At 40.8% G+C, this 64,858-nt stretch overlaps 1 protein-coding gene and 1 pseudogene across 2 annotated transcripts; both read left to right on the top strand.

The window, feature by feature from the left end:
• The first annotated feature begins 30,563 nt into the window (after positions 1-30,563).
• Positions 30,564-35,797, top strand: SERPINA7 (serpin family A member 7). 2 transcript variants are annotated; one of them, XM_034649884.1, is made up of 5 exons: positions 30,564-30,575; positions 32,150-32,785; positions 33,846-34,119; positions 34,847-34,994; positions 35,531-35,797. In XM_034649884.1, exons 1-5 carry the CDS (start codon positions 30,569-30,571, stop codon positions 35,732-35,734), a joined length of 1,269 nt encoding a protein of 422 aa, XP_034505775.1. In that variant the 5' UTR covers positions 30,564-30,568; the 3' UTR covers positions 35,735-35,797. The 2 variants fall into 2 exon arrangements, with proteins under 2 accessions (XP_034505775.1, XP_011236192.1); XM_011237890.2 differs by lacking the exon at positions 30,564-30,575 and adding an exon at positions 31,979-32,025.
• A 5,488-nt stretch (positions 35,798-41,285) lies between these two features.
• On the top strand, positions 41,286-41,384 carry LOC117797551 (annotated as a pseudogene).
• Positions 41,385-64,858: the final 23,474 nt, after the last annotated feature.

Genomic DNA, 64,858 nt, shown 5'->3' with positions numbered 1-64,858 from the left:
GAAAACACTAACTCAAAAAGATATATTCACCCCCATGTTCATTGCAGCATTATTCACAATAGCCAAGCTATGGAAACCACCTGAGTACCCATCAGTGGAGAGATGGATAAGGAATATGTGGTATATAAACACAATGGAATATTATTCAGCCATATAAAATGAATTCTTGGCATTTGTGACACCATAGATGGACATCTAGGGCATTATGCTAAGTGAAATAAATCAGACAAAGAGACAGTATGATCTCAATTATACGTGGAAGAGAAAAACAAAAACAAAATGAAAACAAACAGAAAACAAGTTCCGAGATATACATCACAGATTGGTGGTTGCCAGTGACAACGAGTGTTGGGGGGGTAGAAAAAGGTTGAAGGGGGACAAAAGGTATAAAATTCCAGGTATAAAATAAGTAAGTCATGGAGATGTAAAGTACAGCATGGTGAATATAGTTAATGATACTGCATTGCATATATTAAAGTTGCGAAGGAAATAAACCCTAAAAGTTCTCATCACAAGGAAAAATTTTTTGTAACTATGTAAAATGATGGATATTAACTAGACTTATGTGGTGGTCATTTCACAATGTATACAGATATTGAATCATTATGTTGTGCCCGTGAAACTAACATAATGTCGTATGTCAGTCACACCTCATTTTAAAAGACTCTAAAAAGAAGAAGGAGGAGGAAAATAAGGAAGCTGAGACAACTAGACAAAAGCTGCTGGGCCTTTTCATCTGTTCTGAGGCCCACAGGGAGAAGTAGAGGGAACAGGAACTGCATCATTCACAGGCCCCAGCATGGCCACCTTCCTGCATTTGGCCAAAAGTTTTCTGGAGAGGGAGAGGTGGCAGAGAGTGGGTGAAGCAACTGGCTTGGAAGGACAGCTGTTCACTGGCTGAGATTCCTGGGAGCATGCTGGGTAGGGCTGTTCAAGGAGATCCGGGGCTTCTCTGAAAGGAGGGCAGCAAGCAGAAGGCTGCAGCTGCTTTTGCTGCTGCTGTTTGCATTCTGTTATCCTGGCAACGGCTGCTGTAAGGGCACTCTGAAGAAAGGGGTTTGTAGTAACACACTCCACATTGTGTCACTCTCTTTTTTATTAACTTTAGCCAGATTATGTCAGGAGGAATCTAATTAAGTTTCTAAGGTCTCTTCAGGGCTGCTGGACAAAGCAGTCTTGAAGGGTACTACACTGTTCTTTCTCTTCAAGTTTCAACAACGTGCTCACTGCAGGGTGTTTATTGGCATCAGTAACATACTTGGAGTTACTCAGCTTATGTGAGAGCCCCCCACCCCCATCTCTGGTCCCATTGCTGGAGAGCCTCACGCAGTGGCTAGGATACTGCTTGCCTGGCTTTTTTAAACCCCTCTGTTGGATCACTTATCTGACCAGCCGGGCAAGATAGGCTGGAAAGTCAGAGACCAAAGAGATCTCCCCCAGAACTGAAAAGTTTATATTAAAAAATCTGCTAACACCTTCTGAGAATGCTGCGTGGTTCCCTCTAGGACTCCTCAAGACCCATAAGCATGGCTGACAACGTGCCCCCGGGGACATTCAGACTCTGGAAATTATCTGCTAGCACCCTCCTGCTATGCCCTGCGGAGTCTGTAAATATTTTTCAAAGGTACCTCATGGGATCTGCAGGCTTTCTGCTTCTCCAGAATGGCACTGTGGTTAATTGCCTGGCTCACTACACGAATTTGTCAGGAGCTCAGTTGAGCTGGAGAGAAAACTGATCTGCCAGAGTAGATGCTTTAGACAACAAGCCAAAATGAAAGTAACGTGCAAGCCTTAAATCACTAACTGCCATAAGAAAAAGCAAAAATCTAAACTGGAGAGAGTGCTGACTCCTCTCTGCTCCATTTTTGCGTGGACCCGCACCAGTAGAGGGTCAGATGAATGAACACAGAAGTGAGGATTGTTCCACTGTGGAGTGACCCCTGGAAAAAAAAATGTCCTGCAGTTTTATAGATGCGGGATCTCAGGAATACTGTAAAGGGGAAGGGCTGAGAGTGCCATGAGCACTGATTGAGGGAGAAGAAAAAGTGTCTTCAGCGTACCTTCCCTCTCCATCCCCTCTAAGGAGACTTCAGCTGAGGTACCCAAGGAAGGCGTCTGCCAAGGCACGTGATAAAGAGGCCTCTAAATGGAGGCACCTGGGCTAGAAATACAGCTCTGCGTAAGAGCACGGAAAGCCAGGAGAACTTGATTTCTTGACCACTCCCTTTAGAGACTTCAGTCCATTGGTTGTACAAATCTGGTTTGGGAAGAGCGGGATTCTCTTGCGAGGTCTGCCTTTATAATTGTCTGTAGTCAGGCCTCAAAAATCACACGTAAGTTTTTTTTTTTCTTTTAATTCCAGCATAGTTAACATACAGTGTTAAATTAGTTTTGGGTGTATAATATAGTGATTCAACAATTCTATATATTCCTCTGTGCTTATCAAGATAAGTGCACTCTTTATTCCCCTTCAATCTATCGCACCCATGCCCCTCCCCCTCCCCCTTGGTAACCACACATTTGTTCTCTATAGTAAAGGGTCTGTTTTCTGGTTTGTCTCTTTCATTTCCTTTGCTCATTTGTGTTGTTTCTGAAATTCCACGTATGAGTGAAATCATATGTTATTCGTCTTTCTTTGACTGACTTATTTTGCTTAACATTTTTCTCTCTAGATCCATCTATGTTGTTGCAAATGGCAAGGTGTCATTCTTTATTATGGCTGAATAATATTCCATTGTAAATGTATACCACAGCTTCTTTATCCATTCATCTATCCATGGACACTTGGGCTGCCTCCATAATTTGGCTGTTGTAAATAATGCTGCAATAAACATAGGGGTGCATATATCCTTTCAAAGTAGTGTTTTCTTATTCTTTGTGTAAACTCCCAGTAGTGTGATTAATGAATCATAGGGTAGTTCTGGCTTTAATTTTTTAAGGAAACTTCATACTATTTTCTACAGTGGCTGCACAAGTGCACATTCCCACCAACAGTGCAAGAAGGTTCTTTTTTCTCCATATCCTCACCAACACTTGTTTTTGTGTTTTTGATTTTAGTCATTCTTGCAATTGTGAGGTGATAACTCATTGTGGTTTTGATTTGCATTTCCCTGACAATGAGTGATGTTGAACATCTTTTCATGTGTCAGTGGGCCATCTGTATGTTGTTGTTGTTGTTGTTGTTGTTGTTTTGTGAAACTTCTGTTCATATCTTCTGATGATTTTTAGATTGGATTATTCATTTTTTGGATGTTCAGTTGTATAATTTTTTTTATATATTTTGGATACTAACTCTTTAGCAGATATGCCATTTACAAATACCTCCTCCCACTCTGTAGGTTGCCTTTTGTTTGTTTGTTTTTTTATTGTTTTTCTTGCCGTGCAAAAGCTTTAATTTTGATGGAGTCTCACTAGTTTATTTTTGCTTTTGTTTCCCTTGACACAGAAGATACATATGGGAAAATATTATGTCAGAGACAATATTGCCTGTGCTCTCTTCTAGGATTTCAATGGTTTCAGGTCTCAAATTTAGGTCCTTAATTAACTTTGAGTTTGTTTTTGTGTATAGTGAAAGTGGTACAGTTTTTTTTGTTGTTGTTGTTAGCATGTATCTGTTCAGTTTCCCCAGCACAATTTGTTGAAGACACTGTCCTTTCCCCATAGCATATTCTTGCCTCCTTTGTTAGATATTTTCTTTGACACCCTTTACAGAAAAGCAGCCTGAGCCTGTGGCAAGTTAATGCAGTTGACAGGCAAACCACTCTATTACATATTACGCCTTCGAGTTTAAAAAAGAAAAGAAAAAACCTCACTAAAAGCAGATTAAACATTACTATAAAAGTATCAACCTCTTATGGTAGCTCTACTGGAGAATCAAACCTTAAAGACCACTTTCTTATAGCAGAAAAAACCACTGTGAAGACATATTAACTGCATATAATGGCTTGAATATGTGCTATGCTACAGGATTATGGATAGAATATATTAGTTACTGGAACTGTTACACAGCACTTTAACCTGATTATCACTGAGAACATAACAGAGGTACTCTCAGCCCATGCAAATTAAGTGAAAGTAATGAGTCGTGCTGAATGTTTCATTCCCGGAGAAAACTGAAGGGAGCAGTAACCAAATTAAATGCAAAAGGTGGCCGATCTCACTCTCCTTTAAGATTCTTGAGCACCGTGATGTCTGAGGGATACCTTTATCCATTACATCTGTGTGCCCATAATACTGTTTGCGATATATGTCATCAGAATGGTTTAAATCTTTTCAGTATTATTCATATATTCTTATCTACTCATTCTCTACACTTCTGAAAAGACTTTAACTACAGTAAAATATATTAGTAACAGTGTAAATGCACATCTTTCTAAATGGAACTTATATGGACTGAAAGTAGAGATTTTTTAAACAAATATGCAAAATGCAAGCAGAACAAGTAAGAAAATTGCATTCAAGTGCATGGTAAAAACTAAAAATTGACTATTTTTAAAAAACCTATGAAGTGGCTTCAAACAAATATGCATTATGCAGGCAGAACAAGTAGGCAAATGCCATTCAGGTGTATCCTAAAGAATAAAAATTTTTTAAAAAGCTATGAAGTTCCTCAGCTAAAACACGTAATGAAATTCTAATCTAATACAGGTCGATAAATGTAAAAAACAGTTATAAACCCTAACAGGTAAAGTAAAACAACTTTTACTGGAAATTTCTATTAAGATGAGAATCTTAAAGTAACATAAAAGTGGCTTTAAAATCCACTTAGAACAACAAACAGAGAAAGAATCGCAAATCCGTTTTCATCTCTTTTTTATTATAAAATCCTGTGTGACTGCAGGTCACAAGCACTTGTGGCAAAAACATAATTCTATGTAAACTACAGATGTTCCACACATAAAAAAAAATTGTTGCACGAGTTCCAAGGACTTTTTTGTTTCAACCTACCTACTCTATGTATTCAATCTGCGATAAAGTCTCTTTCTGTAACCATTGATTATCTCTCAGCACCACAATTAAGAAAAGCAAGATGGCTACGAAATGAACAATTTCAGTAGTAATAACAGTGCTTTGCCTTAGTCGAAAAGGGCCCTGTATTGTCTCTCCCTTAACTGATTTGACAAGTCTTTGTATTTAACCTGGAGACAGCAAATCATGCAAGCCAGGTTTTCCTCTGACGTGAGGTTGAAAAGCTTCATCCACGTCTACAAACTCCTACAGAAATGAAATCACTTTTAGGAGTACATTGAGATTTTAATCTACAAACCAGCTCTCTGTAACGATTCCACTGAAAGAAAAACCTAGTATGTAAAGGCTTGTGGTGGTTTGTCAACTATTACAGTTTTTGAAAGACATCTTCCAGGGATAAGTCCTTTGTATATGTTCCTTGTAAATGAACACAACGTTCACAGAAAGGCCAGTGCCTGATCAGTTGCCTTTTAGGGTCTAACATGTTTCGATGGTATCTGCTTATAACATCTTGGGGGTAGTAAAAAGAACGATTTTATACATCTGAAATATTGGTATCAAGGATTCCAGGGATGTACTGTATGGTGACTAACATAATATAATAAAAAAAAATGAAAAAAAAGGATTCCTGGAAGAATAATCTTAATCTCACGTAAATCTGATCAATGATATCTTGGAAATGACTGGGGAAAAGTAAGGTTTGCTCTCCTAGCTCAGACTGCAGTGCACCTAGTGTTTTATTTCTCAAAGTGGGCAGAATTCTGGTGTGCTTTTTTTTTTCAGTAGAATAGCAGATTTCCTATGAAGTTGTTCTTCTGTTAGTAACATAACATATTGCATGACATAATAAAGGTCAAATACTTTCCAGTCTGACTCATAGGTGGCCCCTGCATGAGCTGACGAGTAACTGCTATCTAGAGTTACTGGTGCTTAAAGGGTGAGATATCCCTTTTCTTTCCGTTTCTTCTGCTTCTTCTAAACCATTATTGATAGCCTCACTTGAACTGCTTGATTTGAATTAACTGCTCCATTAGTTGATTCAGTACTACCAGAAGCGGTCTTACCCACTTGTTGCCTATCAAGTGGTTTTAACATCTCTTCAGTTGTGCAGCCTGTCTTAGAGAATCTGATCCTGATGTGTCAGTTACTCAATGTTAAAAGGAAAAAGGGGGGGGGCAGAAGACATGAGAAAATACGGACCCAGTAATATAGTCCACCAGAGATTGCCAGGGGAAGGATTATGTTCTGTTTTCCATTTTGCTTTACAGGCTGATTTGTCATTTCATAACCACCAGCTTTTGAGGTGCTTGTTAGGCTTTTCTTCTGCTCTTGGTGTTGACGTGGTCAAATTATTATCCATGTCAAGTCCAATTCCACTTTGTTTCAATGGATTTCTTTCTTGTGCTTATGCTTCCTATAGTGATTTGATAAATTGATGTCAACCATTAAGTTTCATTCTTTGGTGGATTTTCTCCCCCAAAGGCAGGCTTTCATAAAATCTGAATATTTCCTTGTTGCTCTGGCAAGACATTGTGCTTGGATTTGGTTTGATTGCTAGGAAGCTTTCCTTGCTCTTGGCCTCCTCTTTTCTGGGGGCTTCATGTAAAACTGTGATGCCAGAAATATATCCTCAGGCTCTAATGATGGTCCTGACTACGCAGTGTAGGTTGTCTTTCTTGCTTAGCCTGCAGCAACAATAGAACCAGCAGCATCTTCAGCCATTCACAATTTCTCACTTACTGACCTGTGGTCCTGCACAAACAGGACCCACAGGGAAAGCCAGGCAGTTTCTTTTGACCAGTTCCCCCCCCCCCCGGCATGGGCCAATATGGGAAGGCTTAAAAATTTATGTGCTGGCTTGACCTGTGGCCTCAAAAGCCTAGCCATGTGTTCCTATGCTGTTGCCCAATATGCCCCCAGCCAGAGGTAAGGCCTGTCTAGCCAGCCAACTCCTCTAAGAGCCAGACCAGCTACGCTCCACCTAAGCCTCAGCCTAGTAAACTATTAGGCTTCCTTGCCAGACTGCAAAACTATTCAAACCAATCACATCCTCCCATAAAATTAAGGGTCACGTCAACCTTGTGTTTCTACAAAGCCTGCCTCCCTCAGCCCCTGCTTATTGACTCTGTTTCCAAGAACAACTCTCATGTGGCCTTGCTTGGACTGCCATGATTTCCTCGGGAACTGTATAATTGATTAATAAACTTCCGTTTTATTTCATCTGTCTGGTGTCATGTGTTGTGCGCTTGGCCATCCCATACTATTTAGGGTGGAGCATCCCTTTCTCACCAATGAAGTGAATAGGAATAAATGAAAACTGGGGGCAGACTTTCCCGTTTCTTTGCACGTCTCTTAAGTATTTGTGGGAAACTGTACATTTGAGATAATATGTTGTAGCAACTCTGCTACTGGTTTCCCCCTCTGGTGCTTGTTATTGTTCTTTGCTTTTTTGTTTGTTTAATAACTGGTTGGATTGTTTTGGCAAAGTCTATTCCCCCTCCCCCAAAGCATGAAACCTCTGATTTTCCTCCTCAGGGAACCAGGCACGGGCTTTGATATGCCTGCAATCAAATATGCCTGGGATGACTGACTTTTGTAAGGCTCCCTTTGATTGTCTCTTTCCCTGACCACATTCAGCTGGTAATCTTCACCAGTTGCTGGTTAGGGCATAAAACTGAGCTGATTAAATGTGGGTTCCTTTGGTGGGACAGTTTTGAAGTCAGTGTTTGAGATTCGTTCTCACCCCAGTAGGGCTCTTTTTGGCTGTCTCCTTCCCTGGTTCTCTCTGGTAAACTAGCTTTCCTACAGTTTAGCTTTTAATTTGAATAATTCTACCAACTTCCTTTTAATTGCTCTTAACCACAAACTCCGTTATTTTTGAGAGGTCCATAGGCTTCAACTTCTTCATAGTCTGTTGCAAACATGATTCACTTCCCTTGGGAAGAGATGCAGAGCCCTCTGTTTAACGGCCTGCTTCTTCTGTTGGGAAAAAAAAAATCTCTGAGCTATAGATGCGGAGTTGGGAATGGTGAACTTTTCAATGAGCGCCACTCATTCTTTAGGATCTGGGCATTCAGTGGAAGGGGCCAGCAGTTTCACGTCTTCTTGGCTTGCTTCACCCAATATGGAATCTCTTACCCAATTGGGGTCCCAATAGTCTCAGCAGCGCTGCATCCAGTGCCAAACCTATGGGTGCAGACTACATGGAAGATGGGAGCCCCCGCCTCTGGACTGTACTCGCCTAGGCTTAGACTCAGCAACAGGTAGCTTGGGGCAATATGAGAAACACGGATGTTCTGCCTTTTCTGGAAAGATCACTCTGGGTGCTTTGTGTGGAGAAGGGGCCCTGTTTTCTTGGTTGAACCAATCTGGAGTGGAGTTTCTGTCTTGCTGACTTAGCAGGGGAAGGGAGGGTATGGGTCTTCACTCCAAAACCAGACTCTCACTGTCGTTACCACATTTTAGTAGATATTATGGAATAAACGTTTCTTTACTTGCTACATGCCCTCAGGACCATTTCTCGATAATTTAGGCGGTTTCATTTTTTTTAAAACTGATTTGTTCGGTTTCACTGGGGAGCAGTTTCATAGAGCTCCCCAAGCTATCATGCCAGAAGTGGAACTTGTAGCAATCTTTGTTAGTCACCTCTTTAAAAGCCCATACCACATCAAAATGCCAACAACGTGAGCATGAAAAGGGTCATGAAGTGGCCACCGAATGCCATGTTCATTAGTGCACTGTTAGATCTCCTTCACCGTGAATAGCAACGTGTTGTCTGGGTGTACGTGTCCCAATTATTCGGAAACGTGGAGAATCTTGGACTCAAGAACTATCACTGTGTGGCTGGAATCTCCCACTCACATAGGGATGGCACTCCATCAGTGGAATACAGTACAATGTCTATTAGATAGCAGTGATAGCCACCAAATGGCAGCAGAGAACCCATGCAGTCCATTTCTTAAGAATGGGTAGGGCCCGTTCCTTGAGCTGAATGTTTTAGGTATTTGTCATACTTCACTGTTAATTTTAAGGGAACCCAAATGAAAAACACCACAATTAGGACAGGGGTAGTGGGACAAGTGCACAATCAGGACCCCATCTGTTTCCTCTGACCTAGTCATGTGGTTACCTTGCAGCAGCACAAAACACCAGAGAGAGGGCCTGATGGCTCATGAGGTAAAAGTAAACCAAATGTTTAACATGAACCACCTACAACATTTATAAAATTTGCAAAGTTGGGGGCAAAACTTCAAATGGGGTCCTACATGCCATATTCCTCATTGTTTGAAACGTTTACGTCAACCAACACACTGGAAAACTATGGCATGGCAAATATAACTTCATAAAGGCCTGAAAGGTTCGGTTTGGGTTTTGAATTCATAGACTGCTCTACCTTTTGAGGCTTCAGTGTGGGAAGAACTACCACCAACCCTCCAGGCCCATTGCCCTAGACTAGGCCTCAGGCATCAGCCAGTCTGCCTTCTCTTCCCACCCTGAGTTTTATCCCCCACCTTTGAGGACTCATCTGTGTGAATGTGGAGAACCCAGGCAACTCATTAACTGTTCTTCATGTACAGCCATGCCCCCTCCCCATAGCCGCCTAGAAGTACATACTCCAACAGTGCAGTTAGTCCCCCAACAGACAGCCCCAGTGAAGGGCACGCTGGTGCTGGAAGCAGGCTTGGGTCCCTTTGGATGAAGAATTCAGGTGTTCCCAGGAATCTTGAGGATGATATGGGGAGGGGGGCCAGGACACAGGGTGTACATATATTCCTTTGGCCCCAAGACTGGGCTTTCGTCCCTGTGGGAAGAACATACCAGGAAGAGAACCAAAGAGAGTCTTCAAAGCATGAAGTTCAGGAGATGGGCCTCTCTCCATAGGGTCTAAGAAAAATGCTGTATTTAGTAACTGGTACAGCATGAATTAACTAATCAAACACAAATTCAGGGCCTTCAAATCACAATCATGGATGGTTGTCCATTTGCCCTGCCCTTTCCATTTAAATAATGCTGACAAAGAGCCCTGTACCTGCTCTCGCCATGTAGTTCTAGTCACAAGAGATACTGTGTGATAATACATTTATTTTTGAAAGACTTTTAGAGAGAAGGGGGAAGGGGCAGAGGGAGAGGGAGAGACAGAATCCCAAGCAGACTCCCCGCCAAGTGCAGAGGCTGATGCGGGGCTTGATGTCACAACCCTGAGACCATGACCTGAGCCGAAATCAAGTCAGATGCTTAACTGACTGAACCACCCAGGCACCCCTGTGGTAATACATTTTAAAATGCCAACACTGGTGGGGCGCTTGGGTGGCTCAGTCGGTTAAGTGTCCGCCTACCACTCAGGTCATGCTCTCAGGGTCCTGGGATCTAGCTCCATGTCGGACTCTCTGCTCAGCTGGGAGTCTGCTTCTCCCTTTCCCTCTGCTCTTTCCCTCTCTCTCTCTCTCAAATAAATAAATAAAATCTTTAAAATGTCAACACTGGTGAAAAGAAAAGTTTGAGGATACATTATATTTACTTCACTTTAATACACATTAAGTGAGCACCTAAGAATGGGGAGAACAGAGTGCTCGATATTTGGGGAAGGAAGGATAAATTGAACCTTCTAAGGTTGCAATTATTCAAAATTTCAAAATCTGTACAGTATCCGAAGGGATGGAGCAGAAGATACACACACATGCACACACACACACACACACACATATATCATTTTAATATTAGAACATGAGAATGATACCATAGAATATGAAAGAAAGAGTTATTGGTGCCAAATACAAGCACCTAAGCAGCCTTACCTAAATGTAGAAAGAAGATCTTGTACCATCAAACTTCTGGCCTTCCTCTGATCCTCTACTCAGGTAAACTAAGACTTCATTTTCCTTAAACAGCTTCCAGATTGTAGGCCCATTTTCTCCCTTTCCTCTTAATTTGTTGTCATTTTTATTAGGAAATATTTCAGACCTACACAGTTTATGGTATAGACACTACTACATCCATTTGCCGGCAGCCCCACTCAAGATATAGAACATTACAAATACAGTTGGAAGCCCACAGTATAACTGCAATGGGTTAAACTGCATTTTCCTAAAAGAAATTTTCAAGTCCTAATATCTGGTCCCCGTAAATGTGACTTTATTTAGAAACATGGTATTTGCAAATATAACGAGGCTAAGGGACACCAGATGAAATCATCCTGGATTTAGGGTGAGCTTAAACCGAACGACTAATGTGAGTGTAAGAGAACGGAGAGGGAGAATTGTGTCACAGACACACAGGGAAGGGCATATGAGAATGGAGGCAGATATTGGAGTTATGCTGCCACAAACTGAGGAATTTCAAGAGTCACCAGAATCTGGAAGAGGCAGGGAATATTCTCTCCTGAACCTTCAGAGGAAATGTGGCTGTGTTCTCAACCTGATTTCAGCTGAAATCAGAACTCCAGAGCTAGCGAACTGCCAGAGTGTGAGGGTATGAAGTCCTGTTTTAAGCCACCCACACTTTGTGTAATTTGTTAGGACAAAAGTAGAAAACTAAGACAGCTCCTCCCCAATTGAATTCCACACTATCCCTCTACACAAGACATCACCAGTATCCTAAAAAAAGCTCCCTATCATTCCATTATAGGCCTTTCTGCATGCTACATATGCTACATATGCATGCATTTCCAACATGTTTTTACTACATATATATGTATCCATAATTAATGTATGTTTGTTTTGTATGTTTTGAAAATTCATGTTCCCTTGTCCATCATTTTGCACTGCCACCACCCAAAGTTTGTCCTTCTAGGAGGTCTTTCCCTGTGTCCCAGGGAATTCTGGGAGAATTCCATTCTCATCCCCAGCTCAGACCATACTCTCTACCTGAGACAGCGTCGCATCCCTGAGTCAATGCTGCTCCTACCAAAGATGAAGCTTGATTTCCCCTCATTCATTGCTTGAAATGAATGGTTCTCAAACTTTACTGAGGTTCAGAATCACCTGGGGGGACTTCTAAACTATGACTGCTGGCCCAGCATCAGAATTACCGATTCAGAAGGTACGGAGTGAGGCCTGAGAATTTGCATTTCTAACAAGTTTTCAGGTGATGCTGATGCTACTGGCCCATGTTAGCCCAGTACAATCCGGCACCATCTGGTCTCCGGATAAGCTAGGTCATCCATCAGGTACTTCGAAAGAATGCAGTAGGGACCACCTCATCCTTCTTTATATAAATCGTTTATAAGTTTTTAATTAATCGGAGGATGAATAAAAAAACCTAAAACAGGCTTACCAAGTGGTTGAAAGTGATTCCTTTCAATAGTAGTCAGGTGGGCCAAAACAAAAAGATACAAAGACAGATTTGACTCATTGTAATATACCTAAAAAATCTGCAGCTTATTCACTTTAAACAAACTTTTATTTTCAACTTCAAAATGTTGTCCTATCTCTCAAATATATGATGACATTGGAACAAAGCCAGTGGGGATAAAATTTCAAAAGACCATTAAAAATCAGAAAATCTCCATTCCTTGAAGAACAAATTCATTGTGGCTTTCTTGGTTCATGTCTTTCTATGCCTCCGCGCTGTAGATGAAATAGGAGACAATTAACAATTGAACTTGATTAAAATGCAACGGTGACTTTCTAAGTCTAAGAACAGGCAATCCTATTTATGTCTGAGCTAAAAGGAGAAATCATGTATCCCTCTTGTAACCCAGACCCCTGGGTATAAGGGTTTTCTTGCATAATCTGATGTGCTCAATTCTGTGACACACCAACCTCAACTGCCATTTGCCAAACAAAAAGGCTTGTTTGTTTCATTGAGAAAGAACATTCTGGTATTTAGGCATTTCTTTGATTTTAAAAGCCTGTGCCCTATCCATAAACTACACTTGTTTACCTCCCAGACCTCAAGTTCCAATATCTGTAGAGAAAAAAGTTAAAGGAACGGACAAAATATGTTGGCTATAGATTTAATTACCAATCCAGTGATAATAATCTGACCATGACTATTGTTTTTCCTCTTTTCACTGTCCCCTGAAATATAAACATTTACAACTGAACAAATGGTTAGGCATCAATCATGCCTATGATTGATAAATAGATAAATAAAATTCTAAATAAATTTCTTATGATACCTGTGTTAGTCACATTCTCAAAGGAACTCTCTCCTACTTAGTATAAGAGACCATGTTTCTGTGGCTATGTGATGAAAGCTCAGCTTGTGTTCATTAAAGTTCCTTTTGGCGCTTGTCCTGGTAACTGTGTTCTAGACAAACATTGGTCTCTGCTACCAGGGCTGACACACTTCCCACCTGTTGAAGACTTACAGCTACAACTGAAAGGACTGGAAACTGTGAACAAAGGACATTCAGAATATGCTGCATTCTATACCAATATACAAAATTAACATCAAACTGGCTCATAGAACCAAGTTTTTGACATTGATGTTGTTATTTACTTTATTGAGAAAATTTAGAAGCATAATTGATGTACATCAGGCATGGTTGGACGATACACAAAGCTACACATAGATACCTGGGTTCTCAGGGACTGCTCTCTTCTGGGTCCAGATCTTTTTCAGGCCCCTTTACAGGTTCTTCATTTCTGATCATTTCTACTTTCTTTTCCTCACCTCCAGCTTCTCGGGCCTCATCATCAGAGCTTTCATACTTATATTCATTGGCTTCGGTAGTGAAGAATAATACAGACTTCGGGACCAGAACTTCATGGAAAAATAGCCCAATTTATAATCGGTGGCAACATCCAGGACTCTGCCCTCAGGAGAATCAGGAGGGTAGAAGAAGGTGAAGAAAGAATAGCTGGGCATCTTCCTAGTGGTGGATACAACACTGCTGCGGCCCTCACATTTCTGCAGCTTGCTTGTTTTCACGGTGACATTTTTCCCTGCTTTCCAGTAGATCTCACACGCTGTGCTGCTGATAATTTCTGGCCCTTTGGAGAAGAAGGGATCAGAATCATCCGGGTCTGATCGCATTTGGTATGTTTTCGTCAGGACTTCGTTGAAAAAGTATTCGTTTGACTTGAAGATAAATTCTATGGTGAAGCTCATTGGTTCCTCGAACCCTGAAAATTTAACTTTGACATCTTCCAAGTGCTCTAGTACAAGTTCATCATGTTGTCGGATCATCCTCCTGAGGATCTTCACATTTTTAAAAGCCGTCAACCAAAAGAGAGGTATGCCATTTGTTTGCCCTTTTCCCACAGGCTCTCTTTCCATTTCTGCCCCCCACGCCTTCCTGGACACCTACTTGCCACTGACATTCACCTTCTGTGGGCTCATGGATTGCATTGACGATCTCAGATCTCTTATTAAACAAAGGTTGGTAGAAGGCAGCATACTTTTTCTCTAGATGGTGAAAATCTCTGTAGAATTGAGCTTCTACTTGTGCATATTGGGCCTCAAGGTTTTTGAGAGCCTTGACCCTCTGCTTAACTGCTAAAGGCAAGTGCTGAGCACGGCCTGCCTTTGAGCTGGGTGCCCCAACGGGGGCTGCAAGGGCCTGAGGACTTGGCCACTCGCCAACCTGGACGTTGTCAGGGGCACAGGCCCCAGCCTCCCGGGACTCGGAGGCATCGCCCAGGGCCTCGCCTTCTTTGACCGGGGCCTCTGCCTCAGGTTCCTCTGCCTTTTGGGATGCAGCCTCCTCTGGTGGTTCCTGCGCCCCCCAGGGTGAGGTGCCCTCTGCCTGTACTCGCCCACCCCGACCTCTGCTTCCCCTCTTGGGTGTTCCTGATCCTGGGGTGCTGCTCCTTCTCCTGGGTCTTCCACCTCCTCAGGCTCCCGGGAGTAGCGCTTGACCACCACACGGCCTGCGTGGGGCCGGACCAGGACATGGTTGTTATCATGGATACGGTGTAGAATGGAACATACCAGAGTCCTGAAGAGGGACCGAAACTGCGCCATGGGGCTCTCAGGAGCGGCTGCGGCGACTTCTGGGACTTCTGCGAGCTCTTGGCCATTGTCTTCCTCCTCTTCAGTCTCTTCCTCTTCCTCCATTCTCTTCCTCGTTTTCGTCCTCCTCCCCTGACTCATACTCAGACGACTCCTGTTTCCCAAACTCAAACTCAAACTCTGGCGACTGGTACTCATAGTCTTCCTCGTCCCCAAACTCGAACTCGAATTCCTCTTCCTCCTCTTCTCCCTCCTCTTCCTCGTCCTCTTCCCCCTCCTCCTCCTCTTCCAGCAGCTTTACGTCCCCGCTCCTTTCTGCAGCCTCGGCTGCCTCCTGCCCACCCTCCTCCTCAGGAAGGGCTCCGGAAACCCCTTCAGAAGCCAGGGAGGCTGTGCCCTCCTCGACTCCACCCACCCCTTCTGAAGGGGACACCGAGACCCTGAGGGGTCTGGGGTCCTGGCCACCTGGAATCAGACTTTGCTCCTCTGTGGCAGACATGGCAGGAGCGACTCGCCAGTCAGTGCTTCAGCTGGAGCTTTGATCGGGCTGCAGCGTCAACTGTGGCGAAGATGGCGGCCGCTGAAGTGACTGTCCCTGACAGGAGGCTGTTGGGAGCAGGGCCTGTCGGGAGGCGGTGGGGGTGGCAGAGAAGATGGCTTCAGAGGGTACAATAGTCTGTGAAGGTGCCCGTGGAAGCCCCACAACAGGAAGTGCAGAGGGCCAGCCCAAGAAGCGGCCGACCAAGACTGCATGCCTGAGGCGGCAGTGGATAAGGCGGGAAGGATTCCGTTGGGCTGGTGACGGGAGGCGGAACTTGGAACGGCCAACAAAGGGCCATTTTCTCCACCATGAACTCGAAGCTCATTTGTTGAGAAGCAATGATTGACATGCTTGGGGTCCAATGCGTGATGGTGGCCTTCAGCTTCCTCTAGAGTACTATTTGAGTTACTCTTTAATCCCACGCAATTTCCCACTCTTATATTCTAGCTTTTTAGATGAATCAGTGTCCAGATATGAGAGCACTTTGGGGCATATAAACTGATTTGTTTCCCAGTGTCTGCCTGTGGTAGGCTCATGCCATTAGAGACTAGTTATTTATTTATTTATTTTTTAGTGAATACATCAAATAGCAGCAATGGTAAAAACTTCCCATAAGAGAAGGACAGATAATTTGGATGTTTTGGCATCATTAAAACTACTTGGGAGAGAGGAGGGGAGATGGTGAAAGAGTAGGGGACCCCTAAATTCATCTGGTCCCTTGAATTCCTCTAGATAGCTATCAAATCACTCTGAACAGCTGTGAATTAAACCGGAGATCTAAGAAAAGATTTGCTGAAATTCTACAAATAGAAAATTGACCTTTTTTTTTGCAAGATAGGAGGTGTAGAGAAGTGAAGCTGAGGGGATATATTAGAAGATAAGCAGAGGGTGACAGTAGCCTCTGTAAGCTGGCTACTGGAAAGTGATATAGCAGCAGAGCCCCAAATTAGAGCTTTTATTTTTTTATAATAATTTTTTATTATGTTATATTAGTCAACATTCAGCATATCCTTAGTTTTTGATGTAATGTTCCATGATTCATTATTTGCATATAACACTCAGTGCACCATGCAATATGTGCCCTCCTTAGTACCTATCACCTGCCCATTCCAATCCCTCAACCCCTCCCCTCTGAAGCCCTCAGTTTGTTTCCCAGAGTCCACAGTCTCTCATGGTTCATTCCCCCTTCTGTTTACCCCCCTTCATTCTTCCCATCCTTCTCCTACCGATCAAATTAGAGCTTTTAGAAGTCTGCTCTGGCAAGGGACATTTTTGCCTGAAAGGTGCTCAGGTGATGAAGTGAGGCAGAATCCTGGGTGGTACAGTGTGGTCTCAGGATCCCTGGGGTCACAGAAAGAACAAGGGTGCCTGAATGTGGCAGAGTTCTCAAACATTGGAGTGGGGAAGCTGGCTACAATCAGTGAGCACAGGAGTGGGCTTTCAGCTTGGTGTTGCCATAAACCAGGAACTGCCGCAGGATTGGGCAACCAGTCTTCCAAATTAATAAGATTGATAAACCCCAGGCCAGACTTATCAAAAAGAAAAGAGAAAGGACCCAAGTTAGTAAAATCATGAATGAAAGAGGAGCGATCACAACCAATACCAAGGAAATACTATTATCAGAACATATTATGAACAGCTTTATGCCAACAAATTAGGCAATCAGAAAAAAAATGGGTGTAAACCTAGAAACATATAAACAACCAAAACTGAAACAGGAAGAAATAGAATACCTAAACAGACCCATAACCAGCAAGGAAATTGAATCAGTAATCAGAAATCTCCCAACAAACAAGAGTTCAGGGCTGGGTGGTCTCCCAGAAGAATTCTACTAAATATTTAAAGAACTAACTGAGGGCTTCAGAGGGGAGGGGGTGGGGGATTGGGATAGGCCAGTGATGGCTATTAAGGAGGGCACATATTGCACGGTGCACTGGGTGTTATATGCAAATAATGAATCATGGAACATTGCATCAAAAACTGGGGATGTACTGTATGGTGACTAATATAACAAAATAAAAATTATTAAAAAATAAATAAATAAAAAATGTTTCTGTTCCACTGGAAAAAAAATAAAGAACTAATACCTATTTTTCTGTAGCTATTTCAAAAAATAGAAATGGAAGGAAATTTTCCAATCTCATTCTATGAGGACAGCCTTACCTTAATCCCAAAGCCAGACAACCCCCACCCAAAAAAAGGAGAATTATAGACCAATATCCATGATGAACATGGATGCCAAAATTCTCACCACGATACTAGCCAACAGGATCCAGCAGTACATTAAAAGGATTATTCACCACGACCAAGTGGGATTTATTCCTGGGCTGCAAGAGTGGTTCAACATCCACAAATCAATCAACATGATACACACATTAATAAAAAAAAAAACAGGACAAGAACTATATGATCTTCTCAATTAATGCAGAAAAAAACACTTGAGAAAATACAGCATCCTTTCTTGATTAAAACTCTCTGCAGTGTAGGGATAGGGGGAACATACCTGAATAACGTAAAAGCCATATATGAGAAACCCACAGCAAACGTCATCCTCAATAGGGAATACGTGAAGGCTCTTCATCTAAGGTCAGGAACAGGACAGGGATGTTCACTGTTGTTCAACATAGTACTAGAAGTCCTAGCCTCAGCAATCAGACAACGAAAAGAAAAAAAAAAGGCATGCAAATTGGCAAAGAAAAGCTCTCTCTCTTCATAAATGGCATGATACTTTATGTGGAAAACCCAAAAGACTCCACCCCAAAATTGCTAGAACCCATACAGGAATTCAGCAACATGGCAGGATACAAAATCAATGCACAGAAATCAGTTGCATTCCTATACACTGACAATGAGACAGTAGAAAGAGAAATTAAGGAATCGGTCCCATTTACCATTACACCAAAAACCATAAGGTACCTAGGAATAAACCTAACCAAAGAGGTAAAGGATCTGTACTCTAAAAACACTTATAAAAGAAATTGAGGAAGACACAATGAAATGGAAAAATATAACCTAACCTTCTCATGGATTGGAAGAAAAAATATTGTTAAAATGTCTATGCTACCCAGAGCAATCTACACATTCAATGCAATCCCTATTAAAATACCATTGACATTTTCACAAAGCTGGCACAAATAATCCTAAAATTTGTATGGAACTGGAAAAGACCCCGAATAGCCAGAGGAATGTTGAAAAACAAAACAAAAGCTGGTGGCATTGCAATGCTGGACTTAAAGCTATATTACAATGATGTTATCATCAAAACAGTATGGTACTGACACAAAAACAGACACAGATCAATGGAACAGAATAGACACTCCAGAAATGGACCCTTAACTCTATGGTCAACTAATCTTTGACAAAGCAGGAAAAAATATCCAATGGAAAAAGGACAGCCTCTTCAATAAATGGTGCTGGGAAAATTGGACAGCCACATGCAGGAGAATGAAACTGGACCATTTTATTACACCATATACAAAGATAAACACAAAATGGATGAAAGACATAAATGTGAGACAAGAAACCATCAAAATCCTAGAGAAAAACACAGGTAGCCACCTCTTTTACCTTGCCAACAGCAACTTCTTGCCAGACACTTCTCCAAAAACAAGGGAAACAAAAGCAAAAATGAAGTATTGGGATTTCATCAAGATAAAAAGCTTTTGCACAGCAAAGGCAACAGTCAAGAAAACTAAAAGACAACCTATGGAATTGGAGAAGTTATTTGCAAAGACATATCAGATAAAGGGCTAGTATCCAAGGTCTATTAATTACTTCTCAAACTCAACACCCAAAAAACAAATAATCGAGTCAAGAAATGGGCAGAAGACATGAACAGATATTTCTCCAAAGAAGACATGCAGATGGTCAACAGAGACATGAAAAAATGCTCAACATCACTTGGCATCAGGGAAATACAAATCAAAACCACAATGAGGTACCACCTCATGCCACTCAGAATGGCTAAAATTAACAAGTCAGAAAACAACACATGTTGGTGAGGGTGCGGAGAAAGGGGAACTCTCTTACACTGTTGATGGGAATGCAAGCTGGTACATCCACTCTGAAAAAAAGTATACAAATTAAAAATAGAGCTACCTTATGACCCAGCAATTTCACTACTAGGTATTTACTGCAAAGATACAAATGTAATGATCCAAAGGGGCACCTGAACCCCAATATTTATAGCAACAAAGTCCACCATAGCCAAACTATAGAAAGAGCCCAATGTCCATCGACAGAGGAATGGATAAAGCTATGATATGTATATATATATATATATATATATATATATATTGGAATATTACTCAGCCATCAGAAAGGATGAAATCTTACCATTTGCATCGACATGGATGGAACTGAAGGGTATTATGCTGAGCAAAATAAATCAATCATAGAAGACAATTATCATATGGTTTCACTCATTTATGGACTATAAGAAACAGCACAGAGGATCATAGGGAAAGGGAATGAAAACTGAATGGGAAGAAGACAGAGACGGAGACAAGCCATGAGAGACTCTTAACTATAGGAAACAAACTGAGGGTTGCTGGAGGGGAGGTGGGTGGGGGGATGGTGTAACTGGGTGATGGGCATTAAGGGGGACACATGATTTGATGAGACCTGAATGTTATATGCAACTGATGAATTAATGAATTCTACATCTGAAACTAATGATGTACTCTATGTTGGCTAATTGAATTTAAATAAAACTACTTGGTGCATACAAAGTTGAAATTACTATAATCAGAATGGAGGGTTGAAGTAGTGTTTAAAAAGACAGGAGCTGGCATAAACATTGCCAAATTCACACTGAGCTTCACTCTGGTCTTACAATGGAATGGAGCATAATATTGCCATAAATCATTGATTTCAATCTGGAATGAAACTGGGTGTTATACACAAACAATGAATCATGGAACACTACATCAAAAACCAATGATGTACTGTATGGTGACTAACATAACATAATAAAAGATAAAAAAAAGAAACATAGAAATCTTCTAATCCAACTCCTTCATAAAGACAATAAAAGTGACTCACAATCCCAATCTGAGGCCTCAAGTTGGTTTCATAAATGTCTCCCTGATGTGTCCTTGTTGTGTTCCTTGCCATTTCTAGGCCTCAATTTTATCATCTGTCAAGTTAAAGAAATGTTACTCTAGGGGTGCCTGGGTGGCGCAGTCGTTAAATGTCTGCCTTCGGCTCAGGGCGTGATCCCAGCATTATGGGATCGAGCCCCACATCAGGCTCCTCCACTGAGCCTGCTTCTTCCTCTCCCACTCCCCCTGATTGTGTTCCCTCTCTCGCTGGCTATCTCTATCTCTGTCAAATAAATAAAATCTTAAGAAAAAAAAAGAAATGTTACTCTAGTTACATTATAAGGGTGTTCTGAGGATCAGATAAACTAATGGGCATGAAAACACTTTTCAGTGTTTCCTGTGTTATACATGTATACATTATATCAAAATATCTTTCTCCCATTCTTGAATCATTTGAGAGACGTTATTGATTACTGTCTTGGGTCTTCAGAATAAACCCTCTAATTGATTTTGGAGGAATCCATTTTTCCCAGATATATGGGGTTTAATCGCTACTTCATTGACTGTGTAAAAAGTATGAGTTTGGCTTTTAAGTAACTTAGATACTTTAGTATTTTAAATATCTCAAAGAGATATTTGCATTTCCATGTTCATTGCAACATTATTCATGATAGTCAAGATATGGAAACAACCTAGGTGTCCATTGATAGGTGGATAAAGAAAATATGGTGCATATATGTATATGTTCCATGATAGGGAGATATATGCAAAATGACTACAAAGGCCAAAAGAACTGCACAAAGGAATAAAAAAGCTAATAAGTCCAGCTTCACAAAAATATGGTTTATTAAAGTGACTTGTGGATGGAAGCGTGTCTTAGGTGGCTGTAAAATGAGTTGATCTCTGCAACTCCACCTCCTCTAAGATCTGTTTTTATAGTCTGAGAGGCTGGGGAGTTGTGCTGGAGACCACCAGGGAGGAAATGTTTGAGAAACTGTTGCTTACCATAGTCATATGCCAAGGCAGATCAAGGATATGATACCCCAAGGATATACTTAAGGGTTATTATGTGCATTTAGACAAAAAGAATGGGGAGGGAGGTCTATGCTCAAGAAACCTTCAGGTCACAGAGTGGTCATCATGGTGTATTTGATCAAGATGGCATTAGTCTGGTTCATATATTGTATAATGGAATATTATCCAGCCATAAAAAGAAAGAAATCCTACCATTTGTGACAACATGGTCAAACCTGGAGGGCATTCTATATATTTTATTTTAATTCCACTATAGTTAATATTCAATGTTTTGTTAGTTTCAGGTGTATAATACAGCCATTCACCAATTCTATATATTAGTGCTCATCATGATAGCTTACACTTGGGGTGCCTGGGTGACTCAGTCATTAAGCGTCTGCTTTCGGCTCAGGTCACGATCCCAGGGTCCTGGGATTGAGCCTTGCATCAGGCTCCCTGCTCGGTGGGAAGCCTACTTCTCTCTCTCCCACTCCCCCTGCTTGTGTTCCCTCTCTCACTGTCCCTCTCTCTGTCAAATAAATAACATCTTTAAAAAAATAAATAAAAGAAAATCTTTAAAAAAAAGATAAGTGTACCCTTAATCCCCTTCATCTACTGCACCCATCCCCCTACCTACCTCCCCTCTGGTAACCATCAGTTGATTCTTTACAGTTAAGAGTATATTTTTTCTGTTTGTCTCTTATTTCCTGTGTTCATTTGTTTTGGCTCTTATATATTTATTTCTATGTAAGAAAATCATATAGTATTTGTTTTTGTCTGACTGGCTTATTTCACTTAGCATTATTCTCTCTAGATCCATCCATGTTGTTGCAAATGGCAAGAATTCATTCTTTCTTATGGTTGAATAATTTTCATATATATATGTATATATATATGCACACATACATATACCACATCTTCTTTATCCGTTCATCAATCAATGAACACTTGGGCTGCTTCTCTATCTTGACTATTGTAAATAATGCTGCAATAAACATAGTTGGGCATGTATCCCTTTGAATTAGTGTTTTCATATTTTTGGGGTAAATACCCAGTAGGGCGATTACTGGATCATAGCATAGTTCTATTTTTTTAAAGATTTTTATTTATTTATTTGACAGAGATAGAGACAGCCAGCGAGAGAGGGAACACAAGCAGGGGGAGTGGGAGAGGAAGAAGCAGGCTCATAGCAGAAGAGCCTGACGTGGGGCTCGATCCCATAACGCCGGGATCACACCCTGAGCCGAAGGCAGACGCTTAACCGCTATGCCACCCAGGCGCCCCCATAGTTCTATTTGTAACTGTTTAATTGTTTTTAAAAGTTTTTTTAAATGAAAATTCAAGTTAGTTAACACACAGTAGTATTAATTTCAGGTGTACAATATAGTGATTCAACACTTACATACAATGCACAGTGCCCATCACAAGTGCATTCCTTAATCCCCGTCATCTATTTAGCCCATCCCTCTACCCACCCTCACTCTGGTAACCATAATTTGTTGTCTATAGTTAAGAGTATGTTTCTTGTTTTCTCTTTCTCTCTCTCTCTCTCTTTCCTTTGCTCCTTTGTTTTGTTTCTTAAATTCCACATATGAGTGAAATCATATGGTATTTGTCTTTTTCTGATTTATTTCACTTAGCATAATAATATCTATTTCTATCCATGTTGGTGCAAACAGCAAGATTTCATTCTTTTTTATAGCTGTGTAATATTCCATTATACCTATATTTACCACTTCTTCTTCATCCATCAGTCAGATAATTATGGCTGTTTCTATAATTTGGCTATCGTACATAATGCTGATATAAACATCAGGGTGCATATCCCTTTGAATTACTATTTTTGTATTGTTTGGGTAAATACCTGGTAGTGCAATTACTGGATAATAAGGTAGACCTATTTTTTGCTTTTGAGGAACTTCCATGCTATTTTCCACAGCAGCTGTACTAGTTTCAATTCCTACCAACAGTGCAAGAGGTTTCCTTTTCCTGCACATCCTCAACAAAATCTGTTGTTTCTTGTGTTTTTCATTTTAGCTATTCTGACAGGTATGAGGTGATATCTCATTGTAGTTTTGATTTGCATTTTCCTAATAAGTGATGATGAGCATCTTTTCATGTGCTGTCTGTGTGCCATCTGCATTTCTTCTTTGGAGAAATGTCTGTTCATGTCTTCTGCCTGTCTTTTAATTAGATTATTTGTGGAATTTTTTGGTGTTGAGTTGTATATGTTTATATATTTTGGATACTAACCCTTTTTCAGATATGTCATTTGCAAACATCTTCTCCCATTCCACAGGTTGCCTTTTAGTTTTGTTGATTGTCCCCTTCATCGTGCAGAAGCTTTTTATTTTGATGTAGTCCCAGTAGTTTATTTTTGCTTTTGTTTCCCTTGCCTCAGGAGACATATCTAGAAAGAAGTGTTTACAGCTGATGTCAAAGAGGTTACTGCATGTATTCTCTTCTAAGATTTTTATGGCTTCATATCTCACATTTAGATATTTAATCCATTTTGGATTTATTTTTGTGTATGGTGTAAGAAAATGGTCGCTTCATTCTTTTGCATATAGTTGTCCAGTTTTACCAACACCATTTGTTGAAGAGACTGTCTTTTCCCCATTGGATATTCTTTCCCATTTTGTCAAAGATTAATTAACCATATAGTTGTGGGTTCATTTCTGGGATTTCTATTCTGTTCTATTGATCTATGTGTCTATTTTGTGCTGGTACTATACTGTTTTGATTAATAAAGCTTTGGAGTATAGCTGGATATCTGGAATTGTGATACCTTCAGCTTTTTCTTTCTCCTGATTGCTTTGGGTATTCAGGGTCTTTTATGGCTCTGTACGAATTCTAGGATTGCTTGTTCTAGTTCTGTGAAAAATTCTGTTGATATTTTGATAGGAATTGCATTAAATCTTTAGTTTGTTTTGGATAGTATGTACTTTATAACAATATCCGTTCTTTTGATACATTAGCATGGAATATCTTTCCATTTGTTTATGTCATCAATTCTTTCATTAATGTTTTGTAATTTTCAGAGTACAGATCTTTAACCTCCTTAGTTAAGTTTATTCCTAGGTATTTTGTTATTTTTGGTGTAAATGGAAATTGAATTGTTTTCTTAATTTCTTCTTCTGCTGCTTCATTATTAATGTATAGAAATTCAACAGATTTCTGTACACTGATTTATCCTATGACCATACTGAGTTCATTGATCAGTTCTAGTAGTATTTTGATGGTGTCTTCAGGATTTGATATATATAGAATCATGTCATCTGTAAATAGTGAAAGTTTTACTTCCTTACCAAGTTGGATGCCTTTTATTTCTTTTTGTTGTCTAATTGCTGTATCTAGGAATTGCAGTACTATGTTGAAGAAAAGTGGTGAGAATGGACATCCTTGTATTGTTTCTGACTTTAGGGGGAAAACTCACTGTTCTTCACCATTAAGTATGATATTAACTGTGAGTTTTTCATATATGACCTTTATTAGGTTGAGGTATGTTCACTCTAAACCAACTTTATTGAATGGATGTTGTACTTTGTCAAATGTATTCTGTGAATCAATTCAAATGATCTTATGATTTTTATTATTTCTCTTGTTTATATGATGTGTCATATTGGTTGATATGCAAGTATTTAACCACTCTTGCATCTGGGAATAAATCCCACTTGACCATGGTGAGTAATTTTTTAAATATATTGTTGGATTCAGTTTGCCAATATTCTGTTGAGGACTTTTGCATCTATGTTTGTCAGAGGTATTGTCCTGTAGATCTGTTTTTTGTAGTGTCTTTATCTGGTTTTGGTATCAGGGTAATGCTGGCCTCATAGAATAATTTGGAAGATTTCCTTCCTCTTCTAATTTTTGGAATACTTTGAGAAGAACAGGTATTAACTCCTTTTTAAATGTTTTGTAGAAATCACCTGTGCAGTCATCTGGTCCCGGACTTTTTGGCAGGGGGGAGTTATTTGATTACTGATTCAATTTCTGAATATACCTGTTAAGTCCATCCTGTCCAGTGTGTCCTTCAAAGCATTGTTTCATTGTTTATTTTCTGTTTAGATGATCTGTCCATTGATATAAATGGGGTATTCAAAGCCTATTCACATGTTCTATTTCTTCCTGCTTCAGTTTTGGTAGGTTACACAGTTCTAAGAATTTATCTATTTCTTTTGGGTTGTCCAATTTGTGTATAATTTTTCATAATAATATTCTCACAATTTTTTTGCATTTCTGTGGTGTTAGTTGTTATTTCTCCTCTTTCATTTGTGATTTTGTTTTAGTCCTCTCACTTTTTTTGGTAAGCATGGTTACAGGTTTATCAATTTTGTTGATCTTTTCAAAGAATCAACTCCTAGTTTCATTGATATGTTCCATTGTTTTTTTTTTTTTTAGTTCGTATTTTGGGTATTTTTGCTCTTATCTATATTATTTCCTTTTTTCTACTGTTTTTGGGTTTTGTGTGTTCTTCTTTTTCTAGCTTCTGTAGGTATAAGGTTAAGTTGTTCATTTCAAATTGCTTTGCTTTTTGGTGTAGGCCTATATTGCTCTAAACTTCCCTCTTAGAACAGCTTTTCTGCATTCCAAAAGATTTTGGATCATTGTGTTTTCATTTCCATTTAGCCTCCATGTGTTTTTGATTTCTTGTTTTTGATTTCTTGTTTGATTTCTTGTTTGACCCATTCATTGTTGAGTAGCATGTTATTTAACCTCCATGTATTTGTGCTTTTTCCAGATTTTTTCCTTGTGGTTGATTTCTAATTTCATAGTGTTATGGTCAGAAAAGATGCATGGTATGACTTTGATATTTGTGAATTTATTAAGATTTGATTTGTGGTATAATATGTGATCCATTCTGGGGAATATTCCAAGTGCACTTGAAAAGAATTTGTATTCTGGTGTTTTAGGATGGAATGTTCTGAATATATCTGTTAGATCCATCTGGTCCAATGTGTCATTCAAATCCAATGTTTCCTTGTTGATTTTCTGTTTGGATGAACTGTCTTTGATGTAAGTATGGTGTTAAAGTCCCTTACCATTATTGTATTAATACTGATTAGTTCCCTATGCATGTTATTAACTGCTTTATGTATTTGGGTGCATTAATATTTAAATCAGTATATCCTTTTATTGGATTATCTATTTTGATTGATAACGTAAGTATTGTAAGCATTGCTACCTGAGCTTTCTTTTCCCAACCATTTGCATGATAAATGCTTCTCCATCCCCTCACTTTCAATCTGCATGTATTTTTAGGTCTGAAATGAGTCTCTTGTAGGCAACATATAGATGGTTCTTGATTTTCTATCCATTACATCACCCTATGTCTTTTGATTAGAACATTCAGTCCATTTATATTCAAAGAAATTGATAGGTATGTATTTACTTCCATTTTATTACTTGTTTTGTGGGTTGTTTTTATAGGTCTCCTCTGTTCCTTTCTTCTGTTCTCATCTCTCACAATTAGTTTGCTTTATTTGTGATATACTTCTATTCCTTTCTCTTTATTTTTTCCATATCTAATACTGGTTTTTGATAACTGGTCATCATTCTATTTATATATAACATCTTCTGCATATAGTAGTCTCTATTAAGTTGATGACTGCTTAAGTTGGAAACCATTCTTTACTCCCCCTTCCCAACATTTTAAGTATATGGTGTCATACTTTATATCCTTTTATTTTTGTGAGTCCTTTGACTGATTTTTTAGATATGCTTATTTTTTTCCTAGTTTTGTGATTCCTACTTTTCTTACTCCTACTTCTGGTCTTTCCCTTCCACTCAAAGAGTCCTCTACCATTTCTTATGGGGCTGGGTTAGTGGTCAGGAATTCCTTTAACTTTTGTTAGTCTGGGAAACTCTATCTCTCCTATTCTGAGTGGTTCCCTTTCTGGACAGAGTATTCTTGGCTTCAGATTTTTTTCCTTTCAGCACTTTGAATATATCATACCACTCTGTTCTGGACTGCAAAGTTTCTGCTGAAAAATCTGCTGATAGCCTTTTGGGGTTTCCCTTGTATTTAACCATTTTCAGTTTTCTTGCTACTTTTAAAATTCACTATCACTATTTTTTTTTTCATTTTAGTTACTATGTCTTGCTGTGGACCTCCTTTGGTTGATTTTGTTGGGAGCTCTCTGTGCCTCTTTGAATAAATATCTCTTTTCATCCCCCAGATTTGGAACATTTTCATTTATTATTTTTGCATGTCCATAGGATGAGGTGAATTTGGATTCTTATACTCTGCCAACTTAGAATTTCTTATCTAATTCAGCTAGAAGGTTAAATTAGTACTTGAGCTTGTGAATTACCAAATTACAGAATTAATTTAGTTCCCAGCATTGACAGGTCATATTAGTCACTTAGTAACTGAAATAAAAAGAATAAGAAAATAAGAATAGGAAAATTAAGAGAAGTAAAAAATACCTCAAGCCCAAAATGCCCATTGAGCTCCCCTTGACTACAGAAACAGCCCCTCTCTTTGTCCAGTGTGGCTCCCTTTTGTGTAAATACACAGTGCATTCTTTGCTTGTAAAATTTAAATTACAAGAAGAAGCCAATTTTCCTACTGCCACTACCACACACTCATTAATATTTCCAGAATTATAACTAGACTAAGATACCACCATTTACCCCCAAACTGGGGTGTAAGATCAAATAACTCAAAAGTAAGAGAAAAGTGTTAACACATCAAAAGAACTGTGAAACTAGGGATGCCTGGGTGGCTCAGTAGGTTGAGCGTCCGACTCTTGATTTCAGCTCAGGTCATGATCTCAGGGTTGTCAGATCAAGCCTCACATTGGGCTCCACACTGGACTGGAGCCTGCTTGGGATTCTCTCTCTCCTTATCCCTCTGCCACTCCCCCCACATACCTCACATGTGTGTGTTTTCTCTCTCTCTCTTAAAAAAAAAGAACCCTGAAACTATGGAATTTTGAACTGTGGAGTTTCTAAAATAAAATTCTGAGCAAGTTGTGTGAAAATGGATTGTTATGGTGTTCATCCAAAGAGGGAGATACTTAATTTTAGAACTGATTGAATTTATTGATATGGTTACACTTCCTAGAGATTCTATATTCACTGTGCTAGTCTCAGCAGCTTTACACAAGACTTAAATTATTGTTTTAAATATAAGTTTCAAAAAAGATCTTACACATTCATAGTCAATTAATCAATTTCATCTTAGGGAGAATGTATTTCCAGAAAGCAGAACTGAACAGTAGTTAGGAATGGGGGGAGTGGAGTACAGGGGCTACAGAGACTTTGGGTGGGGGAAGAGAATCAAGACAACTAGATGAAAGGTAAGAGAATTAATAGTTGCTGAATCCTAATTATATGCCAAACACTATGTAGGAGCTTCCAGACACCACCTCTACATTTCACTTGATACTGCTGATAACCACGTAATGTGGGGATTGTTATCATTTCACTATACAGGTAAAGAAACTGAGGTTCTGGGACATTAAGAAACTTGTCCCAAATTGCATTTACTACATAGCAAAGACATGATAGAAGCACAGGACTCTAGAGCACAAAACAGGTGAGTCTGCAAGAGGAGGGCTGGCCTTCTTATATGTGAAAGACAGATCCTGCAGTTACTACCAGCTGGCGAAGCTAAGTTGAATCAGATGCATCAGAAAACAAGCTGTACCATTGTCTGACTACGCCACCAGAGGGCACAGGTTTAGAAGTTTTCTTTCTGGATAGTCTTTTTCTTTTCCTGTTTCTTCTGTAGTGACTGACTATAGTTGAGAGAGCATACTATGTGTTTATACCAGAAATGATCATGGACTGACCTCAGTGTCCAGAGATCTGAGCTTTCTACTGCCTTGGTGTGGAACACATGAACCTGTAACTATCCCATATGTGAGGTGTGCCCTTTCCTTTTCAGATGGGTAGTTAGAAAGATCCCTTGGGTTCGGGGCTGATATTTAGCATTTACCTCTGAAACCCCAGTGTTGAGTGTGGTACTTTTCACATAGTAGGAGCTCTGTCTATGTTTGAGAAGAAACAATGTTACAGCAAAATCATCCTCTATCTAGTCACTGCCTTGTCAAAATCCCCCAGTGGTTTTTTAATGCCCCCAATGTAAAGTATGCACTGTTTAACCTGGCTTCCACATCCCCCCAAAGGCTGTGATCTAGGCTTCTCTCAAACTAGTCTCTACTCCCCTAACACCCAACCCTCACTTAGCATGTACACATCCTTAATGTAGTCCTGAAACAGTGTCTGGAATTAGATGCTTCACATCATGCCCTGCATATGGTAAATACTCAATAAACAAGAGTTATTGTTACTACTACTACTACTACTACTACTACTACCACCACCACCAGACCTAGAAACCGGCAGAGGCAAGATGGAGCACAGGTCTCCTAACTGAGTCTGGTGCTTTTTGCCTTACTGCTTCTTTGTGGCATGCAGTTCAGTACACAGTTAATACTGGACAATGAAGTCTTTGATTTCACTCTCCCTGGCTCCTTCTGCATCCTCTTTCATTCCTGTGATGTTGGAGATGGCACAGGCAGTTTTAGTGACTAGAGGATAGGACTGGTTTCCCCTGAGCAGACATAGATATGTGCAGCATCAGAAGTCTAGAGTTGGAAGCTATGTTTGACATCATCTCCTTCAAGCCAATGTATAAATAATTTCTATAGCACCTGTTAGAGAGGCTCATCCAGGCTTTGCCTTTATGCACCTTTCCCTTAAAAGATTGCCAATCCCAACACTGTTTGGCCCTCATTCATAAAACAGTCTTGATCCTTCTGCCTCTTGGCAGAAGTTTTGCTCATTGTCCTCATCCTGCCTGCTGAAAAGACACATCTCCTAGCATGAATCTGGACCTGCCAGTTCTGATAATTATCTTTCTCTTTTGTTATAGATGAAGGATTTGGCAGCTAAAGCAATTATTCAAAGTTCCATCTTTATCATTTTTCACTTTTTTCCTTTCGGCCTTGGTTTTGTGCATCAGCTTTGAAATTATCATCCCAGGGTTAATTCTGGGGTTAATGAATAACTAAGAGTGTTCTACTTTTGCAATACAGGGCATGTTATAAAGATGGAAAAATTTTGCTTTCTGAGAGATGCAAGTAGCTTCTTGGACATGTGCTGTAAGTACTTTTTCCCTCTCTTTGGGAACTTTGGACATCTCTATCAGCAAGTCGGAATGCCAGATAACTATGTGCTCCAAATTACTAGCTCCAGAGGCCAAGGTCTAAGTGTGGTCATCTGATAATTGACCTCTTACCAGCTTCTGCAACTTTTACAGAGAGAGGATTCTGATGACATATAGATATTGGATAGAGGTGTAGAAGCAGGGGGTCATGGTGGGAGAAACTGGAGATAGCATGACCTACTAGGAGCTGGTGAAGAAGTAGTTCAGGCCATGAGCTGAGACAGTGGCAGTAGAAAGGAGTTGTTTTCAGAGACATTTAGCAGTACTACTCAGAAGGCATCATGACTCAATAGATGTAGGGAATAAGAATGAATGAAGCCCCCAGGATGACTCTGAGGTTTCTGGCACGGGAGTCTCAGTAGATAGTGATATAGAATGAAGATGAAGGAGCAGGTTTGAGAGCTAGGGAGATGTTATAATTACCATTGGAAACATGGAGATTTCCAAATTGAAACTGAGGTATGTGTGGAACATTCTGGTGGCTACAGCCAGTAGGAAGTTGGACAAATATCTGGTAACACAGAGTCATCTGTACTAGAGTAAGTAGTTTTGTGTGGTGACCGATGAGTTCCTAGGTGTAGATAAGATCACTCAGGAAAGGGATGGAGAACTGAATAAGGACCTCTGTCCTGACTCCATGGGTCTTTTCCTTCTGATCACTCATGTCCATGGTCACTGGATTCCACAGCCAAATTCCTTACTCCACTGCCTTATACCTTTCCAGGCTCAGGGAATACTACACCATATTTTTTGGCTTCTATTCTAATAATTAAACCAATAACATGAATGAGTGTAATAATAATAGTGTTAAGATGTCTTGTAATTTAGAAATGACTCCTTAGATATACTGATGGTGAGGGAGATCTAAACTGCAAAAAAGTTACACTTTCATCTTTCTGTTGTTTGGAAATACTTCTGTGGCTTCTGTGCATTGCATGAATGATTTAACTTCAGTTCATGATCTTGCACATAGCTCCTTAAACTTTCCATCCCAAACAAAATATCCTGTGAAAATTATTCTCTTTTGTCTGTTATCCAAAAGAATGTACAGATATTCTCTCATCTCATCTCTTGAAGATTTTATCTTAAGAAAAATGGTATATTAAAAAAATCCAAAATTCTAATTTACAAAAATTAACATAAGCAGAGGGAGTGCTAATTTTATCAAAGGATTCCTCCCTCTCTAAAAGGCTGCTTCTGGTTGAAATAAAAAATAATTTAATTTTCATAAATGTAATTTGCTCACAGAGTTTTCATATGTCGCTATTATATTTGAAAGACAGTCCATGCCATTGATGCCCCCAGCAAGCTACCTTTCCTACTCTCTGTCCCTATTAGATGTGTCTTCAGTTGTTCAGAGAAGAGAGGCCTCCACGCAGCCCCTGGTGAGCACACCATTAAATATTTTCTATTGTTTTACTAATCATGATGGGTAATTATTATGTTTCCAGCTAAGACTTTTCATCCAGCTGAGATCCCCCAATGGTTCTCTCACCTCATGTCTTATAGATTACCTTCCTTCCAAAATGCCACTGTTCCTCTATATGGTTCTCTTGGTATTTGAACTTCATTGTGAACCACCTAACAGAGCTGAAGGCAAAGTAACCACCTGCAATTCCTCCCAACAAAATGCCACTTTCTATAAGATGTCATCCATCAATGCTGACTTTGCATTTAACCTGTACCGGAGGTTCACTGTGGAGACCCCAGATCGAAACATCTTCTTTTCCCCTGTGAGCATTTCTGCAGCTTTAGCCATGCTCTCCTTTGGGGCTTGCTACAGCACCCAAACTCAAATCCTGGAAAGCTTGGGGTTTAACCACACAGGCACCCCAATGACAGAGATCCAGCAGGGCTTCCAGCACCTGATCTGTTCACTGAATTTTCCAAAGAAGGAGTTAGAATTACAAATGAGAAATACCCTCTTCATTGGGAAGCAGCTGAAACCACTGGCACAGTTCTTGGATGATGTCAAGAGCCTCTATGCGACTGAGGTATTTTCTACCGACTTCTCCAATGTTTCTGCAGCCCAGCAGGAGATCAACAGTCATGTGGAGAAGAAAACTAAAGGGAAAGTTGTAGGCCTCATCCAAGACCTCAAGCCAAACACCATCATGGTCCTGGTGAACTATATTCACTTTAAAGGTAAGGCTCTAAGATGCACATTCCTAGGTCAGTGTTCCCATAATTTGGTGCGGTTCTCTGAGGAGCTCATAATCTCTTCTCACTGGCATCAGTAGGTGTCCCTCATACCACAGTGACCTGATCCACTGTACATAGCTGTGTGTAGTTTTGGATCTTCCAGGAGGGACACATAGCGTTGTGGATGAACCCAAGAGATTTCTAGTAGAAGGCACTTTCAGAGAGCTGAGTGACAATGGTATGAACATCCTGCTCACATCTAGCTAGAGAATCATGGTTTCCAAAAGATTTGGTGAGGTTGGATGAGCTTGTGCTTGGAAGGTAAACGGACTTAGGTTTAAACCCTACTGTGACCCTCACTTGCTATGCATTCTTGGGCATGTTACATAAATATTTCTATCATGTACAATGCACCCACTATGTGCTAAGCACCATGCTACATGTGTGGTTTGCACACATTGTCTCATCTAATCCTCACAAGGGCCCAAGTTCACAGCTAATGAGTTTCAGAGCTGATATTCCCACCCAGGTTTGTCTGATTCTAAAGCTAGTGCTTGTAACAACAAGAAACCTGTGACTCTTTTCTGAAGGTGCTGTACCCAAACTATTTCTCCTGGTTCCATAGCACATGTCACCCATGTTTGATGGAGGAGTGAACAATTGTTGGCCACAAACCATACACTTGTAGATGGATAAAACTGCAGAACAGATCTGTTGTCTCATTTCACCCTGTGTGTTGGATGTGCTTATACATTTTTATGGAAGAAGAAACTGTGGCTCTGATGGGTTTAGTGTAAGTATAGTGTTTTTGGACATAGATGGAACAGAGGTTGAGCATGAAGTTCAACAGTCCTGGGTGTGACTCTTGGCTCTAACATGGGCTAGCTGGGAGACGATGCAAAATCACTTTCTCTCGCTGGTCCTCAATCACTTGTAAAACTGGTCGACAGCAGGTACCTACCTCTGTGGTGGTCTTAATTACCAGATGAGATGACTGACGGAAAAAGTCCACTGGAATTAATACTGGTTTTAAAAAAGAACTATTTTCTCTCTGTATTTTAAGCCCAGTGGGCAAATCCTTTTGATCCATCCAAGACAGAAGAGGGTTCCAGCTTCTCAGTGGACAAAACCACAACAGTGCAGGTGCCCATGATGCACCAGATGGAACAATACTATCACCTGGTGGATATGGACCTGAACTACATAGTGCTTCAAATGGACTACAGCAAGAATGCTCTAGCACTCTTTGTCCTTCCCAAAGAGGGTCAGATGGAATGGGTGGAAGGGGCCATGTCATCTAAAACACTGAAGAAGTGGAACCACTTACTTCAGAAGGGGTAAACATCTTAGATGATATGAGAAGTAGAGGGTGGGCAAAATGTTATAAGTGAGACAGAGTTCAGCAGAAACCCAGAGGCAGAATTACCCTGAACCACTTAATAGCTGTGTGATAACTACTAAAGTATACCTAGATCATACTCTGTGTCAGTCCCTTTGCCAAGCACTTTACATACTTCATTTCATTTAAGCACATCAACAAACCTGCAAAGGAGATGGTATCATAGGTATATTTCAAGTGAGGAGTCAGGGCTAGAAAGAGAAAATGAGCTCTCCAAAGCCAGTCAGTTAGTAAACTGATGTCTTCCCAGAAGCCAGTTAGAGCCTAGGCCGTGAGTAGGATTTTGATATTAAGAGGTAGATGAGCATCCATATTGGCTGGGATGCTAAATGGAAAACCATGAAAATTTCCAGGTGCTACCAATTGACATCCATTTTGTTGACTCCCTAACCTTGGCCAACACTCCAGAGATGTTTATTTTTTATTATAAATGAGACACAGCTCCCTACTTCTGGTGCTATAGTCCAACATTGTCCGAAATAGAGTTCATTTATTTCAGGACAAATTCTGAGGCGCTGACACCATTTGTTGACCTGAATAGCAATGGTTGACAATACTTAGGGGAGAAGCAGAGCCCAATATAATACAATGGTGACAGACAGAGGAACGGAATCATGAGCTTGGTGTGCTGATAGCCATGTGTTACCTCTCCCTTTCCCCTACAGGTGGATTGACTTGTTTGTTCCAAAGTTTTCCATTTCTGCCACATATGACCTTGGAGCCATCTTTCTGAAGATGGGCATCCAGAATGCCTTTGCTGATAATGCCAATTTTCTTGGACTTATGGGGGACAACGGTCTTAAATTTTCCAATGTAAGTTGGTAGATCGGAGTTCCTTGAATGTGTGAGCTGGATGAGCCAGTAAGAGTCAGTTAAGTCAATTCTCTCATTTGATTAATGAGGATGCTGAAACCAAGAGAAGCAGAATGACTCCTTCTATGCCAGATTCACTCCACAGTCATTCTCATTACCCCCAACAAGTCACTGTGATAGATAATTTCATCCCTGACCTTCATGTCCTAAAACAATTCTGTTAGAAAAACTAATGATGAGAATTAATTCTGGTGATATAGAGCTCTGGAGGAGGTGGAAGGGGAAGAGGAAAGCATAAAAAGTGATTTCTAGAGGCAGAAAGCCATGGAAAAATTGGTGATTCCCTAACAGCTAGCTCTAAAATCACCAGAGATTGAGCAACTACACTTAGTCGAGTAGCCTTCATATTCAAGCACCATCAACAGTGTGATAAAGGGGTAGCCCTGTCCTTCTTTTTCCTTTCCTGCTTCCAGACTGTTCCAAAGACTTTTCCTGTTACTTGAGATCAGCAGTGTTTGTTCCTCCCCTTCCCACAGGCTGCCCACAAGGCTGTGCTGCACATTGGTGAAAGGGGAACTGAAGCTGTAGTTGTCCCTGAAGTCAGATTCCTGGATCAGCCTGAGATAACTCTCCTTCACCCTATCATCCAATTTGATAGATCCTTTCTGTTGTTGATTTCGGAGAAAAGCACCAGGAGCATTCTCTTTCTAGGGAAAGTTGTGGACCCAACGGAAGTATAATTGGGAAATAGGTGTTTGGCTAATTGCATGTGTTTTTTGCAATAAAAAAATAAATAAATGGTATGGCTTGATGTGATCAGTATGGGTTTCGACATGCTTTCCTTTGGGCAGGAAGAAGTGGGTGAAGATTGGGCCAAATCTGAACTGTATTGGGTGTGAAAGAAGACACTCCTATAACCAAATATTCAGAGAGTCAATGAATGACTCATTACCCAAAGCACAAAAAGGTACCATGTCAGTGCATTACTCTGTCAAAATGCCTGCCCCCTACAACCCCTTAAATTAGCTCCAAGGAATTTGACTGAGCTGGCCAGTGGATCCTCTTCTGCCCTCTGGAGAATAGTTAAAATTCAGGTCAGACCCTCATAGCCCATTATTCTAACAAGATTCTAATAATGGTTCTTGTTAGAATGGCCATTGTCAGGTTGTAAAAAGGTGCTTCCACTCCAGGGCTGAGTAACAGACTGACAGCTACTGCTAGGGATCTGACATTTGTGACCTAAAAAGTATGGGACAAAAGGGAAAAAGAGATAAATTTCCCTGTACAAAGCCACTTTCTTCCCACAAAAATGTTTTCTTGTTGCTAATTTATACACTTGGATTGGAGAAAGAAAGTCATTCATTCACACCATATCTCATAGCCCTTCATCTTTTGTTTCAGAATCAGACTACTTTCCAAATGTTGCATCCCTGTCTCAATTGCTCAGTTACAAATCTCCTGGTTAGTCTGTCTTTTTATATTGATTCTTACTGAAATTTGATACTTCCCTATCTGCAAATTCTTTCCTTTTCCTGTGTAGGCGATCACACCCCTACTCACCAAACTAGATTTCATCTTAAACTATATGTACTCAAAGGCCCAGTATTAGATTCAGTACACATAAATGGCACAGTGAGTGTTAAAGATGTAATGTCTGAATTTCTAGCCCTAAAGTGAAACACTTCAGCAGCAGGGAAATAATAACAAATGCATAAGTACTTTTGCAGATATTGTGCTTCCAGGCAGAAATAATTATTTATGTTTAGAAAATTATGTAGCCCAAACATTCTAGTGTTTTCTTATTAGACCCATTTGCATGGAGATTTGCTCACTCCTGGTATAGTTTACATATTGATTTTTGTGGATAAGCAATTGAAAGCCAGAGAGGGAAAGTGAGTTGTGGTACAGAAAATTTATTGCTAAAATGGAGTTTAGTTTCATTGAAGTTACGCAGCAATTGGCTCTGCTACTTATACTGTTTTGTAATCTTGGACAAGATACTTAAACCCTACACCTTATTTTCCTCATCTGTAAAATGGAAACACATAATATCCATGTCAGGATTTTGTGAACATTCCATGCTGCAATATATGTAACATGCTCATCACAGAGCCAGGCTCCTGATAAAAATTCTTGTAAATCTTAGTTGTTATTCCTGTTGGTCAACATGAGACACTGACCTGGATCAGAACCAAGCTTGTAGTGTGGGTCTCTTGGTTTGCAGATTCATGTTCCCTAGTTCAGGCCCTACCTCCAGAGGCCAGAGTAAATGCCATACCAGCCCCTTCTTAAATCTCCCAAAATGTGTTTAATCAGAGGTTGCTCTGGGAGAAAGAAATATCAGTACCTCTAGAGGGAAGTCAGGAATTATCAAGACACTGTCCTTTAAGTAATTTATGAATCTCATTAGAGACTAAGCCTCATTCAAATCATTCATTCCTGTGGCCTACCATTCCATGAAGGACTACTGCTCTTCACCTTATAAATCTCAGCTCTTTATAGTAAACTAGGGATAGACAATAACTTCTTTAACCTCATAAGGGTTATCCATAAAATACCTGTAGGAAATATCTCACTTAATAGTGAAAGTCTTTAGCAAAATTTCTACTAAACTGGAATCAAGACAAGAATTTTCTATAGTATCGCTTCTATTTATCATTTTTTGGAGGTCTTAGTCAATGCAGCAAGACAAGAAAAAGAAATAAAGATTATAAAGGATGAGATAGAAAGGAGTAAACAAATCAGCCTACACAGAAAAACTAACAGAATCTATGGATAAAGTTTTAAAACAAAAGGGAGAAAATTTACTGAAGAATGAAGTACAAGAAAGTAATGTTATGGATTGTATGGAATTTACCAACTTTATTTACCATTCTCTATTGTGATAGAATCACATGACTTCCCTGATATACTATATTTCCTAGCTACCCTTGCAGTTAAGTGTAGCCAAAAAGCTAAGTCCTGAGGCAAGGAGTTAAGATGGTGGAGGAGTAGGGGACCCCTTTTTCAGCCGGTCCCCTGAGTTGAGCTGGATAGGTACCAGACCAGCAGGAACATCCACAGAATCAGCCTGAGATGCAGGAAGATACATCTGGATCTCTACAAATGAACATCTCCAGCGCTGAGTATTGAGGTACGAAGCGGGGAGCCGTGAAACCACGCACAGATATCAGAAGATAAACAGAAGGGGGAGGGAGCCGCCATGTCAGGGCCCCGGGAAACGGTAGCCATCTGCTCGGGGGAGCAGGCGGACCGCAGACCGGCACCCTTGAGACAGGAGACTGAGACCGTGAGCCGGGGGCGGGCACTACCAAGCATCTCATGGAACTCTGGAACTCCGGTGTGCTCACTGGATCCAGACTGAGACTGGGAGCTCTGGGAGAGCGTGTGGGGTGGCTGGCAGCTGGCAGGCCACCTGCACGGGGGAGCAGGCGGACTCACGGACGGCACCCACGAGACAGCAGACTGAGACCGGGAGCTCCGGGAGCGTGCGCAGGGCAGCTGGCGACTGGCGGGGTTAGAAACACAAAGAACAGAGACACACCGGCCCTGGAAGTGAGGGCTGGGAGGCCGGGTGTGGGGCACACAGCCCGGGATGCTGCAGGGCTGAGCAGTACCAACAGAAACAGAGTTAAAGTGGCCAGAACATCAGTGGAGAACGGGCCGCAATCCCTCTGTTCTGTGACAGAGGCTGAATTTCAGCCGCTGCTGCTCTGACTCTCAGAAGAGGCACAGCAGACTGCCAGGGAAAGCCGGCAGAGAACAAAAGCCCAGAAATACCAGCACACAGGGTGCCCATCCCCCCTCACAGGGGACACGGAGACTCTACCCAAACAGGGTTTCCTGAGTACTGGCACAGCAGGCCTCTCCCCCAGAAGGCAGGCTGAAAAATCAAGAAGCCCACAACCCAGAGCGCCTGAGTGGTGCAGTCATTAAGTGCCTGTCTTAGGATTAGGGCGTGGATCACAGCATTCCGGAAAGGAGTCCCTCATCGGGCTTCTCCGCTGGGAGCCTGCTTCTTCCTNCCTGCTTCTTCCTCTCCCACTCCTCTGCTTGGGTTCCCTTTCTTGCTGACTGTCTCTCTCTCTCTCAAATAAATAAATAAACTCTTTAAGGAAGAAGCCCACATCCCTAAGATCTCTATAAAACAAGGGCGCACGGCCTGGGTCCCAGTCAACACTTGGGCTCTGGACAACCCTGCAATCTCTCTTCATCAGAATGATGAGAAGGAGAAGTCCCCCCCAGCAAAGAAAATATAATGAGTCTGTGGCCTCTGCCACAGAATTAACACATATGACAGAATTAATACATATGGATGTATCCCAATTATCAGAAATGGAATTCAGAGCAACAATGGTCAAGATGATGAGTAGACTTGAAAAAAGTATTAACGAAAATGTTGCTGAGAATATAGAATCCCTGAGGGCAGAAATGAAACCGAATCTGACAGAAATTAAAAATTCTATGAGCTAAATGCAGTCAAAACTACAGGCTCTGACAGCCAGGGTCACCGAGGCAGAGGAATGCATTAGTGAATTGGAGGATGGGTTAGTAGAAGAAAAAATGAAAATAGAAGCTGGTCTTAAAAAAATCCATGCCCACAAATAGAGATTACTGGAGATTACTGACTCTATGAAACGATCCAATGTCAGAATCATTGGCATCCCTGAGGGGGTGGAGAAAAACAGAGGTCTAGAAGAGATATTTGAACAAATTGTAGCTGAAAACTTCCCTAATCTAGCAAGGGAAACAAACATTCGTGTCCAAGAGGCAGAGAAGACCCCATCCAAGCTCAAACACGACAAACCTATGCCACATCACATCATAGTGCAATTCGCAAATATTAGATCCAAGGATACAGTATTGAAAGCGGCCAGGGCAAAGAAATTTCTCATGTACCAAGGCAAAGGTATCAGAATTACGTCAGACTTGTCTACACAGACCTGGAATGAGAGAAAGGGTTGGGGGGGCATTTTTAAAGCTATTTCAGAGAAAAACATGCAGCCAAGGGTCCTTTATCCAGCAAGGCTGTCATTCAGAATTGATGGAGAAATAAAGATGCTCCAGAATCGCCAGTCATTAACCAATTTCATAACCACAAAACCAGCCCTACAGGAGATATTAAGGGGGGTTCTATAAAGGTAACAAGGCCCCAAGAGTGATACAGAGCAGAAAGTCACAATCTATAGAAACAAAGACTTTACTGGCAACATGGCAGCATTAAAATCATATAAATTAAAAATATTGATTTATTTTCTGATAATGTCACTGAACTTGGTTCTTGACCGCTCTGTTCTTATATAGCGCAGAAATGTATCTGGTCACTACAAGGCAAGTTCAGTCACTTACAAACTTTTCTTCTCTCTGTTGGGATAACACACAGCTAAATTCAAGGCTTTCTTCCACCTTTTTTTCTCCTTCCCAACCCCCACAATGATTTAACTAACATAGAAGGAGGGGAGCTTGGTCATTTATTTCCCTCATAACAGAAGAAAGCCTTATTGTCTGAAATGGTTAGTGTCTGTCCATATTGACTTCTGCTGATATTTTCCTTACACACTGGCTGCTGTCCATCCCTACAGAAATCAGTTGTTTCCTGTCCCACCATGATTTTCAGTTCACAGGGACTCCTTAATGCATGGTCTTGTTGCCAATTTCAAATTCTCTTTTGATGTCCTGGTCCTCTTTCAACTTTTTAGGTACACCCCCTCCCCGAGGGACATGAGACGCATTCTCTCCACACCACACAAGGCTACCAGGGTCTCTATGAGGTTGTCCTCATACACATGCATCTTAACATTTCTCAGCAATTATTATTCTCCTGCAACAGAATCATGTTGGATGTTTGGCTTATTCACACAGCTCTCAGATTTCCATGATGACTCTCAAGGATTGAGGCAAAGTCCCTATAACTTTTATGAAGTTTCTTTTATCCTTTCTCCCTGGGGCTCAGTCAAAAAAGGTAGAAGAAGAAAGGTAAGAGCAGGGTGTCAATTCCTTTCTCAAAGGCTGGTATATCTGCTAAGATCTGTTGCCCAGAGGGGATGGTACAGAAAAGCAATTTATGCACACAGTCCGGTATCTCCTGGAATATGGGGAAATGGTCTGTCCTGGAGAACAAAGCTTAAGGGAGTCTGTGATATAGCTTAGTGGAAGTCATGCCTGAGATTCATGGTTGAAAGGAGATGGTACTTAGACAAAAACTGAAGGCTTTTACAGAATAATAGACCTGACCTGAGGAGGCTTGCATTATAGGTCATAGTCAATACTAATGTGTGCATATGCCATGGGGACACTGTGCTATTAGAACAGTCACTAATGCTACAGAGAAGATTGGTATGGCCCTTGTGTAAGAATGACATGCAAATTCATGAAGTGCTCCATGTTAAAAAAAAAAGAAAAGAAAGAAAAGAACAGTCACTAAGAGGGTATTTGTGTAAAGAATAGAAGGCCTGCTGGGACAATAGGGTGAAAGTACTTGAGTCATGAGGACTAAGCCTCCCAAAGAAAGGACACAAAGGCTTTCCTGGCCTCTGGGACAAAGGGCCTTGCTGTGCAGAAAACACCTCAAGCTTATGAACTGGGTAAGTAATCCCCCATTTGGGGGAGCCAATTTGACTTGGCTTTGTGCAGTCTTCTTAACTATGTTTGGAATCTGGTCTTTAGAAAATAATTCCAAATTCCTTAACAAGCAGGGTTATTTAAGTAGTCTGAGAAAGTAATATACCACTCTAAGGCAAGACTACTCAATTTGGGTGAAATGTGTGTTTTTGAAAATATTTCCCAACATTAACCTTGGCCCCAAAGAGTCAAGAGCAAATCAGTAAAGGAGGTAGAGGTAGAGGAAGAGGAGTAGTACAAATGAACAACAAGAGTGAACAGCAAAATAATAGATGATATGCTATATCAAGGGTTTACTATATGCAAGGCATTATACATATATTACTACACAAGGCACTTTACATATATTAGCTAAATTAATTTTTGTGATAACTCTATGCAGGAATGTGACAGAGTTAGCTAGCCCTCCTGTTTTCACTTCCATAGTGAAGGGTTACTTCTGGCAAGTGGCTATCCAATGAGTGGCTACATATTTCACCCACTCTTTTGCAGTTAAATGGAGTAATGGGATTAGTTTCTGTGGTGGACTGAATAATGGCCTTGAAAGTTTTCTACATCCTAATCTATGGAACCTGTAAATATTAATTTTGCATGGCAAAAGGGACTTTGGGGATGTGAAAAAGTTAAGAAACTTACAATGGCGATGTGTCATGACACATCTCCAAAGGCAAGAGAAACAAAAGATAAAATGAACTTGTGGGACTTCATCAAGATCAAAAGCTTCTGCACAGCCAAGGAAACAGTCAAAAAAAGTAAGAGGCAGCCCATGGAATGGGAGAAAATATTTGCAAATGACACTACAGATAGAAGACTGGTATCCAAGATCCACAAAGAACTTCTCAAATGTAATACATGAGAAACAAATAAACCAATCATAAAATGAGCAGAAGATACGAACAGACACTTTTCTAATGAAGACATACAAATGGCTAACAGACACATGAAAAAATGTTCAAAATCATTAGCCATCAGGGAAATTCAAATCAAAACCACACTAAGATACCACCTTATGCCAGTTAGAATGGCAAAAATTGACAAGGCAAGAAACAATTGTTGGAGAGGATGTGGAGAAAGGGGATCCCTCCTACATTGCTGNAGGGGATCCCTCCTACATTGTTGGTGGGAATGCAAGTTGGTACAGCCACTCTGGAAAACAGTGTGGAGGTCCCTTAAAAAGTTAAAAATTGAGATACCCTATGATTCAGCCATTGCACTACACGGTATTTACCCCAATGATACAGACATAGTGAATAGAGGGGCCATATGCACCCCAATGTTCATAGCAGCATTGTCCACAATAGCTAAATTGTGGAAGGAGCTGAGATGCCCTTCTCAGATGACTGGATTAAGAAGATGTGGTCCGTATATACAATGGAATATTACTCAGCTATCAAAAAGAACGATTTCTCAACATTTGCTGCAACATGGACGGCACTGGAGGAGATAATGCTAAGTGAAATAAGTCAAGCAGAGAAAGACAATTATCATATGATTTCTCTCATCTATGGAACATAAGAACTAGGAAGATTGGTAGGAGAAGAAAGGGATAGAGAAAGGGGGTAATCAGAAGGGGGAATGAAGCATGAGAGAATATGGACTCTGAGAAATAGACTGAGGGCTTCAGAGGGGAGAGGGGTGAGGGAATGGGATAGGCTGGTGATGGGTGGTGGGGAGGGTACATATTGCATGGTGCACTGGGTGTTATACGCAACTAATGAATCATGAAACCTTACATCAAAAACCAGGGATGTACTGTATGGTGACTAACATAAAATGTTAAAAAAATATTATTATAAAAAAAAGAACCTTACAATGGGGAGTTTATTCTGGATTATCAAGATGGGCCCTAAATGCAATCACAAGTGTCCCTTTAAAAGAGACACAGAGGGGGATCTGACCACAAGTGAAGGTGATGCGATAATGGAAACAGAGAGAAATTTGAAGATAATATGTTGCTGGCTTTGAAGATGGAGGAAGGGGCTATGAGCCAAGGGATGCAGGGAATACAGCACTAAAAGCTGGAAAAGGCAAGGAAATAGATTCTCTCCTACATCCTGTGGATAAAGCACAGCCCTGCTGGCATCTTGGTCTTGACCCAGTAAAACTATTTTGGGTTTCTGGCCCCCAGAGCTGTAAGCAAATTAATTTCTGTTGTTTTAAGCCACTAACTTTGTGGCAATTTTTTACATCAGCCATAGAAAACTAATACAATTCTCATCAATGACATATGAATAGAAATGGTACCAGGACCATGTTGTAATCTGTAAGGGCCCTAGGTGCTTTAGATGTCATAGGCCCTTTATTCCATAAAAAATGTATATTTTATGAATGCATTGGTATAAATATAAATATAATCCAGGCTTAGTTCATTATTATATGTTAATTATTATTATATTTATTTTATCTTCTGATTTTAAAAGAAATCAAACATTTTTAATGAGCCCCCTAAGAGTATCATGATCCCTAGGCCCTGTGACTATTGTGCCTAATGAACCATGGAGGTTATAGAGCCAGTTTTTCTTCTCTACTTTCTCTCTCTTTGAACAAAGGAGATAGAAGTTTATTATTATCACAAGGGAGCAGCAGGCAGGACAGAAAGAGAGAGACTGCCACAAGGCAGTGGTGGGGAAGGCTGTAGTTAAAGAGGAAGGTGAGGAGATACGGGAATATATGGAATTTTCCTCTTTAGACAGCTGTGTCTGGGTGTAAGTAACCCTTGATCAGGTAAGGTTTATGGATATTTTGAGGTGGGTTTCCTAATAGACCTGTTTGTATTCAGCCAGAGGGTAGGGGGTCACTGTGGGCCCTTCTAACTTACTCAGGTTCCCATTGTCCAAATTGGTTGCCTAAAAGCAGCATCTGCATTCTACTCTGACAGATCAGCAATGACAAATCTTTGCCATTTGGGCAGAGGACTTATCTTCAGTAGCTACTTCATGCTGAATGAGGGACATAGGGATGTCCTTACCTATGAGTCAACACTGGTCAGTGGGAATTAATAGGCATTATAGAAAGCCAAGGCAGCTGTGTCTAGAGTTGACAACATATGGGAGTCTCCTTGAGTAGAGAGGATCATCTGTTGGCTTGAAGTTGTGGCAGTGAAGCAGTCTCTGCACCAGGTGGAGAGGCAAGGGAAAAAACAGCAAAACATGATTAGAATAACAGGAAGGAAAAAAAGCCCAAAAAAGAGTCCTTTGATAGTTGACAAAATTCCTCCTCCTGTCTAGGGGTTTAACCAGTCAGTAAAAGAAAGGGAGGGGTCTTTTAGAGCATGAATTTGAGGGTTCATGTCAGTTAGAAACCCAGAAATATTTTTCTGTAAATCTAGAATGTATGCACAGCATTCTCTTTTTATGATAGCACAAGTTCCACCTTGTGTAGCAGTTAAAATATCTAATGCCATTCTGTTTTGTAGGACTGCTTTATGCGTTTGAGTTATTTCAGTGTTTAATAATGTAATGTCATTTTGAGAGTCATTCAAGGACTTAATTGTGTAGCAGGTGGTGTTAGCCATCATATGTTCTGTTGTGGTTAGCAATCAATCAGATAATTAATAAGAGGTACCTTTATAGAAACCAAAAATATATATATAAGTTAATGGAGCAAATTACAAACTCAGTGTTTGAGTCGTGAATGCTGCCATTGAGTCTCCAGTGCTGCCAGTGAGATTTTTAGATGTCAGGCTTGAAGCATCCTCAGATAAAGTGGGAAGAGGCAATGGGAATCAGATGGGTATTTCTGGTTTGTAATTCAAATGTCTCCAGTGATCCTTTTGAAAGCCCCTTGGAGAAACAGGCACAAAGATTGTCTGTACATGAGTTTTGTGCCAAATTCTCTGAAGTTTACCTCATGTTGTCACTCAGATGCAGGAATGTGTTTGCCCACAGATGAAGGTGGTGGCTGGATCTGTGGGAACAAAGGAATAAAGGGGAAGGAGCTGAAAGAAGTAAGGCGGTTGAGAGTTAACCAGTGTCAAGTAAGGGTCCCAACTGAGCCCATAATGTGTGTGGATTTGCCCTGGGTAAGCTGCCACTGCCAGCTGTGCCACACGTTGGGAATGGAGGCCTCAGGGGACTGGAGTGAGAGAGCAGAGGAAAAAGAGTCACCCTCACAGGCATGGACAGTCCAACCTGTTCACTCTCAGATCTTCAGACAATACTGGGGAGCTGCCCTGGCCAGAGAGATTCAGTTGTCTGAGAAGTACTAAGGTTAGGTTGCTGAAGGGCCAAAATGAGAAAGGAGAGGGAGGGAAGGATCCCTCCAAAGGGCAAGAGGGGAAATCCCTCACCCTTTCAAGCAAGGGGGGGGGTCGAGCTGGTTCCCCCTGGGGCTTCAGATCCTCATCTAAGAGTAACCTCAACCATAGGTTATCAGTTCCCCAAGGAATACCAGAGTCAGTCCACTGAGGGAAAGCCCCAGGAAATTCCCAGAGAATCTGGGGACAGCCCTGCACCAGGAAAGTTTCCCTGTATGGGGTCCACCAAATGTGGAGGACCCCAATCAGGTGGAGGCCAGTGGTGTGTGTCTTGAAAGAACCCACCCAAGGCAGAACAAAGGACATAGAAGTTTATTGAATACACTGCAGGGGAGCAGTGGGCAGGACAGCAAGGGAAAGACTGTCTGCCTACTTTCTCGTTTTTAGAAGAGTCTCTCAGATCCCAGCAGCTTGCGCTAAAAAATATTCTGTTTTCTCTGAGTCACCATGTGGAGGAAAGTTGCCTTCTGCCCAAGAATAGCCACATTGTACTGTTGTATGAGTGAAAAGTAAACTTTTATTGTTTTAAGTCACAGAAATATTAAGATGTATTTATAACAGCAGCTAACATTATATTGGAGAATTTATATTGGACCTTTGAAGTGGGATTAACCCATAATAAAAATATACATGTGGCTCTGGCTTAGTGGTCAAATTGTACGCAGCAAGGAAGTTGAAATTGGCAGCTACAGATATGGAAACCCAAGTGTAGTGGCAAATATTGGGTGAATGTATCAACCATGATCACTTGGAAGCCAAGCCAAAGACCTATTAAGCCTGAAACTCTAGGAGGAGAGATTGGATAATAGAATGTTGATAATATGCATTGGTTTTTACTTGCAGAATTTACCAAGATGTGTCAAGAAAGGATATGCAAGAATTATCTGGTTTGAGATTAAAGACAGAAAGCAATAGAGAGAGACTTAGTCTTTCCAGGTGCCATAACCATATAACAGACTGGGTAGCTTAAACAACATAAATTAATTTTCTCACAGTTCTGAAGGCTAGAAGTCCCAGATCAACATGCAGCAGGGTCGGTGTCTACTGAGTGTTCTCTCCTTGACTTCTCTTCTTTTTTTTCCCTGTAAGATATATATTTATGTATTATTTATTTGAGAGAGAGAGGGCACAGGGAGGAAGAGCAGAGGGAGAAGAATAAGTAGACTCTCCACTGAGCACAGAGGCTGATGTGGGGCTCAATTTCAAGACACTGAGATCATGACCTGGGCCAAAATTGAGAGTTGGGTGCTCAACTGACTGAGCCAACCAGGCACGCCTCCTTGATTTCTCTTCTTCTTCTTTTTAATGATAATTTTTTATTATATTATGTTAGTCACCATACAATACATCCCTAGTTTTTGATGTAAACTTCCATGATTCATTACTTGTGTATAACACCCAGTGCAACATGCAATACGTGCCCTCCTTAAAACCCATCACCAGCCTATCCCATTCCCCCACGCCCCTCCCCTCTGAAGCCCTCAGTTTGTTTCCCAGAGTCCATAGTCTCTCATGGTTCATTACCCCTTCTGTTTACCCCTTTCTTCTTCCCTTTCTTTTCCTACCGATCTTCCTACTTCTTATGTTCCATAAATGAGTGACACCATATGATAATTGTCTTTCTCTGCTTGACTTATTTCACTTAGCATTATCTCCTCCAGTGCCGTCCATGTTGCAGCAAATGTTGAGAAATCGTTCTTTTTGATGGCTGAGTAATATTCCATTGTATATATGGACCACATCTTCTTAATTCAGTCATCTGTTGAAGGGTATCTCGGCTCCTTCCACGATTTGGCTATTGTGGACAATGCTGCTATGAACATCGAGGTGCATATGGCCCTTCTCTTCACTACATCTGTATCTTTGAGGAAAATAACCAGTAGTGCAATTGCCAGATCATAGGGTACCACAATTTTTAACTTTTTAAGGGTCCTTCACACTGTTTTCCAAAGTGGCTGTACCAACTTGCATTCTGACCAACACTGTAAGAGGGATCCCCTTTCTCCACATCCTCTCCAAAATTTCTTGTTTCTTGCCTTGTCAATTTTTGCCATTCTAACTGGCGTAAGGTGGTATCTCAATGTGGTTTTGATTTGAATTTCCCTGATGACTAATTATTTTGAACATTTTCTCATGTGTCTGTTAACCATTTGTATGTCTTCATTAGAATAGTGTCTGTTCAGGGGCGCCTGGGTGGCACAGCGGTTAAGCGTCTGCCTTCGGCTCAGGGCGTGATCCCAGCGTTGTGGGATCAAGCCCCACATCAGGCTCCTCCGCTGTGAGCCTGCTTCTTCCTTTCCCACTCCCCCTGCTTGTGTTCCCTCTCTCCCTGGCTGTCTCTATCTCTNTTGAACATTTTTTCATGTGTCTGTTAGCCATTTAAAAAAAAAAAAAAGAATAGTGTCTGTTCATATCTTCTGCCCATTTTTCAATTTGATTATTTGTTTCTCGTGTATTGAGTTTGAGAAGCTCTTCGTAGATCTTGTATACCAGTCTTTTATCTGTAGTGTCATTTTCAAATATCTTCTCCCATTCTGTGGGCTGCCTCTTACTTTTTTTGACTGTTTCCTTGGCTGTGCAGAAGCTTTTGATCTTGATGAAGTCCCACAAGTTCATTTTATCTTTTGTTTCTATTTCCTTTGGAGATGTGTCATGAACAAGGTTGCTTTGGCCAATGTCGTAGAGGTTGCAGCCTATGTTCTCCTCTAGAATTTTGATGGATTCCTGTCTCACATCGAGGTCTTTCATCCATTTGGAGTTTATTTTTGTGTATGGTGTGAGAGAGTGGTCAAGTTTCATTCTTTTGCATGTAGCTGTCCAATTTTCCCAGCACCATTTATTGAAGAGACTGTCTTTTTTCCACTGGATGTTTTTTCCTGCTTTATCAAAGATTAGTTGCCTGAAGTGCCAAGGGTCCATTTCTGGGTTCTCTATTCTGTTCCATTGATCTATGTGTCTGTTTTTGTGCCAGTACCATGCTATCTTGGTGATCACAGCTTTGTAGTACAGCTTGAAATACAGCACTGTGATGCCCCCAGCTTTGTTTTTCCTTTTCAACACTTCCTGGCAATTTGGGGACTTTTCTGGTTCCACACAAATTTAAGGGCTGTTTGTTCTAGTTGTTTAAAAAATGTCATTGGTATTTTGATTGGGATGGCATTGAAAATGTAGATTACTCTGGGTAGCATAGACATTTTAACTATGTTAATTCTTCTGACCCATGAGCATGGAATATTTTTCCAACTTTTTGTGTCTTCTTCAATGTCTTTCAAGAGTGGTTTGTAATTTCTAGAATATAGATCCTTTACGTCTCTGGTTAAGTTAATTCTGAGATAACGTATGATTTTTGGTGCTATTATAAATGGAATGGATTCCCTAATTTCTCTTTCTTCAGTCTCATTGTTCATGTATAGAAATGCAACTGATTTCTGAGCATTGATTTTGTATCCCACCACATTTCTGAATTGTTGTATAACTTCTAGTAGTTTGTGGGTGCAGTCCTTTGGGTTTTCCCTATAGAGTGTCATGTCATCTGCGAAGAGAGACAGTTTGACTTCTTCTTTGCTGATTTGGATACCTTTTATCCCTTTTTGTTGTCTGATTGCTGTTGCCAGGACTTCTAGTACTATGTTGAATAATAATGGCGAGAGTGGGCATCCTTGTCTTGTTCCTGATCTTAAGGGAAAGGCTTCCAGCTTTTCCCCATTGAGAATGATATTTGCTGTAGGCTTTTCATAGATGGTTTTTATGAAATTGAGGAATGTACCCTCTATTCCTACACTCTGAAGGGTTTTAATCAGGAAAGGATGCTGTATTTTGTCAAATGCTTTTTCTGCATCTATTGAGAGAGTCATATGTTTCTTAACTATTTTTTTGTTGATATGATCCATCACACTGATCAATTTGTGAATGTTGAACCACCCTTGCATCCCAGGGATGAATCCCACTTGGTCCTGATGGATAATCCTTTTAACGTACTGTTGGATCCTATTAGCTAGGATCTTGTTGAGAATTTTGGTGTCCATATTCATCAGAGATACCTTTCTGTAATTCTTTTTGATGGGGTCTTTGCATGGTTGGGGATCAAGGTAATACTGGCCTCATAGAATGAGTTTGGTAGTTTTCTTTCTCTTTCTATTTTTTGAAACAGCTTCGGGAGAATAGGTATTATTTCTTCTTTGAATGTTTGTTAGAATTCCCTGGGGAATCTGTCAGGCCCTGGACTGTTTTGGGGGAGATTTTTGATCACTGCTTCAATCTCTTCGTAATTAATTNATCCTTTTAACGTACTGTTGGATCCTATTAGCTAGGATCTTGTTGAGAATTTTGGTGTCCATATTCATCAGAGATACCTTTCTGTAATTCTTTTTGATGGGGTCTTTGCATGGTTGGGGATCAAGGTAATACTGGCCTCATAGAATGAGTTTGGTAGTTTTCTTTCTCTTTCTATTTTTTGAAACAGCTTCGGGAGAATAGGTATTATTTCTTCTTTGAATGTTTGTTAGAATTCCCTGGGGAATCTGTCAGGCCCTGGACTGTTTTGGGGGAGATTTTTGATCACTGCTTCAATCTCTTCATAATTAATTTGTTTAAATAATCAATTTCTTCCTGTTTCAGTCTTGGTAGTTTATAGGTTTTCAGGAAGGCATCCATTTCTTCCAGGTTGTTTAATTTATTGGCATAAAGTTGTTGATAAAATTTTCTAGGGGCACCTGGGTGGCAGAGCGGTTAAGCGTCTGCCTTCGGCTCAGGGCGTGATCCCGGCGTTATGGGATCGAGCCGCACGTCAGGCTCCTCTGCTATGAGCCTGCTTCTTCCTCTCCCACTCCCCCTGCTTGTGTTCCCTCTCTCACTGGCTGTCTCTATCTCTGTCTTATAAATAAATAAAAAATCTTAAAAAAAATGTTTCTAATGATCCTTCCTATTTCATTGGTGTTTGTCATGATCTCTCCCCTTTCATTCATAATTTTATTAATATGTGTCCTTTCTATATTCTTTTGAATAAGTCTTGCCAGTGGCTTACCAATCTTACTTAATCTTTCAAAGAACCAGCTTCTAGTTCTGTTGAACTGCTCTACTTTGCCCTGGTTTCTAATTCATTGTTCTCTACTCTAATCTTGATCACCTGCCTTCTCGTGCATGGGTTAGGCCTGTTCTTCTGGACCAGTTTCAGCTTCTTGAGGTGAGAATATAAACACTGAATTTTAGATTTTTCTATTCTTTTGAGTGAGGCTTGGATGGCTATGTATTTTCCCCTAGGACTGCCTTTGCAGTGTCCCATAGGTTTTGGACTGATGTGTTTTCATTGTCATTGGTCTCCAAAAATTGTTTTAATTGATTTTTAATTTCCTGGTTGGCCCAATCATTCTTGAGCAAGACGGTTCTTAGTTTCCAAGTGTTTGAGTTTCTTCCAAATTTTTCCTTGTGATTGAGTTCCAATTTTAAGCATTGTGGTCTGAGAATATGCTGGGAATAATTTCAGTCTTTGGTATCGGTTGAGACCTGTTTTGTGACCCAGTATATGGTCTATTCTGGAGAAAGTTCCATGTGCATTCGGAAAGAATGAGTATTCTGTTGTTCTGGGGTGTAGTATTATGTAAATATCTATGAGGTCCATCTGGTCCAGTGTGTCATTTAAAGTTCTTGTTTATTTGTTGATTTTCTGCTTAGGTGATCTGTCTATTGCATATAGTGGAGAGTTGAGGTCCCCTACTATTAACATATTATTATCTATATGTCTCTTTATTCTGGGTAAGAGTTGGCTTGTGTATCTAGCTGCTCCCCTGTTGGGGGCATAGATATTTATAATTGTCATATCCACTTGTTGGATACATCCTTTAAGAATAATATAGTGTCCTTTTGTGTCTCTAACTACAGTCTTTAGTTTAAAATCTAATCTGTCTGATATGAGAATTGCTACCCCAGCTTTCTTTTGAGGTCCATTGGTGTGAAAAATGGTTTTCCATCCCTTTACTTTCAGTCTGGATGTATCTTTAGGTTCAAGATGAGTCTCTTGTAGAAAGCAAATGGATGGGTCATGTTTTTTTATCCATTCTGTAACCCTGTGGTGTTTTATGGGAGCATTTAGGCCATTCACATTGAAAGGGATTATTGATGGATATGATTTAGTGATGTCATGTTACCTGTGAAGTCTTTGTTTCTATAGAATTTAAATTTTTTTCTGCATCACTCTTGGGGCCTTTTTACTTTTATAGAACCCCCCTTATATCTCCTGTAGCACTGTTTTCATGGTTACAAATTTGGTCAGTGTCTGGCAATCCTGGAAGGTCCTTATCTCTCCATCAATTCTGAATGCAACCTTGCTGGATAAAGGATCCTTGGCTGCATATTTTTTTTGGATAGAGCTTTAAAAATACCCTGCCATCCCTTCCTCTCATTCCAGGTCTGTGTAGACAGGTCTGACGTAATTCTCGTATTTTTGCCTCTGTATGTGAGAAATTTCTTTGCCCTAGCTGCTTTCAATACTGTATCCTTGGATCTAATATTTGTGAATTGCGCTATGACGTGACGTGGTGTAGGTTTGCCGTGATTGACCTTGGGAAGGGTCCTCTCTGCCTCTTGGACACGAATGCTTGTTTCCTTTACTAGATTAGGGAAGTTTTCAGCTACAATTTGTTCAAATATCTCTTCTAGACCTCTCTCTTTCTCCACCCCCTCAGGGATGCCGATGATTCTGACATTGGAACATTTCATTGAGTCAGTAATCTCCCGTAATCTACATTCTTGAGATTGGATTTTTTTGAGCCAAGTTTCTGTTTTAACTTTCTCTTCTACCATCCCATCCTCCAATTCACTAATTCATTCTCTGCTTCATTTACCCTAGCCATCAGAGCATCTAGTTTTGACTGCATTTGATTCATAGCATTTTTTTAATTTTATTATTATATTATGTTAGTCACCATACAGTACAACCCCGGATTCCGATGCAAATTTCGATGCTTCATTAGTTGCGTATAACACCCAGTGCACCATGCAATACGTGCCCTCCTTACTACCCATGAGAAGCAAACTATGAGAAGCAAACTGAAGACTTCAGAGGGGAGGGGGTGGGGGAATGGGATAGACTGGTGATGGGTAGCAATGATTCATAGCATTTTTAATTTCTGCCAGATTCACTCTCATTACTGCCCTTAGAGATTCTATAGTCTTCCTAATATTTTCATTAATATTTTTTTCAAGCCTACACATCATCTTGACCATTGTTTCTCTGAAGTCCATTTCTGGTAATTTGGTTATATCCATATCCATCAGTTCTGTGGCAGAGGCCATAGACTCACTATCTTTTCTTTGTTGGGGGGGATTTCTCCTTCTCATCATTCTGATGAGGAGAGGTTGCGGGGTTGCCCAGAGCCCAAATTATTGACCAGGACCCAGGCAGTGTGCACTTGTTTTATAGGGACCTTAGGGATGTGGGCTTCTTGATTTTTCAGCCTGCCTTCTGGGAGAGGGGCCTGCCGCGCTGATATTCAGGAAACCCTGTTTGAGTAGAGTGTCCCTGTCCCTGCGAGGAGGAATTGGGATTGGCACAATGTGAGATGGTATTTCCGGGCTTTTGTTCTCTGGTGGCTTTCCCTGGAGATTTTCTGTGGCTCTTCTGAGAGTCAAAGCAGCAGTGGCCGAATCCTAGCCTCTGCCTCAGAACAGAAAGATCGCAGTCGGCCCTCCATGAGCTCTCTTGGCCTCTTTAACTCTGTTTCTGTCGGTGTTGCCAAAAACCCTGCAGTGTTCTGGGTTGTGCACCCCACAGCCGGTTCCCAGCCCTCACTTGCAGGGCCTGCACATCTCTGTCCTTTGTGTTTCTAACACCGCCAGCCACCATCAGTTCCCTTCGAGCTCCCGAGCTCTCTGTTTCAGTGTGGTTTTCGAGCACTTCGGAGCTCCGGTTTTCAGTCTGGTCGTGCGCGTCCTCTCGAGCTCTCAGTTTCAGTCTAGTTTGAGTGTGCGCTCTGGAGCTCCAGTTGTCAGTCTGGACATGTGCCCATTCCCGAGCCCCCGGATTTAGTCCGGTTCCAGTGAGTGCTCCAGAGCTCTGGTTTTCAGTCTCATCATGCGCATTCCGGGGCTCACGGTCTCAGTCTGCTTTCTCGTGGGTGCTGGTCTGCGAGTCCAGCCTGCTCCACAGTGCAGGTGGCTACTGCTCCAGGTGCCCGAGCACGGCGGCTCCCTCCCCCTTCCATTTATCTTCAGATATCTGTGAGCAGATTCACGGCTCCCTGCTTCGTACCTCAATACTCAGTGCTAAAGGTGTTCATTTGTAGAGATCCAGATGTATCTTCCTCTGATTTCTCTTCTTGACAGATGTTTTTTTACTGTGCCATGGCATGGTCTTTCCTTGGTACATGCACATAGATTTTACTCTCTTCTGTCTTTCTTCTTCTCCTTCTTCCTCTTCCTCCTCTTCTTCTCCTCCTTTCCCTTCTCCTCGTCCTCCCCCCTCATCCTCTCCCCTCGTCCTCCCCCCTCCTCCTCTCCCTCCTTCTCCTCCCCCTCCCCCTCTTCCCCTCCTCCTTCTTCCCTTTCTTCTCCTCTTCCTCCTCCTCTTCTTCCTTCTCCTCCTCCTTCTCCTCCTCCACCTCCTCCCTCTTCTTCTTTTTCTTCTTCTCCTATCCTACTAGACTAAGAGTCCAACTGTATGATTTCATTTTTACCTTAATTACCTTCTAAGCACCCTCTCTACAAATATAGTTTTATTGGGCATTAAATTTCAACATATGAATTTTGAAGGAAACATGATTTAATCCATAGAATTCCACCTCTGGCTCCCTAAAATCTGTGTCCTTCTTGCATGCAAAATTCATTCATTCCATCTCAATAGTTCCCCAAATCTTAACTCATTCTAGCATCAGTTCTGAAGTCTAAAGTCTCTTCTAAATATTATTTAAATCAGATATAAATGAGACTCAAGTTGATTCATCCTGAGGCAACATTCCTCTCCAATTGTGATTGTGAAACCAGACAATTTCTGTGCTTCAACGATACAGTGGTGGGATAGGCATAGGATAGACATTTCCATTCCAAAAAGGACAAATTGGAAGGAGGAAAGGATGATGGGTCCCATGAAAGTCCAAAACCTAGAAAAACAAATGTCATTAGATTTTAATGCTCAGAAACAATCCTCTTGGTTAAATACTCTGTCCCCTAGGTCCACTGGGGTGGTAGCATCATCCCTGTGGCTGTAGGTGGTGCCAACATGCTGCACTATTCCCGGGCATAAGAGAGACTCAAGCTGAGGGAAGTGTGCCTGGGTGTTGGCTCTCTGCTCCACCTTGCCATAAACTCTGAATCACTGAACAGTCATGTGACCACTTTCCTGGCACAGGCCAGCAAATGGCAAAAGTGTGGCCAGACCCTCCCCCAGAGGATCAGCATGGGTCCATGGTCCCGGAGTCCCCAAATTTGGGGTTTTGAAACCCAGTCCCATGCCTGAGATAAAACAGTTCAGACATGGGCAGGGTGAAGGAAGGGATCTGACAGAAGCTGGCGACACAAGAAGGGGTGACTGATTGCTCCTCTGTTAGTCTTCCTGAAGAGTGGGGAGTGTGAACTTTCAGCTCCTGGTCTAGAGAGAGGGGTGTCATTTTCATCCCACCTATCAGAGCTGTGAGACTTCAGGGAGCAAAACAGCACCACCTAGTGAAGGCCAGAGCCCCTCACACCAAGCCCTGAGCCCCTGCGCCCTGGAGGCACATCTCCACTAGGGCAAATCCACCTGAAAATCAGTGCAACGAGCCCTTCCTCCAGAAGACCAACACAAACAGCTCACACACACCAAGTCTAATGATCACAGAGTGCTGCAAAGCTTCAGCTCTAGGGGAAATAGGATCTAGCTTCTTTCTTCTTTTTTCTTTTATTGTTATTTTTTCTTATTTTTAACTATTTTTTATTTTTTACCATTATTTTCTTTTTATTTTTACATATATTGTATATATAAATTTAATTAATTTTTGAATCTAGCTTCTTTTAACAAGCAGACCAAAACACATTCAGAAACTAGTTTTTTTTCTTTTCTTTTCCTTTTCCTTTTCTTTTCTGTTCTTTTTTTTCTTCCTTTCTTTTCTTTTCTGAACAAAGTGACAAGATGGAGAAATTGGCCTCAAAAGAAAGAAAAGAAAACAGAACTCATGGCCAGGGATTTAATCAATAGAGGTATAAGTAAGATGTCCAGATTTTAAAACAAAAATTATATTTTTCTTTCCCTTCTTCTATGTTCATCTGTTTTGTTTCTTAAATTCCACACTTGTGTGAAATCATATGGTATTTGTCTTTCTCTGACTGACTTATTTCACTTAGTGTAATATACTCTAGTTCCATCCACATTGTTGCAAATGGCAAGATTTCATTCTTTTTGGTGGCTGAATAACATTCCATTCTATTGACTGAAAGCTTATTGAGTTTTGAGGCCATTGCATTGCCAAAAAAAAAACCCCACAACCTTGGTCTAAGAAACAAACAAACAAAAACAAAAAACAAAAACAAAGCAAAGCAAAAAAACCTGTGACTATTTATCCTGGTTCCCAAACCTATACTATTAGGAAGAGGGCTATGGAAAACCCACCACCAGGGCAGAATGTCTTCAGAGTACATGATCAGTAAGACTTCATCAGTGCTCTGGGCCAGTGATCATAATATATCCTTCATTCCTCCATTTTCTTATTGGGAGTTTTTACTTGTGTTATTTTGTCCCTATTCCACTATTGTATATTGGGGATGTGAGTGAGGCAGGTAATTTAAATTTTAGTTCAAAGGATCTACATGCCCTATGACCCAGCAATTGCACTACTGGGTATTTACCCCAAAGATACAGATGTAGTGAAGAGAAGGGCCATTTGCACCCCAATGTTCATAGCAGCATTGTCCACAATAGCTAAACTGTGGAAGGAGCTGAGATGCCCTTCAATAGATGAATGAATAAACAAGATGTGGTTCATATATACAATGGAATATTACTCAGCCATCAGAAAGAATGATTACCCAACATTTGCAGCAACATGGACGGGATTGGAAGAGATTATGCTAAGTGAAATAAGTCAAGCAGAGAAAGACAATTATCTTATGGTTTCTCTCCTTTGTGGTACATAAGGAATAGCAGGGAGATCAGTAGGAGACGGAAGGGAATAATGAAGGGGGGTGAACAGAAGGGGGAATGAACCACAAGAGACTATGGACCCTGGGAAACAAAGAGGGGCTTGAGAGGGGAGGGGGTGGGGGGATGGGTTAGCCTGGTGATGGGTATTAAGGAGGGCATGTATTGCAAGGAGCACTGGGTGTTATATACAAACAATAAATCGTGGAACACTATATCAAAAACTAACGATGTACTGTACAGTGACTAACATATCATAATTTAAAAAATAAATTTAAAAAAAGGATCTACATGTGGATCTGATGGAGAGGTATACACATCATCTAGAGATCCTGGATTTTGAGCTGGATGTAGTAACTGGTTAGGACATTGGCTTATCTCCCTTGAGGAGGGAATGGGTGTATTCTAGGTGTGAGAGGGAAGATACATACAGATTTGGGAGGCCAGAGAAGTAAACATACTTAGGTAAACTGTCCCTGAAAAACATCTTTCCTGCCTTCCATTAGAACATTTGTTGTTGAGAGACAGTTTCCAAGCCAGAGACTATATTTCCCAGAAGGCATTGCAACTAGTGAGTCCTTGTGATTTGTTTTTGCCAATACAATAAGAGTAGAAATGATTTGCATCATTACTCAATCAAGAAAATTAAGAGCCAGATACAGCCTTTATATCATCTCTTTCCTCATGCTGCCAGGTCTAATGCCCTAGAATATGGAGGACTCACAGGACAGGAGGAGCCTGGATCACTGAATCACCATGTGGAGTAAACCACTCACTAATTACGAACAACTGCTTTGGATTATTAGGTGAGAGTGAAATAAACTTTTATTCAGTGAAGCCATGGAAATATTAGGTTTTATATGATAAATAGCATTGCTCTTATCTAGAAATGTACCAAGATTATCTCCAATTGTATTGCAGATGAGGAAATAAAGGCTCAGGGGTTTAAGGAATTTCCCCCAAGACACATGGCTTTTTAGTGTTGAAACCAGGATTCTCACCCAGGCCATCTTGCTCTGGAGCCTCCATTCTTGGCTAGCACCTTAATTGTCTCCTGGGAAAAGATAGGAATAAGGGCAGTGCCAGCAGGACTGGTCTTTCTAAAGTTACTTCTTGCCACACACAAGGTAAATAGAAAGCAATAAACAAAAGCATTTAGAAAGCTTCGTCAGTTTTTGAGAAGGAGCCATGAGTTTCCAAGAAAACACTTGCAAAGCAGGAACATGGTATCAGAGCCCAACATCTCCATCAGAAGGGGAAAATCACAAATTCTCTTGATGATGCATTCATTCACTCATTAATTCAACAGACATTAATGGAGGGCCTACCATGTGCCAGGATCTGTTCCAACAAAACAGATCAAAAATCTTTGTGGAGCTTACATTCCAAGCATGGAGAGACAGACAGTAAACTAAATAAGTAAAATATACCAAGTCTTCCATTGTGAAGACTACTAGGGAGAGCAATAAAGCAGGGAAGAAGGAAAGTAGAACAATCCAGATATAATGGTTCTTTTCTGCAGGCTGGAGAAATAAGGGTTACTCTTTCTGTTTGTATACTACACTTCCCAGAACCTGAGATGAAATGCCCCCCACAAAGTCTAAGTTGATTTTTTTCTCTACCTATCACTTATTTGTTTTATTTCCTTGTAAATTATTAACTTTACAAGGTATGATTTTGCAAGGGCTTGTCTCAGTCCGTATCCCTTTCCCCTCATCCTACTGTGCCAAGTGTCTTATCTATTTTCCGTTTCTATACTGCCCATCCAACAGGTCTTCTCTTTGCTGATTGTGGGCCTATGACAAGAACGACTCCCTCTGATGTTGCTCCCCTTATTTCCTACCTCTTTTCTCAGTATTTCCTTTTTTTTTAAGGAGACAGACTAACATCATTAAGTGTGAGTTTTGGAGTCAGAGGAACCTGAGTTTAAACCTTGATTCCACGATTCATTGGCTGTGGGAGCATTGGCAAAACACTTACTGCCTGAATATCATGAAATGGGTATAATGTTAGGGAAACAATCTCTATTGAGAAGTTGACACCAGAATGAAAATCATGGCAACTTTTCTCAGGCACGACATCTGAGGGCTCAGATCAGCCAAGAATTAAAGTTCAAGTGTACCACTGAACAATGAAGCCCAACTGCTAAGGTGCTGGTAAAAAGAAAAAGTGATATTAAATAAAGAGTGGAGGAAGGAAGCCATAAATACTAAATACGACCTCAAGAGCAGTTACAAAACTTTGTTCTTTACAAATAGGTTCTTTCTTCCTGGTCATGGACTTATACCGTATATTTCAATTAATATTCATTCTCTATCTTCTCAAACTGTATATAAACTATGATTATGGTGATCAAAATTAGTATACAGGCCAAAGAATATTAAATCATAGCCACAATGAATCTAGAGGAGGTATAGGTATTACCCATAGATCCTGGAAACTGGAGTTCAATGAAGTGACTAAAGAGGTGTTGGGAAGTGACAGAATTTGTTTTGGGTTATACATGAAATAATTGTATCTTTTTAAGCAGGAACATTTTTGGAAGAAAGTATATGGGAGGAAGGGAATGTAGATGCTGGGCAGCCATAAGCATGGATTCTAATAGATATGTATTGCTTTTTGGCAACCAAGCATAAAATTCACCCTTCTTGATTGTGCTCCAATTTCCTTTCAAACAACTACCCTGGCTCTTTACATTAAGTTGACTTAAATCAGTGGCACTGCTCTGCTCTAAACAAAAAAGCAGGTACATCCTGACCTAAGCTAGAATAATCTAATGCTCTGTGGCTAGATTTTGGATCTTAATTTCAGGAACAAAAACACTGTAGTCTGAAGCCTAGGCAAACAAGTAAATGACATCCAAATCAAACCAGTTGTGTTATATCACTATTTTTGGTCATTCCTAGCCCAGTTTTCTAGTTTCCTGTTGGTTCTCTTAACCCTTAATATCATTATAACAAGCTCACTTTTGTTTAAGTTTGCCTGAGTTGTTTTCTATTTTTTTTAACTTTCACAGAATTGTAGTAGAAAGGCCATATATAATAAACCAATGATGTACATGGGTACTAACACCACAGCAAAATTCTGGTCCCTCCACTTACTTAAACTCTTTGGACCTCAGTTTCACTATTTGCAGATAGAAGATGATAAAAATGGCACATATAGAGTTATTGTGTGGTAAGTGCCCAATAAATGTTAACTTTTACTATTATAAAACTGACTAAATTTTCTTAAATTAAGTATTTCTACTCTTTCATCTTTCGCTACCATGTTATAAGGAGAAATCCCCAGTTGTACAGGCAGATCCTAGGCATGAGATCTTAATGTGCTGATTAGAATAATGAGTAGAGCTGCAGAACTGAAGGACCCTAAAAAGGTTAGGTCAGTTTACATCAGAAAGGGCCAAGAGCTACTTCTAGGAAAAGGTAAATATTTCAAATTGATTTTCAATTATTTTTGGCTATTGGTCTGGAGTCTTTTGAATATAATCTTGTGGTGTAACTGATCAGAGACGACAAGCTTTACTTTGTATTAATTAAAATAAATTAGGTATGTGGTGATGTGGAGGGCAGTTTTTCCCTTGATCTGTTACTGACAGCTTCAACTAAAACATTCTGTCTTGGCCCCACTGTTTAGTAATTTCTTTTCTAGGCAATGTTGATCAATACTTCATTTATCTGTGCTCATTTCTCTATTGTTTTCTACAATCAGGTTTTCATCACCAAAACACATATAGTTAAACTTTGACCTGAATATTTCCTATAGTTCATAACATTCCCATTGGCCTGCCTCAGAGTTCTGAAGCAGTTTGTCAGTACTATTTAACTAGTGTTTACTTTGAAAACACCAAGGACCTTTAAACTCTCTCCATTAAGCACTTTATTTTTTGCCATCTGGCGGCAACAAGTCTTGCTCCAGACAGGGTTCAAATGCCTCTTTCCCTGGAGCTAGAGCAGGACTACCTAAGAAAAATCTCTGCTTTTAATAAAATAATTTAACTGTTGAAAGGATATCTTTTCCTATTGCTTGTCCAATTTAAGTTCCCAGAATTCACTAATTCTGTGAGAGCCTGGATTTATGAGGCCACGCATCTTTCTCTTTCTAGGAATGCGGCCCTTTTATTCCCCAAAAATGCTGTATCTGTAGGGAGGGGATTTGAAAATCAATGACATTTTGATTTGCAGGCATACATACAAAGCATTTTGTAGTAATTGGCCCTGAGTAGTGGAGCGTAGAGGTGTGAATATTGGGTATTTTAGTTTTTATTTCATACATTTCATTTTTTTAAAACAAGGAGCATGTGGCACTTCTACAATTATATACTTTTAAAAACTATATTGATCTTTCCTCCTAAAGCCACTTTCTTAAGAAGTCAATAAATAATAATAATAATAATAATAATAATAATAATAATCTTTATATCTAGGCATTTTATCCAGCTCAAATCCATTGGTCAATCACGATACTCATTTTCTTGCATATGTCCTTCATTCTCTTACACTTCTTTCATTTTGGCACACTTATTTGGGAAACTGCACCCTTGATTAAATCCAACTTTCTTCTTTTTTTTTTTTAAAGATTTTTAAAAATTATTTATTTGACAGAGATAGAGACAGTGAGCGAGAGAAGGAACTCAAGCAGGGGAGTGGGAGAGGAAGAAGCAGGCTCATAGCGGAGGAACCTGATGTGGGGCTCGATCCCAGAATGCCGGGATCACGCCCTGAGCCGAAGGCAGGCGCTTAAACACTGTGCCACCCAGGCGCCCCTAAATCCAACTTTCTTCTATGCTTGCCCCGAGACTCTATGACTGAAGAAAAATATGCACAATAATAAATTTACGACCACATACTTAAAGTATAGTTTTAGAAGTTCTTATTTAGAGGCAACTCAGGGACTCTCGTGGAGATGGCGGACCGCCCAACCTGTGACCCGTGCTCTCTAAGGTCGTGACCTCTGTCTGCGAAAAAGCCTAAAATGAGCCTGGTTTAAGAGCTACCGCAGGTGCTGGACTCTTCTAGAGAACCTGTCACGTAGGTTTGGTCTCTCTTCACTCTAAACGCTGATAACTGCTACCCAGAGTAGATCCAGCTGTATTCAGAGCTCAAAAAGCATTGCCACTGTTTCTTGGAGAGGAGTTAAGATGGCGGGGGAGTAGGGGACCCCTTTTTCAGCCGGTCCCCTGAGTCGAGCTGGATAGGTACCAGACCAGCTTGTGCATCCACAGAATCAGCCTGAGACACAGGAAGATACATCTGGATCTCTACAAATGAACATCTCCAGCACTGAGTATTGAGGTATGAAGTGGGGAACTGTGAAACCATGCACAGATATTGGAAAATAAATGGAAGGGGAGGGAGCCACCGCGTTCGGGCACCGGGAAGTGGTAGCCACCTGCGCGGGGGAGCGGGCAGACTCACAGACCGGCACCACAAGAGAGCATATTGAAACCATGAGCCGGGAATGTGCACCACCAGATTGATGGCCGGAGCTTCGGTGCGCACAGGAGTGTCTGGCGGCTGGAAGCTGGCGGTGTTAGAAACACAAAGAACAGAGACACGCCAGCCCTGGAAGTGAGGGCTGGGATGCCGAGTGTGGGGCGCACATCCCGGGATGCTGCAGGTTTGAGCAGCACCAACAATAACAGAGTTAAAGTGGCCAGAACATCAGTGGAGAACCATCCGCGATCCCTCTGTTCTGAGATGAGGCTGAGATTCGGCCACTGCTGCTCTGACTCTCAGAAGAGGCACAGCAAACCTTCAGGGAAAGCTGCCAGAGAACAAAAGCCTGGAAACACTGGCTCACAGTGTGCCCACCCCGATCCCCCCTCGCAAGGAAAATGGAGACTCTACCCAAACAGGGTTGCCTGAGTATCAGTGCAGAAGGCCCCTCCCCCAGAAGGAAGGCTGAAAAATCAAGAAGCCCACATCCCTAAGAACCCTATAAAACAAGGGCGCATGGCCTGGGTCACGGTCAAAAATTTGGGCTCTGGACAACACCACAACCTCACCTCATCAGAATGACTAGAAGGAGAAGTCCCCCCAAGCAAAGAAAAGACAATGAGTCTGTGGCCTCTGCCACAGAACTAATGGATATGGATATAACCAATTTATCAGAAATGGAATTCAGAGTAACAATGGTCAAGATGATGTGTAGACTTGAAAAAAGTATTAACGAAAATGTTAATGAGAATATAGAATCTCTAAGGGCAGAAATGAGAGAGAATTTGGCAGAAATTAAAAATTCTATGAGCCACATGCAGTCAAAACTAGAGGCTCTGACGGCCAGGGTCACCGAGGCAGAGGAACGCGTTAGCGAATTGGAGGATGGGTTAGTAGAAGAAAAAACGAAAATAGAAGCTGGTCTTAAAAAAATCCACGCCCACGAATGTAGATTACGGGAGATTACTGACTCTATGAAACGATCCAATGTCAGAATCATCGGCATCCCTGAAGGGGTGGAGAAAAACAGAGGTCTAGAAGAGATATTTGAACAAATTGTAGCTGAAAACTTCCCTAATATAGCAAGGGAAACAAACATTCGTGTCCAAGAGGCAGAGAGGACCCCATCCAAGCTCAAACATGACAAACCTACGCCACGGCATGTCATAGTGCAATTCGCAAATATTAGATCCAAGGATACAGTATTGAAAGCGGCCAGGGCAAAGAAATTTCTCACGTACCAAGGCAAAGGTATCAGGATTACGTCAGACCTGTCTACAGAGACCTGGAATGAGAGAAAGGCTTGGGGGGGCATTTTTAAAGCTCTTTCAGAGAAAAACATGCAGCCAAGGATCCTTTATCCAGCAAAGCTGTCATTCAGAATTGATGGAGAAATAAAGACGTTCCAAAATCGCCAATCATTAACCAATTTCGTAACCACGAAACCAGCCCTACAGGAGATATTAAGGGGGGTTCTATAAAGGTAACAAGGCCCCAAGAGTGATACAGAGCAGAAAGTCAAAACCGATACAAACAAAGACTTTACTGGCAATATGGCATCATTAAAATTCTATCAGTTCTCTGTGCTATCTAAATGGCTTAAACTCTCCCATAAAACGCCACAGGGTTGCAGATTGGATAAAAAGACATGACCCATCCATTTGCTGTCTACAAGAGACTCATTTTGAACCCAAAGATGCATTCAGACTTAGAGTAAGGGGATGGAGTACCATCTTCCACGCAAATGGACCTCAAAAGAAAGCTGGAGTAGCAATTCTCATATCAGATAGACTGGATTTTAAACTAGAGGCCATAGAGAGAGATACAGAAGGGCACTATATTATTCTTAAAGGAAGTATTCAACAAGTGGATATGACAATTATAAATATATATGCCCCCAAAAGGGGAGCAGCAAAATACACAAGCCAACTCTTAACCAGAGTAAAGGGACATATAGATAAAAATACATTAATAGTAGGGGACCTCAACACCCCACTATCAGAAATAGACAGAACACCCTGGCAAAAACTAAGCAAAGAATCAAAGGCTTTGAATGCCATACTCGACGAGTTGGACCTCATAGATATATATAGAACACTACACCCCAGAACCAAAGAATACTCATTCTATTCTAATGCCCATGGAACATTCTCAAGAATAGACCATGTTCTGGGACACGAAACAGGTCTCAACCGAAACAAAAAGACTGAAATTATCGCCTGCATATCCTCAGAGCACAACGCTCTGAAATTGGAACTCAACCACAAGGAAAAATTGGGAAGAAACTCAAACACTTGGAGACTAAGAACCATCCTGCTCAGGAATGACTGGATAAAACAGGAAATCAAAAATCAATTTAAACAATTTATGGAGAACAATGAGAATGAAAACACAGCGGTCCAAAACCTATGGGATACTGCAAAGGCAGTCCTAAGGGGGAAATACA

This window comes from Ailuropoda melanoleuca, chromosome X (assembly GCF_002007445.2).
Source record: "Ailuropoda melanoleuca isolate Jingjing chromosome X, ASM200744v2, whole genome shotgun sequence".
NCBI lineage: Eukaryota > Metazoa > Chordata > Mammalia > Carnivora > Ursidae > Ailuropoda > Ailuropoda melanoleuca.
This window is presented reverse-complemented; position numbering and strand designations above follow the sequence as displayed.

What these genes read in the sequence shown, in the direction of transcription:
- SERPINA7 (XM_034649884.1), top strand. An exon ending in AACCACTTACTTCAGAAGGG is followed by an intron (nt 34,120 to 34,846) that starts GTAAACATCTTA and finishes TTTCCCCTACAG; the next exon opens with GTGGATTGACTTGTTTGTTC. An exon ending in ACGGTCTTAAATTTTCCAAT is followed by an intron (nt 34,995 to 35,530) that starts GTAAGTTGGTAG and finishes CCCTTCCCACAG; the next exon opens with GCTGCCCACAAGGCTGTGCT.